The following is a 71,835-nucleotide window of genomic DNA, read 5'->3' on the forward strand; positions in this document are numbered from 1 at the left end:
TAAATGTATAATACCCAGGAAGTATCAATTTATTAATTAATTCAATTTCAAAAAGTTTAGGTCTCAAAATGACGAACAATCAACGTTAATTATAGTGATATTAAATTCAATTTCTTGTTTGAATTTAAATTAAGTAAAAATAAACATAATTAGAAGTAATGAAAGATTTAATTATAAGTTTTAAGTATAGGGAATAATATTTATATATAAATTTATAATATTAAATATATAATTATATATTTTTTTGAAATATAAATATAAATCAAATTGTTCCATATAAGATTTCATATTTTAAAAATATTGAATGATTTTCTCACTTCTAACATTTAAAAATATATTTTTCTATATAAATAACTAAGAAATCATTTAATAATTTATATTTTATATCAAAATTTTAACCTTTTTTTAAAAATACCATAATATGAGTTTGAGTCAATTATTACTTTTTAATCTCTTTACTGACTTAATTATAATTAATACTCTCTTTATCTCATAATAAGTATCTTCCTAGATTATTTTACATAGACTAGAAATAAAAAAATCTTGTGATTAGTCTTTTTTATTATAAATAATTTAATAAAATATCTACTTTTTCTAAATAATGTTATGAAAAAATAAAAAATGTAATTAATACAATATTAAAAAAGTAATATGACACTAATTATTTTGAGACTTATTTTTTCTTCAAACACGACACTTATTATAGAATAAAAAGAGTATTATATACTATAAAATTATACTTAAAAATTAATATATTAACTTTGATTTTGTTTAAAAAATAAAAATATAAAAAAGAGTAAAATTATTTAATTTTTAATATGACAAGACATTATTATAAATATATATATATATATATATATATATATATATATATATATATATATTATAAAAATGTCAGTGGGATCATATCCTCATTGTAATCCATGTGATTCATCCTAAATAGAAGATGAGATTTTATTAAAAATAATCAATTAAATTGTCAAACAAAGATTAATTATTGAGAAAACTCGTAAGTCAATTGTAACAATAACTTAAAAATAATAATAATAAAGTATGACCTATTTATTGTCAGGGTCTATAAGAAAAATTTAAAGATGTCACACACTAAAATGGATTCACTAATAGATGTAGATAACAATCGAGATGATCAATTAATTATTTTAATAAACACATATTTAAGTAATTAAAAATAATTACAAAATAACAAATTTTAAAAAAAAAAATAATTCTACATTTTAAAGATGAAAACAAAGAAAAAAAAATTCAAAGACCAAAATCAAAATTTTCTTATGTTGTAAGAACTAAAAATATATTTAAGCTAATTATAAATTACCAATAAGTCACTTATACGAATAGAATTGAAATTTCTTTATACAAAATATTGGGTTCAACTCTTGTACAAAAAATGTGGTTGGGAGAAAAACTCCACCAAAGGTGATTATTAAAGTTTTTAGCAAAGAATAATTGTCGACAAAGTTGGTGAAATAATATGGTTACTGTACTATCCGTACTGCGTAACCGAGCTCCGAGCTCGGTACCATAACGCAAGCCGACCTCGGACACGCACCGCGTGATATCAGTTCGGTACTTAAGCGAATCATAACTGATCCCCGAGGATCTCGCCTCGGACGAGGTCCGTTATCTAATCATATTACACCTCATCTCAGGCCCAAGGCCCAAAGCAACCCTAATTCACATCTAGGTACGTGCATTACTTATACGAGACTAATACTCACACAAACACTAACTTTAGCATCAGAGTCTCTTTTGCAGGTACCACCCCCATCTTGGAACACCAGCGTACCCGTGAAGGGGGCTCACCGATCTTACCTGGCGAATCACCTCTATGGTAGATTTCCGGTAAGAACATTTGGCGCCCACCGTGGGGCCGATCAAGACAGCTCTTATCGGCCACCTGTATGGTTTTCACCAGAAGCCATAGTAGACGCACAACAGACGATGCAAACCACGCAACCACCATGGATAACGAAGCAGCGTTGAGGAGACTAATCGATCAGGTCGAACAGATGCGGCAACAGCACGATGCTGAGCTGCGCAATATGCGTGCTCAGCACGAAACCGACCTAGCGGCGATGAGAACCGCCAATGAAGCGGACCTAGCGGCATTACGCGCCGAGAACGAGCGCATTCGCGCCCAACTCCCTCGGCGCCCCTCTGATCACTCTCCTCACGAGAGCAACATCCATGAAGACGAGGCACACTCGGCCTCTCAATCCCGGACCGCGACTAGGGCACCGACTTCACGACCCGCCACGCACCGATCTCATGTATCGACGCATAAGTCGGGCCCAGACGCCAGCAGAGCATCCACTCATGCCACAGAAGGCCAAGAAACCTTCCGCCGACATCCTTTTGTGGACGGCATCATGGAGACCCCACTCCCTCGTGGATGGAAACCTCTCCACCTCAACGGCTATGACGGCACGACGGACCCCGATGGGCACATTGACCTGTACACCACCCAGGTAAACCTCTACACTAACAGTGACGCTATCCTATGTAGGGTTTTTCCGACCTCGCTCAAAGGAGCTGCACTCCACTGGTACACCCAGCTACCCGCCGGATCCATCGACAGTTTCAGCACCCTGGTCCGGCGATTCATGGCGCAATACGCCACGAGCCGACCTCATCACACAACCTCGACCGCCTTGGCCAACCTCAGGCAGAATCTACGAACCTTCATGGAACGCTTCTCCAGCATCTCGGTGCGGATCCGAAACTTGAACCTTGAGGTCGCCCTGCACTCCATGCTCATGGCTCTAAAAGCCGGCCCCTTCGTCGACAGCCTATGCCGAAACCCCCCCCACCCCCCCGTGATATGGACGAGCTCCGCGCTCGCGCGACCGGGTACATCCAGATGGAGGAACACTCCGCTTTCCGTGACCAGGTTCGCGGAAAAGGTCAAGCAAAGTCAGAACAAGGGCATAGGGACAAAATAAAAGTCAACAACGACAGCCAGTTCAAGAAGTCAACTAGGGCAAACAGAGGAGGGAGATACGACTTCTACACTCCCCTAAACGCACCTAGAGTCCACATCCTGGAGGATGCCAGCAACAACAACCTGCTCGCCCTTCCACCACCAGGCCACACTCCCAACAGCGCCGACAAGTCCAAGCACTGCCGGTACTACAAGAACCATGGTCACACCACGGAGGAGTGTCGCACACTCAGGGATCGTATCGAAGAACTCATTTAGGCAGGCCACCTCGGCCAGTACGTCCAGCGACAGCAGGGTAACCGAGGCGGCTACAGCGGTCGGGGACGAGGCAGAGGCCGTGGTTCGGGAGCTCGCACTGACCCACACCCGGGTCCCCAACAAAATACTAGCGGCGCAGTGCAAGCCGAGATAAGCCAAGAGACAGAGTCGGCTCCCTTACGGGGAGTAATCAACACAATTACAGGTGGCTTTGCGGGGGGAGGCGCCAGCAGCTCGGCTCGAAGAAGACACCTGCGAAGCATCAACTGCGTCCACTCTACCACCTCGGCCCCACATCAAAGCTCACCGCCGATCTCTTTTTCTGACGAGGACTACGCTAGCGTCAGCCCTAACCAAGATGACCCCATGGTCATCATCGTAGAAATAGCCAACTAGGAGGTGCAGAAAGCACTCATCAACCAAGGGGAGCTCGGCCGACGTCCTGTACTGGCCAACGTTCCTAAAACTAGACGTCCCCCACTCTCTCATACAACCTCACACTGAGCCCCTAGCCGGCTTCGCAGGAGAGCGAGTTCACACTCGAGGGTACGTAGACTTACTGACAACTTTCGGAACACCACCAGATACAAGGCGGGTCATGGTCCGATACCTCCTCGTGGAAGCCAACACTTCCTACAACATCATCATCGGAAGGCCCACCTTAAACCAACTCAGAGCGGTAATGTCAACCCCACACCTCAGCATGAAGTTCCCGGGCAAGGACGGTAAAATCATCTCCGTCAAGGCTAATTAGAAAACGGCTCGGCAATGCTATGCCGAGAGTCTGAAGGTCTCCTCGTCCAGCAAGCAAAGCAAGGGGGATCCCCCCACCGCAGCTTCTTAAGTTTCATTTCTTTTTTCAGTATTGAACAAAGTTTTGCACTCTTTTCCCGCCCTAGTCTTTGACTGTGAGGGTTTTTAACGAGGCACACAGGCATAATAAATAAAATTACTCATTTTGCTCAATCCATACTCTTATCTTTCTGCTTATATAAAGGGCGAAAACAAACCTTAAACGCGCAAATGCAAATCCCGAGGTCGAATACGAACTCTCGCTAAAGGTCGAGTTCGACCCTTAATTAAATAGTCCATCTAAATTCTAAGGTCGAATTCGAACCTCGGCTTATTAAGGTCAAGTCTGAACCTTCGCGAAAATCTAAGGTCGAATTCGAACCTCGGTTTATTAAGGTCAAGTCTGAACCCTCATTAAAATCTAAGGTCAAATTCGAACCTCGGTTATTAAGGTCAAGTCTGAACCTTCACGAAAATCTAAGGTCGAATTCTAACCTCGGTTTATTAAGGTCAAATTTAAAATCTAAGGTCGAATTCGAACCTCGGTTCATTAAGGTCAAACTTGAACCTCCACGAAAACCTAAAGTCGAGTCCGAACCTCGCGCTATCAAGGTCAAATTTGCACCCTCATGAAAGTTTCAGAAAACAGACATCAAAATGCATACACAACGGAAATCGAGCACAAGCGCAACTCAATCGTTTTCCCTCAAAGTTGAGGTCGAGTTCGAACCCCAACACCCTCACCTATGATCGGATACAAAACCTAACATATTAATCTAACGACGAGTGCGAACTCTCAATGGGTCAAACATATGTCTCAAAGCACACAAGTGTCGAAAATCAAACGAAGTCGCAGATGAAGAAAAACACATATATCCATAGAAGCAAAGTTTCCAAGGTTCAATACATCAAGTCAAGAAAAGGAAAACATAAAGCAAAAAAGAGAACACGAACGGCCTAGGCTGAGGCATTTCCACTCGAACTGTCATCGACATCATCCTCCCTGACCAGCCTCCCAAAGCGGACGACCTTTTCCACATGCAAGGAGGAGAAGTCGAACTCGGGAGCCAGGAGACGTGCCTGACGAGCAGCCTTTTGAAAGCCCCTCTTGTGTTCCATCACAATGGAGCGTTCGACCTCCGCGAGCCTCTTCTCCGTGGCCGCTTTCCCCGCCGCCAGCTCCGCGAGCTCCGCCTTCAAGGTGGCAATCTCGTCCTCACGGCCACCAAGAATGACCTCGCTATGGAGGCGCTCCTCAGCCGCCGCCGCCAACTCTCCCTTAAGAGAGGTCACAACGTCCTCCAGAGCCCGCACTTGGCTGCGAGAAGACGTTACCTCATCCTCCAAAGAGCGAGCGCGACCCCGAGAGAAGGCGACGAGCTCTTGCAACTCCCCCACCTGGGAAGCATAAGCCTCGTTGGATCGTAAAGCGATCTCAAGAGACTTTTGCACCCTTGCAAGATCGCCCCGCGCAGACCGAAGCTCCACCTCTTGCCGCCTCGCCTCACCAACAGCAACACTAAGAGCTTTGTTCTCCTTCCTCAGGATCTTATTTGCATCCTTCCAAGGTTGAAGTCGGCCCCTCAGCTTAGCCAGCTCCTCTTGCTGCTTGGCCAGGTCCTCCTGCTGCTTAGCCCACCTAGGCTTCCAGTGGCCCAGGATGCCCATAGCCCTCTACAGAAGGACCTGGGCAGCGTCGAAACTATCCTCGGGGCCGGCCTCGTCTATCAACCCCTGGTCCTCGGAGCTCAACGAGCCCTGAGGAAAGAACTTCTCAGCGGTCACCCCCGCGCTCCACAGCGAGCCCATGTCGGCCGAAGCGCTCACGTGGTCCAGCCGCACTTTTGAAAGGCCCTTCCCGAAGCGATGGGTTAGGTATCGGCTCCGAGAAACCCCCTGTGACGAACCAGGCGGCAGCGCCGAAGCTACAGCGGTGGGTGGGGGAACCTCACGGCTCGGACCCCCTTCACGAGCCTCAACAGAGGCGGAAGCCGGCGTCCCCTGCTCGATATCTGGAAGGTACTCAATAGCAACCTCCGACCTCGCCTGCGAAAACCAGCCCCATGTCAAAAGATAAAATAAGGTGGCACACGGAAAACCAATAACGTCAGGGAACACTACTTACCTCAGCAGTAGGAACAACCTGCTCGGTGGCCGGAACCGCCACCTCGGCAGCCTGGACGACCCGCCCGGCAGCTTGTGTCGCCGCCTCGGCAGCATCTCCTGCCTACGAAAGACAGCCCTAGGTCAGAACACAGAAAAACACAATAAACGACTCTAAAAAAGCAACAGTAACAGGGTTCTCACCACCTTGGCAGCCCGAACCACCTCCTCAAAAGCCACCCGAGGGGCCTCCTTCGGCGGTGGACTCTCAGTAAGGTCCACTGCACTCGCATCAGCGGCCGTGGAGGTCACCTCCTCGGCGTCCGCAGGGGCAGAGGTCCCCCCGACCTCCTTCGCTCCCTTTTTCCTCTTTCGGCTGACCCTTAGAGGGGGACCATCCTCCTCTTGAGGCTTGGGGACCTCGAGTTCTGTGACATTGTAGCGATGTTTGAGCTCGCGCCACAAATTCTTCCCCATGATACCTACAGACAAGAAGCAAAACACATCAGCAAAAGAAAGCTACACAAACCCCAAGCCACCAAAAAAGAAAATACTCACTCTCCAAACCCCTCTCCCTGTATGCCGAGTTCGCAAGCGACAGAACGAGCTTGTAATCCAGCGGGCGAGGAAGTGCAGCGAGGTTGTCGATAGTGGCCACCTCCGAGGCCGTCAGTTTCACCTGGCCTACCCCATGAAACCTAGACGGTTTGGGGCACCAGTAGAAAGGGAATTTCGGTAGCCCGCCAAAATAAAACGCCCCATCCTCCAAAGGGTCAACATTCACAAGAGCAACCCGAAAAAACTCTTGCTTGAAATTTTTATAGGACTGGGAGTAGAGGGTAAACAAACCCCCATCCCTACTCCCATTTCAAGGACAGAATTCCATATGGCGGAACGCCTAACTTCAACTGATAAAAATGAAGAAAGACGGGAAGGGATACCTCTATCCCTAAAGCTGTACACAGGACTTGAAAAGCCCTCAAGAAACCCCAACTATTGGGATGCAACTGGAAAGGAGCCGCGTTGACATGGTTCAAAAAATCACACTCAAACTGAGTGAAAGGAAGACAGACACCTAAATCCCTAAAGAAACAATAGTACATATAGAAATGGGGAGAATCGGTAGACTTCCCCATGTACACACCCTCACCAGCCTGACAGGGTTCAAGCTGGATCATTCGGGAGATAGAAGGGTCGCAAACCCTGCACGACCTGGCGATCCTGTTGACCTCAAGAAAGGTCCGAAAGACACTTTGGATGCCCCCCACCTCGCACTTGACCCAGTCATAGCCAGGAATGCCCGGCTCAGGGCCCCGGGGCGGATCCCTCTTTTCGGCGGCGGCTTTCCCGGTAGCCACCGCCTTACCACGCGCCTTACCCCGAGAAGGCGCAGAAGAACCGGCACCACTTCCCCCACCATGAAAAAGACAAGAAAGACTTGAAGAAGGATTGGGGAAGAAGGAAAAAGAAGACTGTAGAAAGGAAGTACCTGGTACTCTCCCTCAGAAATTAACCCTAAGAGTGACTGGGTTACCGGAAACGACGGCGGAAACGGAGAAAATGGAGACGGAAGACGAGCAGAAAAACGAGAGGAACAGCGCACACAAGAAGCTGAAAAAGCGAAAAGTGAGCAAAGTGAGAAGCGAAGAGGCGCGCATGAGAGAAAAGAAGGTTTTCTCCCAAAATTCAAAACGGCCATGCCACGTGTCAACCTAAGGGCATGCCTGACAACACAATTAATTACAAATTTATCATTGCATAACCGTCATTTCCTATGACACGCCACTTGCACGTTTCCGGGAAATGAATAGTCGCGACACGTGTCACCACAACGAGCAAACGTATGCGAGAGGTCACCTCCTCCCAGCGAGCTCAGCCTTAACTCCTCGACTTACGGTCTTCGGAGCTCGGGGGGCTAGTGTACTATCCGAACCTTGATATGCCAAGGTTGAGTCCGAACCTTGAGATCACATTTTCTTAACCAAGGTCGAGTTCGAACCTTGATATGCCGAGGTCGAGTCCGAACCTTGAGATCACATTTTCTTAACCAAGGTCAAGTTCGAACCTTGATATGCCAAGGTCGAGTCCGAACCTAGAGATCACAATTTCTTAACCAAGGTCGAGTTCAAACCTTGATATGCCAAGGTCGAGTCCGAACCTCGAGATCACATTTTCTTAACCAAGGTCGAGTTCGAACCTTGATATGCCAAGGTCGAGTCCGAACCTGGAGATCACATTTTCTTAACCAAGGTCGAGAAGCCCCTTCGCTCTTACATCACTCGATGCTTGGGGGGCAAGTGTACTGGCCAGCCAAGTTGCCGACTCGTCCTTCACCAATCTATTGACTCAATCAAAGGTTTACCAGTCTGACCAAGCAGTAAATTCATCATTGCCGAGTTCCTCAGCTCGACCATGAAATATGGACATCGGAATGTGACATCGGCCCAAAGAGGCCACGTCATCAAACAGATAAAAATATAATTTTGTTACCACGCCGCCTGCACGTTCTCGAGAACGAGGCGACAGTTGCAACACATGGCATCTTGACAGGCAAGCATGCGCGAAAGGTCACTGCTCCCTGACGAGCTCGGTCTTAACTCCTCGACCTACGATCTTCGGAGCTCGGGGGGCTAGTGTACTATCCGTATTGCGTAACCAAGCTCCGAGCTCGGCACCATAACGCAAGCCGACCTCGGACACGCACCGCGTGACATCAGCTCGTTACTTAAGCGAATCATAACTGATCCCCGAGGATCTCACCTCGAACGAGGTCCGTTATCTAATCATATTACACCTCATCTCAGGCCCAAGGCCCAAAGCAACCATAATTCACACCTAGGTACGTGCATTACTTATACGAGACTAATACTCACACAAACACTAACTTTAGCAACGGAGTCTCTTTTGCAGGTACCACCCCCATCTTGGAACACCAGTGTACCCGTGAAGGAGGCTCACCGATCTTACCTGGCGAATCACCTCTACGGCAGATTTCCGGTAAGAACAGTTACAAAATAAATTTATTTACCAATACATGTCATAAACAAATAAGGATGCCAATAGGATGAAACAAGTATTTTTATTTTTGGTAGAGGGAACGAGACAACAATGAGTGAGGATATGTATATTTTTTTAATAGAGATATTCACAAATTTTATACATAGTCATGGATTTTTGTAGATATTTATTAATGTACATAATTTTAAATAAAAATAATTAATTAATTTTTTTAAAAATAATATTTTGAAACATATCTAAACTACCAAAAAAAATTATGTAATATTTTTTTTGGTAACAACAATTATGTTATATATTTAAATTAAAATAAAAAAATATGTATATTTGTAAAAAAAAATAAATTAAAATAACTTACTTTATATATAATTAAGATAAGATTATTTAAATAATTTTAATGTAAAGATATCTTATTATTTGTTCGTGCCCTATCAATAAACAGGTATTTATTTAATTATTTAAATAATATTTATAGCAAGTATATGTGAGTGGATTTTTTTTGTCTATTATAGTGTTGATCATAAATAAGGGTATTTAAATTTGAAAAAATTATTTTAAAGACTATATTAATTTTATAAAAAAAATTGCATACAATCATGGATTGAAAACCAAAAAAATATAATTTTCATTATAGTTTGATTTGATTTATATTTTATTGTATTTTTTATTGATTTTTATAATAATTATTTTAAAAAATTATATATATCATAATTAATTAATAATGTAAAAATTTTACATTCAACGTATATTTTTCTTTTCTGTAAAATCATTAATTTTATTGAATATATAATTTTATCTATTAATTAATTGTATAACATAAATAAGTTGTCAGGTATCAATAATTCATTTGTCACATGACTCACATCATCTACGAAACAATACTAAAAGTAAGGACAAAAAAGACATGTATTTCAATCAAATTAAGGATTAAATTAAGTATAGTAATTAATTCTATCAATAATTCATTTGTTACATGACTCACATGATCGATGAAACAATACTAAAAGTAAGTATTTCAATCAAATCAATAATTAAATTAAAAAAGTATAATAATTAAAATTAAAATAATTTTTTTAAGGACAAAGAACATATTGAACAAAAAATTGTGATTTTTCTATTTTTTTAAAGTTCATTGTCAAGAAGTATTGTCTATGAACACCAAAAACAAATCTTCTTAAAAAATTTGACATACAGAATAAATGGAAGAAAAATGGAAGAAGGAGATTGAATACATTCACATTGACAATCCAAAACCTACATCCTAAATATGCTTTTAATATAAAATCTTGTGCAGACACCATTTAAGTGTTTTAACAGAAGCAGAAGGACATACTAATTCGAACCAAGTCATTTTAGTATAAGATCAAGTTGACAATAACTGAGGTGCATTTTTTCTTGGTCCAGAAACTGTTACAAGTCACCAATGAAACAATCTTATTTATATGCAAAAGCTTACCCATTTACATATTTTTAGTCCTTCACCTCAGCAGGCACAGTGTGTCTCCAAATTCCTGCAAGGATGCTACCAAAGATTGAGTGTAACACACTTGAAACAGCACAAGGAACTGTGGTTAGAGGATCTCCAAAGTGTTTCGTAGCAAGAACAACCCCAAGAACTGAGTTCTGCAATATGAAGTGGAGAAACAGGTAAATTATTATTGGACTTAAACTAATGATCGCAAAAAGGTGTATTAAGATGCCTATGAGTTTGTTTGGCTAGACTTCTGAAGAAGTATTTCTAAGAGAAAAATAAAATAATAATAAAATAAGTTTCTTCTTTAGTTAAAATTAATTTATTTATATGCTAAATTTGTAGAAACACTCTTATATTAACTTCTTCAAAAATTTATTTTTAATTTATACATAAAATAGTTTTAATTTATAGAAAAACTTATTTCATTTTATTATTTTTTTTCTTTGAAAAATGTTTCTAGATAAATTTATTCAAAAATTAAGACTCTATGCTTGATAATTCAATTATAGAGAACAAACTTTACCTGCATGCCAACCTCAATGGATATGGTTCGTGATGATGACACATCTAGGCCAAGCATTCTTGCAAGTACATAACCAAAGAAAAAACCTGAAGCATGAAGAAGAGAGGAAGCTAAAACTACTTGTCCTCCAGACATAAGGATTGTTGAAGAGCTCTGAGAAATAGCATTTCCACACAAAATTGCCACAGTTGCTACAGCCAAGGGAGGCATCAATGGAGAGACAATTTTAACAATAGGTTGGAAATACTGATTCAGAAATGCACCAGCCAACACAGGAAAAAGCACAACCTGTTGAGAGAGAATATGGAGAGAGGGTGTAACAATTACAACAAATTAGAAACAGAGACACGATTGATTTGAGAAGTATTAAATTGCTTACTTGCAATGTTGAAATTAATAAGCCAGATGCATCCACTGCTACATATTTACCGGCAAGTTTGGCTGTCAGAAAAGGAGTCATGATCTGCAATGTTTATTTTTCAGCCAGACAGTGAAAAAAAAAGTTTATAAAAGTGCTATTCAAGCATAAAATATAACAACTCAGTTTGAAATGCTACACACAATAGAAGTTTATAAAATCTCTCCTGATTATTGTAATAGGTAAATAGCCAATGGATTAATAGATAATTTCATGAGGTGCTTGAGAAATTTGTTGACATGTAATGTACATAAAATAGTCCCATATATTTTATTCAAATTCATGTAAAATCTTTGTTCAAGATAGAATCTATCTTTCAAATAAACATAAGAAAAATTACTACTTTTTTGCACCATACCATAAAATATGCAAACAAAAGAGAAGAAGAAGAAATCATTTATGCTTCAGCACTAAAATATATCCAAATTGTTTCATAAAACAAACACAACTTCTATTTAAAACCTTTCCTTCAAATTATTATTACACTATCAGGTCAGGGAAAGTACAGCAGTTCATATAGCATCAAACTGAGATCAGGTGCCATGTTTCATGCAAAATTTTATTCTTCAGAATAAATTTTTGTCCACTTCTTAAAATAACTTATTATAACCAATCACTTTGGGTTAGAGACAGAGTTCATGAAACAATCACAATACTAAACTTGGGAAGTCCACATGATGCAAATTGTAATTGATTTTACTGCCTTCTAGTACCTCTTGTCATTAAGATTGCACATCAAATATAAGGAAGCCAAAGATAGGACTAAAACTATAGTATACTAACCACGGCAGATATAGTGCTTGCAGCTGTCATTATCACAGAAAGTGCCACATTTCCACTAGCAAAACAAACAGGTCATCAGATCACCTTGCTCATCAAATCCACAAAAAACATTAAGAACATGTTTAGATGATACAAGTTTAAAAGAGTTTTTGAGAGTTTTTCTACTGAATTTTTTTCTTTTTACTAAGTTTGTATCTAAACAGACTCAAATTGGAATAAACAGTTATGATAGCCAATATACCGTGCAAGATATGTAACAATGTTACTAGCTGTGCCTGCAACCAAACAAAGACTACTTAAAATAGATAAAGGGTGGATAGAGAAAAACATTAACCACCAGATTAAAATTCATACCTCCTGGACAACACCCAACTAATATTAAACCTGCTGCATAATGCGATGGAAGATTCAACAGTTTGCTTACCAGAAATCCAGATAATGGCATCACCTGAAAAATGTGAATGATTCTCACAAACAAGGATAAATCATCAAGATAAATGGTTTACAATGCCAGATAAAAGCTAAATGCGGCAAATGTTTTTTTTCTTCTTTTTAATAACCATGTTATTATTGGTGCCCATTTTGCTGATGATTAATTTTTGTTAGAAAATTTGGTTGACCACTTTTAGTAGAGTCTCTTTTCTTAATCATGTTTTTTCCATCCACAAAACTCAAATCCGATGCATTACTTAAAAATGCAGAGTCAAGTATCAGTGAGACTAAGATGTTGTTGGTGCAAATGTTTGGTCTGAGAAAATGGTTTCTATTTCATTTTTAGTTTTCATTTTGACATTTAAGAAAATATTGCCAAAAAAAAGGCTTACAAGAAACAGTGAAAACAGAAAATAATAAAAAGTTGCTTTCACCATACAAAAATTTGACACAAGGAAACAAAGTAAAAGGAAATTGTAAACAAAAAGACATTTTCTCAAACCAAACAGCTCTTAAGGTAACAAGTTTCTGTAAACAAATTAATCATTATACAAGAGCTTACTTCCTGAGATTTAATCGGACAAGCTTCAATGTCATTTGACAAAGAGTTATAAAAGGATTATACTATAAGCTACCTTCATAAGTTCAATAATCAGTCACATTCAATTTTTAAGTACTTATATGATTAGTCAAAATAAGCTTTAAAGAGTTCTTTCAATTATCCTCAAAACTAAAACAGTGTATAGACACTAACCGAATACTGAAGGACAAATCCAGAGAGGACTTCCTTAGGCATGGAAAGAGCCCCACGAAGATCATCAAGAGTGAGGGTCATACCCATACCAAGCATGATGATGGAGAGGCCCACAATGTTCAATTTTGGAGTGACCCAATTGAAGGAACTTGGCTTGAACAGCCCCAAAACGCATCCAATGGTCACCCACAATGGCAGTGCCGTTGATAAGGCCTCACCAACCAGCTCAAACCATTCCCGAAGACTTCTACCTTCATTTGCACTGCTCCCATTCGACGAAATGCCACACTTAAGTGGACCAACCTTGCAGCTGCTTATTCTTGGTGATTTTGATGTGCAAAGGTTCAACAGTGGCTGAGGATGAAACTTACATGATAGTGTGAGCTTAGAAGATGATTTGGTTGATGTCAAATCAGGTTTGATAGAAATGGTTGTTGGAACAAGATTGGTGTGTGATTGCACTCTCACTTTGACTACGTCATACACAAGTGGAGAGCATGCTACTAGTGCTTGCATCTTCTCCCTCTGTGTAGTTCTACCACAAAACGAAGATCACTATAGAGCACTATGAATGTAATGATTTGATAAGTTATTATCACTATACACCTCTGGTTGATTATAATAATTTTATATCATCATCATCATCAAACTTTACATAAATTTTATATCAAAAGTACTTTACATGAATTTAAAAATATTTTATGTTACAGTGTCGAGTCTTAAAAAATTGGTATATAATAAGCTCGTTGCAATTTATTTATGCATAGAAAAATGGCCAAGGGATGAAAGCAGAACATAGGTTTTCTTTTGAATTCATCGAAACTGTTTATATATTTTGTTAATTTTAACTTCTAAAACTTGAATAAACAACCATGGCTTCAACTGTGGCTAAATAAAGCTTAAAATAGTGACAGCTATAAAAGATTTAAAATTGTGTCCAAGTAGCTCAAACAGCATCTAAATTATTTGTTCAAGTATTACATTTCAACTCAACATATACAAATGATTGTCTTTGGCGATCATCATTTTTAAATGGTCTTTTCTATTTTCTAATTATATATCCCAATCTCATAACTCAAACATCTAAAAAGATATTCTAGTCATACTGATATTCCTGCATAATCATGAATCACACTAGATTAACATCCTCGATTAACATTGAATCAGCATCATATATAAGTTCGTGAGTTACATTATCGGATGCAACGAATGTATAGAATCTTTCAGTTCAAGTCCCCTTATTATAACTATAGTATGAGATTTTTAAATTTCACATTTTTTAAAAAATTTTCCTTCACATTTTTTCTGATTTTTGGAACTTTATAAGAATGGAAAATAATTAGAGATTTTTCTCATATATTGTTGAGAATAATAAATAATCTTTTTAAAAATAAAATAAAATGGGAGAATAGTTTTGTTCTTTGAAATTATTTGGCTGATACACCATAATAAATAAAAAATAAAAATAAAAATTACAAAAATAAATTAATAAAAAATTTATTTACCAAACTAAATAATTTTGGACACGTCGAATACGAAGGAAGGAAGAAAACGTCAAAGGCAATGACGATTTGTGGAAAACGTTACTTTGAGTGACGTTTTCACACTGTTCAGCGTGAGAAAGTAACTAAAAACATCAACCCTGTTGATGTTTTCTATATAAATTAAAAAAATTCAAAATTGAATGTAAAACGTTGTTCCCTGAGCTTTGAAACACAACCAGAATAGTCCATTCTGAAACCAGAACGGGCCATTCTGATTCACTCTTTGTGTGTTGCATTTACATCTAGAACGGGTCGTTTCAGTTACAAAATTAATACACAACTAGTGGGACCAGAATGACTCATTCTGGTTTCGGAACGGGCCGTTCCAGGTTCATGAAAGAAGGACTATGAAAAAATATAATTATATAATTTAATTCTTAAATTTTTTATTTAAAATTATCCATTATTTATTAATTTTATATATTATTTGAATTATATATAATTAATAACTTAAAATATAATTTATTGAAAATTTTTGAACTAAATTAAAATTATAAAAAAAGTACTAAGATTTCCCTATGAGTTTTTCCAAATTAGAATTCCCTGGCCTTTTACGAGGACAAAGATGAGAGCTAAAAGCAAAACTCACCTTTGTTCCGCCTATTAGCATGTCTAGTGTTTTGTCATAAACATGTCACGTTATTAAAAAAATTCATCTCATTAATTGTCACATTATCAAAAATATTATACTATTGTTTCATTTTTAACTTTTTTCTTAAATTAAATATTAAAGTAAAAGATAAATTTTACTTTTTATCCCTATAATATTTAATCTGGGATTTTGTTTCCCTGACTTATAATTTTATAAACTTACTCTAATTCTATAAACTTTACAATTTTTATCTCACTACTAAATGGTTGTTCATTATCTCTTGAAGTTATAACATTAAAAATATCTAAATGATATAATAATTAAACTAAAATATACTTTCAATTTTTATTTTTATCTTATAAAAATAATAATAAAATTAGGATAAAAATGAAAATTTAATGTATAATTTAATCTAAATATCATTAAATATTAATTATCTAATCATCTACTTAATATATAAATTCATAATCAATGTTATAATTTTAATAGTTAATAGATAATATTTATTAATAAAATTAAAATTAAATCCCAAGCGTGTGGTTCAGCGGTAGAGGTTGATCCACGCTTAAGCAAGGTCAGGGGTTCGAATAACAAAAATCAAAAGCACAATTTATGTTAAAAAAATTGTAATTTTTTAATGCAGAATAACTTGGAACGGCCTGTTCTGATTTCAAAACGGGCCGTTCTGGTTGTGTTTCAAAGCCCAGGAAACGATGTTTTACATTCAATTTTGAAAATTTTTAATTTATATAGAAAACGTCAACAGGATTGACGTTTTTAGTTACTTTCTCACGCTGAATAGTGTGAAAACGTCACTCAGAGTAACGTTTACCACAAATCGTCACTTCCTTTGACGTTTTCTTCCTTCCTTCATATCCGATGTGTCCAAAATTATTTAGTTTGGTAAATAGTTTTTTTAGTAATTTATTTTTGTAATTTTTTTATTTTATTTATTATGGTGCATCAGTCAAATTATTTATCAGATATGCGTAATTGTTATACTTTTATAATTATTATTTAATTTGTTGAAGAACTCATAATTACATATAGAAGGAGAAAATAAAACTAGTGCAAGAAAATATTTTACATAAAAAATTTTACAACGATCAAATATTCTCACATTGACTAAGAATAGGCTCAAATAAGGATATGATTTGATTCTCTTGATTTGTTTAGTAAGTTAACCTTTGTGGGTATTCATGTCAAACCTAAGACTGATTTATTTCAGTTATTGTATCAGTTATTTATTTGACTTAGTTCTACAACATTAAATTGGTTATAAATAAGTAAATTGTGTTGGGGTTATTTTATGGTACTTGTTTGAGGGGATATTTTATGAAGGTTATTTTTTATAATGTTATTACACAAACATACTCTGCGATGATGAGATATTGTCCGCTTTGGGCCTTAGCCCTCACAGTTTTGCTTTTGGTCATCACCCAAAAGGCCTCTCAATCATTGAAGTATGTTTGTGTTACAATGATAAGATATTGTCTACTTTGGGCCTTAGTCCTAACAGTTTTGCTTTTGGTCATTATTCAAAAGGCCTCTTAATCATTGAAGTATGTTTATGTTATATAAGTTGTTATTTCTTATCATATTTTATCGATGTGGGACTTGTTTGTATCCCAACAAATTGGATATAAGTGATTAATATGTTGAAGTCAACGTCGAATCGTTCAGATAATGCTCGAATTTGATTCTTGGTAGAAATAATTTTTAGCTAAACTTTACTTACCTTCAATAGAATTTAATTAATTTAAAAGGGAAACCTTAAGACACTAGTGAAAAAAAAATAGTCTAAAAATCAATTCATATGATTCAAATTAGATTCAAGCAAACCATCTAAAATGTGTTGTAACTTGTAAGTTCAAGAAATGTGCACTTACTCATGTGACTCAGAAAATAGCTTGCAAATATATATACCTTCCCTTTCTAATAAATACCTTTTCCTTATCATTTATTTTTCAAATTTTTTTATAAATACTCTTTTAATTTATTCTTTTCTAAAATAAATTTTATTTCTAATAAACTGTGTTCTTTGTTTACTTTCTCTTCTTTTACTTTTTTTTTTCGCCACTCTATCCCTTTCTAATTGCTCTTTGTTCACTTCCTTTTTTTTTTTTTTTAAATTTTTTCTCTTTAGCAATCAAGAAACCATGTGACTCATTTGTGTTATTTTCTATACCTATTTTTTTCACTCTTAATTTCAAAATTTTTAATTTTTTTTTTTTACTTTATCTTCAATATTACATACATTAGATACAAGGTTATTAATTTTATTAAGACATTGTTTCCAAATATATGTATGACATGTTGATTTTACGATAAATTATTGATTAAAAAATATTTTTATCATTATTGTTATAAAATTGTATTTTCTAGTTTTTAAAATATACTTTTGAAAAAACTTTTTAAAAGAAAAAAAATTTTCTCTTCTTGAAAATCCTTTTTAGAAGTTTTTTTTTTCTCCAGAAAGTATTTTTTAAAAATATATTAGAAAACATATACTTTCAAAAAAAATACATTTCAAAAGTATATTTTTAATTTTAGAAAATATTTTGTGAAAGATTAGATTTATTATTCTTCTAAAAGGTATTTTTTAAAAGTATATTTTTTATTATCCAAGAAGTTTCTAAAAGAGAAAAAATATATTCCCAAAAAGTACTTTTGTGAAAGAAAAAAAAAATTCTATAAAGTACTTTTCGTAAAAGTAAGTTTTTGGGAAATATTTTCTGAAAAAGAGTATTTAAAAAATAAAGAAAGAAAAAAAATAAAGGAAGAGTATTATCGATTTATGGAGATATATTTATAAAATAAAAATAATAAAAACGCCTCTTTTGTTTAGGTGCGTGACAAGCCTGCCAACATGTGGACTATTGCAAAATGGACTTAGGCCACCTATTTATGGTAGATGATATTCACACCTCCACTCTCGTATAAACACACCTCCTTTTTTAAAAAATATATATAAAATGTCTAAATTACTCTTAAAAAAAATACACTTCCCTTTACCGCACCCCGTTCCTCGCATCCCACACCCCCTTCCCCGCACCCCCGAACAAATCATCATCATCAACAAAGGGATGAACATGAACCAACCTCTTCCTTGGTGATCTTGTTCTTGTTCTTCTCACTATTCCATTGGGAGGCTAACAATATCCCCAATCATGCGCACCACCTCATCCATGTTGGGCCTCTGGTCGAGCACAAGCGCAACGCAGGACATGGCAATCTGCAACAACTGAACCATCTCCTCTTCGATGTTCTGGAACCTCATGAGTTCCGCGTCGATCACTTTCGCGGTCCACTCTTCGCGCACCACTGACTGCACCCAACGTGGAAGGTCGATCCCTTTCTCGCTCAGCGAGGCTTGGTTCGGCGCCTTGCCCGTTAGGAGCTCCAGCACCAGCACGCCGAAGCTGTACACGTCGGATTTCAATGTCACCTTTCGGGTTTCCAGAACCTCCGGAGCCCGGTAACCTGCCACCCGGTTCGAGGGAACCGGGTTCGCGAATATCGGTTCAGCCCGAAGTCCGAAACGCAGAGGTCGTGGTTCGGGTGGAGGAGGATGTTGGAGGATTTGATGTTGCCGTGGACCTGTTTGGCTGACACGTGGAGGAACGCCAGGCCTCGTGCGGCTCCCAATGCTATTCTCATTCGCGTGTCCCAATCTAGCGGCGTTCGCTCTGACCTTCTGCTCCCTGTTGTTAAAACGTTAATAGAGTTATTCGTGTGTCCCAATCTAGCGTGCTGGTTGCACCTCCGCCGTTGATCTCGCCCTCGACACCCTCTGCCGCTAGATATTTTAGCATCGAACAGCTCGCATTGCTCACTCAGGTTTCTTCTTTCTTATGTTTCATGCCTCTTCAGAAATTGTACCCCCTCTGCTCTTGTTTTTGGGAACTAGGAACTCGGAACAACCCCCTTTTCTTTTCGTTTTTTTTTTTTTAATTTGGGATGAGAATTTTGGGTTACCAATTACTGCTTCAATCTATCCCATCACAAGGTTCTATTCTACCGCTCTTGTCAGCGACTGAATAGCTGATTTCAAAGAGGCTTTAGGAAGGAGGGGGTGTGTGGTGTGAGGTGTGGGGTGTGGGGGTGCAGGGAAGAGAGGTGTAAATTTAGAAAAATATTTTTTTTAAGGGTAATTTAGATATTTCATATATATTTTTTAAAAAAGGGGGTGTATTTATATGAGGGTGGAGGTGTGTTTATCATCTGCCTTTATACTTTGCTTGCCAACATGGCCTCACCTCTCCATTTGTGGACCAATGCAGGCCCAGCCTATGCATTTTGGGCCAGCCCATATGATCTGCTCTAAATACAACAATATTTACATATTAAGGGTATGTTTGGGAATAAGTCCACAGTTGAGTTCAACTTAATTAAGGTTTTAAAAAAAATAATATGTGTTTTCAAACTAATATCCAAACACACACTAAATCTTCATTACAAACTTTGTATAACAAGTATCTTATGCGTTCAACACTCCACTTCTATGTCTGCATATCCATGTTAGTACTCTATAATCACTTCAACATCTTTGTCAAGTATTAAATATCTAATTAACATTAAATAAAAAATGTATATTCTACAAATACGAAAACAAAAATCTAGAAACATTGAAATTATGAAAATCAAAATCATCACCAAAAGTATAATTATGTCTAATGTAAATAACAACAACCACTTTAATATTATTATTGTTAATAAACTGTAAAAAAAATATAAAAAAAATAAGGACATGATATTACAGTACAGTTTCTAGTCATGTAATGATATGTGTGAACCCCATCTCCTCCTTAACTACAAACACTTGCTGACAGTTATCATTTATTTTTATCTCTTTCTTATCACATTATATTATCTATCATCTTATACTTTTCTCTTTATTTGTATAGGCATCAAATAGCAAATGGATTTTTACCCATCATTTATTTTTCTAGTTATTAGCAAAAGCTCATCAGGAATATGTTTTCACTCTTTGACTAGAACAGGTACAGAGTATCTCCAAATTCCTGCAAGGATGCTACCAATGATCGACTGAAACACAATTGAAACAGCACCAGGTACTGCAGTTAGAGGATCTCCAAAGTGCTTCGTAGCCAAAACAATCCCAAGAACTGAGTTCTACAAAATGCCATGAAATAACTAGTAATTAAATTCATTTACAATTCAACTAATGATCACAAATGAGCTATATACCAAGTTGTCTATGCTTATAATAGGTGATGTGATATAAAAACGAGAAAAAAAGAATTGGGTCAAAGTGAGATAGAAAAAAAAAATTAAATCACACTAGCATATTTCTTGAAGTTCGATGAAATTACACTGACGCTTTTTTTTAAAAATATTTATAGGAAATTATAATGTAATGTTTTTTAAATAATTAAGAAAAATTAATATAATGTAATATACTGATATAATACTTGTTAAATAATTAAGAGAAGTTATTGTAAAGATAAAGAAAAGTAAGAAATTTTTGTGCTATTTCATGAAATCTTAGAGGGTATTCATGTAACTTACTCAAAAAGTAAATGTATGATAATAATTTTTCTAAAACTAGATATACTAATTGACTACTTGTCTTAGAGTTGAGTAAAAATAATTTTGTACTACTTCATAACTTATACTCCATATATAGCCATGCATTTTAATTGAAAATGTGTGGCACCAAAATTGATTTCACGTGCTACAAGGGACACTAACTTTACCTTCATGCCAACCTGAATGGATATGGTTCTTGCTGATGACACATCTAACCCTAGCATTCTTGCAAACACATAACCGAAGAAAAAGCCCGAAGCATGAAGAAGGAATGTGGCTAAAATCACTTTTCCACCAGACACAAGGATTGCTGAAGAACATTGGGCAATAGCATTTCCACTTAAAATTGCCACTGTTGTTACAGCAATGGGTGGCATCAATGGAGACACAAATTTAACCATTGGTTGGAAAAACTGATTCAGAAATGCACCAGCCAACACAGGGAAAAGCACAACCTGATCAAAGAGAATATGAAGAGAGGGTGCAACATGCAGTTACTACAAATTGATTAGATTCATTAGAAATAGAGACAAAATTTATTTGAGGAGTACTAAAACTTAATTACTTGCAATGTTGAAATCAATAAGCCAGATGCATCCACTGCTACATATTTACCAGCAAGTTTTGCTGTCAGAAAAGGAGCCATGATCTGCAATATTAGGTTTTCAATATTAGAACATCTTACAATGAATGTATATGAAGTTTTTTTATAAACTTTTTTTTTAAGCATTTTTAGAAAAGAAAAATGTGAAAGAAAAATAAAATATTTTTATTATAAGCTAAAATTAATTTATGTGCATAAAATAATTTGTTGAAACTCTCTTATATTAACTTCTCCAAAATTTTATTTATGATTTATGCAGAAATTTATTTCAACTTTTTTTTCCAAATTTTTCCTATAAATTCTTTTGGAGATAAATTTATAGAATCTTTGAAAGTCGTTGTGATAGATATCATTTTTTATGAAATGTTTGAAAAAATTGTAAAATTTTAATTATTTTCAATAATTGATTATGTGTATAGTTGATTATGACAATAATCGATCCTAAACTCTAAATTATAATCATAATACATTTTTTTTAGTAATTTTGATGAAAAAAGAGTTTATGATATTTAATTTTGATTGAATGCCAAAAACAATCAACTTTTATTAGTAAATTAGCTTTAGAATTTTTTTTATATAATAGTAAGTTTCAATTTTCAGATTTATAAGAAAAGCTTATTTTTCAAGAAAAAAAGAGGCTATTTATAAATTTCAGCTATTATTCCGAGCAAAAAGCCTATTTTATAAACTTTTTTTTTTCAACAAATATAGCTGAATCTACAAAACACTATATATATATATATATATATATATATATATATATATATATATATATATATATATATATATATATATATATTCAATGGCATATATGTATTGTACATAAAATAGATCGTCCCGTTTATATGTTGTTGAATTTCTAGTAAAATCATTGCTAATGCAAGATAGAAACCATCGAATTCAAATATATGAAAAAATAATAATTTATTTTTCATCAAACAACAAAATCTAAAAAAGATGAGTTAGGAAAAAGCCTGACTTAACTTTTGAAGTTTATAAACTATAAATTTTAACTATAAGCGCATGTTTGGGAAAAAATAATTTCCCCACTTTTAGCTGTTTTTCAGAAAAAAAAATTATTTACATAATAAACTTTATGTTTGAGACAAGTTTTTTTCTTCTAAAAAATAAGTATTTTTAAGAAGTCGAAAATTTAAATTTTATAATCATTTTTAACATCTTATTTTAAGCTAATTTACTATATAAAAATTTATTTTCTTATTATATCTAAACACAATTAAATATTTTAAAATCATCTTTCAACAGACTTATTCGAACAAAATTCCATCATGATTATATTCGATTATAGAATAATTATTTATTTATATAATCAATTATTAAAATAATTTAATTTTCACAACTCTTTCAATCACACTCTAAATATCATTTTGATTGAACTAATTAATTTATAAGTTCATCCAAAATTTTGCCAAATGCATTCTATACGAGTTTAAAAGTTTTAAACTAATTTACAATCTAATATCAAAATTTTCATTTTAAACTAATTAACTCATGAACTATTTCAAAACCTTTTCAAATACATTTATAATAAAATAAACTAATTAATCAAGTTCTTTTATAAATTGTTCAAATTTCTTATCAAAAACGTTTATAATAAAGAAAGAGTTGTGTTGTGTTGGAAGCCTTTGACGATGAAGGCTGCGATGGAAGCAACACAGATGCATGCATGTGCAACCATTAATTGTACGTTAAAAAAGGAAACCAAAGATATATAAGACTCAAATTATATATATAATACCAACCATGGTAGTTAGGGTGCTTGCAGTTGTCATTATTACAGAAAACGCCACATTTCCACTGCCAAAACAAAAACCTCATTTGATATCAATTCTATATATCTTATAAAAGATATTAAACCATTAATTAATTAGAATAACTGAGAGCCAATTAATATTACCGTGCTAGATATGTTATAATGTTACTAGCTGTGCCTGCAAAAAACAAAGAGTCAAACACCATTTAAAATATATATAGGTGCAGGATGCATATAATATAAATATATATATATATATATATATTGATAATAGATAGAATAAGAAAATTAATTAAACCACAAAATTGAAATTCATACCTCCTGGGCAGCACCCAATTAGTATTAAGCCTGCTGCAAAATGTGATGGAAGATTTAAGAGTTTGCTTATGAGAAATCCAGATAGTGGCATCACCTGCAATTAATTTGTCACCAATTTGCACAAATTAACAAAACAATGATATATACCCCAAGACAAACTCTTTTTTGTTCTTAAATGAAAAAGGTATGTATTTGATATATGTTTTACCAATATTTTCTTTTTCAGCTTCGACTTATAAGTTTTTTTTTTTTTTATTATTTATCAATCTATCTATTTATCTATCTATATATAATTTTTTTATTTTATAAAAATTAATAACATACTTCTTTTAAAAATATATACCTAAAATTTAAGTTTTAGTAGTCTTAATTACTTTCAAGTCGGCCAGGTATGTTATCAGAATATAATTTTGGTTTCATTATTTTTAATTAAAAATAACTAGATTTTTTGTACCCATGTACTTAATTTGAATATTTGTTTTCTATCTTTTCAATATTATTTTGCATAATTGTTAAATAATACTGAGATATATGTAAACAATATATTGTTTATATTTACGGATATCTTGACAATCTTTTCCTTTAAGTATATTTGTTATATATTATTTAATTTCCTAAAATTTTATTTGAATAAGTTATTGTAAATTTTAATGGTACTTATTTGATTATTTTATTAATTTATTAATATATTATGTAATATAAACATCATTTAACATTTTAATATTTGAATATTTTAACTTAATTATATTTGTGTAAGGCAGTGGGTGTTAGGAGTGCTCCAGGTTTGGTTTGATTTGATATTTAGAAGAAAAAAAATTAAAATATTGAAACATAAAAATAATACTATTTTTTAACTCATAAAAATAACATGTGATTTAATTTGGTTCACTTTAAATGCAATATTAAATACAAACTAAATGGATCTTTTATTGTTTTAATCTTTTGATTTATTTTTATATGACTTTTACACTTATTTTAAATTTTGCAACAAAAAAAATAAAGCATAATATACATAAGGTTTAAATATATTTTTAGTCTCTCAAATTTAAAATAAATTTATTTTTAGTTCTTTAAATTTAAAATTATTATTTTTAATTTTTGTAATTTTAAAAAAATTTATTTTAGTCTTCAGGTTACTAATAACATATCTGAAAGTGACAGATTGAAACAATTATCTAGTATTAAGTAAATTTTATACGATAATATTTAATAGATTTTTTTAACAAAGTTTAAATATAAAAATTAATACAACTTTTTTTAAAATTATAAGAATTAAAAAAAATAATTTTAAATTTGAGAGACTAAAAATAAATTTATTTTAACTTTATAAGACTAAAAATAAATTTATTTTAACTTTATAAGACTAAAAATATATTTAAATATATAAATAACTATTTAAGTAAAATTGGTCTTTGTTTACATAATCGTAAACAATATGGTAATTATAAAAAACTACAAATGATAGTTACATTGCAAATCTCTTATAAATGAAATACATTACATACTATGTATTCATATTTAATTAGTCATATATTCAATGTTATAAACTCATAGTATAACCTAACTAAAATATCACATAAAATCACACATTATCGGTATCAAAAATTTAATTATTACTTCATATAATATTACAAGTATATAAGTATAGTAAAGGTGCCTGTCAAAAAGAAAAAGTATAGATAAAGGTGAGGTGTGATTCGGTTCAGCTGTGACTGTGAGAGAGTTAATAATAGGATTAAAATTATATTTTTTGGTTTTTTTTTAATTTTATTGAAATTTTTTAATCAAATTTTTTTTTCCAATTCTCAACTTTTCTTAACTTTAGAAATCAACTCACCTAAACTTTTATATATATATATATATATATATATATATATATAAACTCTCATAATAAGTGCAATATTGTCTTATTAAAGTTAGACTTTGTAGTAATTACTTGTAGAGATAGTTAAAACGAATGATGGGTGTCAGTATTTATTATAAATGTAACTAATATAAAAGAAATATTATTTTTATTTTATGTTATCTTTTCTGAATGATCTATACAAGAAATTAATATAAAAAAGAAAAATCGATGTTTTCAAATAAGTTTTTTATTTGTTGTACAATTTTCAAACTAAGGTGTTGCTTAGAATAATTGAGGCGGTTCATAGTCAATTCGGGCGCTTCATAACCAATTCAATTCAGGCGGTTCATGAACCAATTCAATTTAATGCAAACCATAATAATCGAAGCAAAAAATTCATAATTGAACAAATTGAAAATAATATATATTTTCTTCATTGGCTTGAATCTAATTGAGGGGTGGCTTTCAGGTGTAAGTTTTTTAAAAAAAAATTAAAATTATAACATTTTTAGTTTTTTTTTTAAATTATCTTTTAATATTAAAATAAACTGATTTGAAATATTTCTCATTCCACTAAAACTAGTATAATGATAATAACGAGAAATGATAATGTTAGTGTTGATGCTAGCAATGCAAGTGGCAATGGTAATAGTAATGATGGTGGAGACATTATTAGTAGTGGTATTGATAATGATAGTAAAAATGATAAGGTAGTATTACTAGTGATACTTTAAATCCTAAACTTTAAATCTAATAGTGGTGACATTGTCAATATAATGTTGATGACTATAACAAAATGATGATGATGATAATAATAATAATATAAAAAGTAATGATAATAACAATGATAATTATAGTAGCAATGATGACATTATTGACAGTGTTGTTAACGACAACAATTATGATAGTGACGACAATGCTACTAGTATACGTTGATGGAAGCAATAATGTTGATGTTTGTAATAGTGATGACAATGTTATTATAAGTGATAATGATAACAACAATATCAATGATAATGACAATGACAATGATACTAATAATAATTAATTTTGCCTATGATGGTGCTAGTTGTAGAGGTGACTATGATGAGAGTGGTTTTAGTATAAGTAACAATAATGATATCAATAAATAATGATAGTGTAACACCCCAGAATTTCTACTATTGCAATATCAATTATTATCTATTTTTATATATTTATGAAGATTATTTTGTATAGTTACTTTAGTTAATTAAAATGGTTTTTATAAAGGTTTGTAACAATTTAAAATTATTTATGAAAATTTTTATAAAATTCTGTTTTTTACGCCGGAATGGACTGTTCCAAAAGTGGAACGGGCCGTTCCACACGAAGAAAATATACTATTTTTGAAGTGGCAGAACGGGCCGTTCCAAAAGCGGTACAGGCCGTTCCAAATATGTAAAAGGCCTATCTAGGTTTTTTCGGAACGGGTCGTTCCCAAAGTGAAACAGGCCGTTCCAGAGTAAGAAAAATGCCTAAAAAGTTAAGTTAGAAACTGGGCGTTCTACGTATTGTCAATGAGTGTTAAATGGAACCCCAGAACGGGTCGTTCTAGTTTTAAAACGGGTCATTCTACTTTTTGAAAATGGGTCGTTCCGATTTTGGAACGGGCCGTTCCAGTTAAAAATTTTACATATATTTGAAGGTTCCGGAACGGGCCGTTCCGAATTCAGTACGGCCGTTCCGGGTGCGCCAAGATGCCTATAAATAGGAGGCAGGGGGTGAAAAAAAATTATACTGAGAGAGAAGGTAAAATCTTAGAGAGAGAAAGAGAGAGAGAGAGAGAGAAAGAAAGAGGGAATCTAGAGGAGGAGGTCCTGCCCAAGTTCTAGCTCCTGCTTATCCAGGTAAGGGGGGAGTGAGAAACCTCGCTCGGGGGTGTGGGGATAATTGTTGGATAGTTTGATTGTCGGATTGGTCCCCAATCCCTTGCCTGTTGTTCTGTTTTATTTTTTTTTTGCTCTACCTTTGTTTCTTGTTACTTTGTTCTTTGTTGGAAGTAATAAATGAATAAGGAATTAATGCTAAAAATAAATAAGTTGAAATATGAATAAGTATGCTCTTTGTGAATTCCTGTGCGGAACTTATGAGGAGTATTTATGACATGACCATGTGAAATATGGACAAATGACATGAGACCTAAGAATGGACTATTGAGACAAGCTGTGATTATGAGAACATGAAAAATGATGACATGATGTACTTAATGAAATTCTGTAATAAGTCAAATGTTGAGTTAATGAAATAATGAATGTATGACATGCATCATATGCATATATTATTCCAGGTGTGCCGCTGAGGCCGCATACCAGTGATGTAACATGCTAACAAGGTGTACCTTAGGGTCACCAGTGATGTAACTTGCTAACAAGGTGTACCTTAGGGTCACCAGTGATGTAACTTGCTAACAAGGTATACCTTAGGGTCACAAGTGATGTAACATGCTAACAAGATGTACCTTAGGGTCACTAGTGATGTAACTTGCTAACAAGGTGTACCTTAGGGTCACCGGTGATGTAACCAGGTGTACCTTGGGGTCACCAGTGATGTAACCAGGTGTGCCTTAGGGTCACCAATGATGATATGTGAAACTTCCTTATTGCGCCACATGTATGCATTTATGAGTCAAATACATGATATCATAGCATGATAAATGAATCTATATGTGACATTGATTATTTATGTGTATTGTTTACATGCGACTTATATTTGTTGTGCGTGTGTATTCTATCTAACCTTTATTTCTGCACCTGAAACTGAGTGAGATGTTTCTCACTCCCTTGTTGTTCTTGTATATGTTTAAATTATGTTGCAGGAGATCAGCATCATGAGGATGTTGGTGATGAGACTTAAGGCTTCAATTGGGCATGCTCTGATAGGATGTGACATCAGGCATAGCTAGGCTTATTTTTGGGATGTTATTGTTTTTAAAAGCTTTAATTTTCTCTTCTTTTGTAATTTTGAACGTTCTTGAGAAAAGACCAAAATGTACATCTTTGTCATACTATTTTATTACATGATTTAAAAGTTATAAATTAATTCCTAACTAGGATGCACTGCCACCTTTGCTGGAATTAATTTATATTTTCCTTTATATGATTTCTTGAGTTTTGATACTTACGTGTTGACCTTTTTATGATTTATGAGTTACGAATGTGAATCTTTTACCTTATGATAATTGAGACAATTATTTTATCCATGAAAGAGGTTGTCAACTATGAAAGATTTTATTTACTCAAAAAAAAAAGAAAAAAATTATTGTTTACATTTATTATGTATTAATGTTGGGGTAGAGGGTGTCACAGATAGTAGTTGTGTAGATATAAGTAATGGTAATAGAAAATATCATTATCAAATGTAAGAGTTTGTTTTATTAAAACTAAAACAAAATTACAATCGTTTTTTTTTTCTTGGTTTTGAAAAAAAATATAAAAATATTTTGAAATTAAATTAAAAATCGTTTCAGTTTCATTTTTATCAAACATGTTTTGTTTTATAAGAATTGCATTTAAAAATAAAAAATCAAAACTCACTATCACTCCAAATAGGACCTAATCTAATGAAAAAAAAATTATACTATGTATTCAAGAGAGTCAAATAATCAGTTACATTTGTTCGGGAATTTGTATGAATAATGAATTTATTATTCATTAATTATTTATCATTCGAAAAATTATAAAATTATCTCCAACTTATAACTTTCCTTTTGTTAGTTGAAAATATTTCAACAACAACAATAAGGATTGAACTCATGTACTATGTACTTAATTCAACTCTTTAATCATTAAGCCGATTTAATTGTTCTTCAATTTATATTTTGAATTTATTTTATAAATATATTATAAATTATATATATTTAATTAAAAATTATGGAATGATATAATAATTAATAAAAGTTACGATATCATTTAAACTATTTATATATATATATATATATATATATATATAATATGCAATAATTGATGTTAAGATTAATTAATTTATAGAATAATTTAAAATGAATTAAATTTTAAAATCAAACTAATTAAATAATTAAAAATAAATTTAAAATGATTGCATCAAATAGTTTTTATTTAAAATTATTCAATTCAATTTCCCCTAGTATATATGCACAGAGGATCAGATCAAGGCCGGCTCAAAAATAAAATTACTAAAGTTCAAACTTTAGTTCACTAAAAAAAATATTTATTATTAGTTTTTTTATAAAATAAAAAGTCATATATTAATAAAAAAAGACTTAAAATATAACTCTTTTATTTAAAAGTAAAAAATAAATCTCTAAATTTATTTTAAGTTCCAAATTGCTGTAAATTTGATGCTGCACATGAAAAAAAAAAAAAAAAAATCTTTATGAGTTGCTTCTTTGAAAATAAAAATCGAAACAACAGAATGACTCAAACTCAAAGGACAATAAAATAAAAAGTAGAACTAAAACTCCAAATTAATAACCACCAGAGTGCAAATATATTACTAACCGAATACTGAAGGACGAAACCATAGAGAACTTGCTTAGGCATTGCAAGAGCCCCACGAAGATCATCAACACTCAGACTCATACCCATACCAACCATGATGACATTCAGACCCATGATTATCAATTTGGGAGTGACCCAATTGAAGAAATCTGGCTTCATCAACCCCAAAACACACCCAATTGAGACCCACAATGGAAATGCCGTCGAAAGAACCTCACCAACCACCACAACCCACTCCCCAACACTCCTACCTTCATTTGCACCGTACCCGTTCGACGAAATGCCACACTGAAGTGGACCAACGTTGGAACCGCCTATTCTTGGTGATTTTGATGTGCTATGGTTTAGCATTGACTGAGGTTGAGAATTGCTTCTGAGTGTGATCTCAGAAGTTGATTTGGTTCGAGTCAGAGTTGAATAGGCAGGTTTGAGTGGAACAAGGTTGGTGTGTGACTGCACTTTGATAACTCCATGAACACGAGGACGGCATGCAATTGATGCTTGCATTTCCTCCCTCTGTATTGTTCCACGACCCACAAAGAAAGAACACTAAGGACCAACTATTGTTTGTTCTTTATATAATTAAAGTGATATAATGTTTGGTCTATCCTTTTTCTTTTTAAGTATTTATAAGACAAGTCTATAGTGGCGGATCTAATATACTAGTTGTGACATTTTTAAAAAAAAAAATTACAAATCCATCATCACCGTCATCATTATATATATAAAATCAAAATATAGATGTCAAAATCAATCATGAGTAGATTCAATATATAAAATTAGTGATGCAAAACATAATATTTTTTAATATATATTAATAATTTAATTAAAGTGACATGTTGTATTTGTCTCCCTTTACTATGAAATCAGTTCACCACTGTCTTATAAAAAGTAGTTGATAAATAAAGATTTAATAGTAAGACGTTTGCTATATGAGTTAAGTCGGTTTAATTATATTCTTACTTGAACAATCTAAAATTTCAATAGACTAATTTATAAAATTTTGAATTCAACTCAATTAAAATCTGACACATATATTAAACAAGATCAAATTAATCTGAACTGTTAATATAATATCTCAAATTTAATATTATAATAGTATATAATTAAATATAATAGAAAAAAAATATAGTTGGATGTTTAATTAAAAAAATATTACTTTATTTAAACCAGAGTTAATTTTCAAGATGTGAATTTGACACTCCTATAACAATTAAAATTCAATTTTGGTTGACATATTTACTCAAGAAAATTTTTTGGGATCAAAAGTGTAATTTATCTTATAAATATTAATATCCAATTTGACAAGTAAAGTTTTGGATCAAAATGAATATGTAATGTTTTATATTTTTATGTATTTAATTATGAGTAGAATAAATATTTGGAATGAATAAAATGTATCATTTTTAATTAAATTAAGTTTTTATATTTTTTTAAATAAATGTATTTTTAGAAACTTGTATAAAAAAAATAAAAATAAAATCCTTAGATTGCACAGAAACTTGGCTGTTGTGGTTGTGTTTTGGTCACACACACGATGTTTTATTATTTCTCCACACTCATGCAACTTCACAGATTTAACACAAGTTCCATGTTAACACTATACAGTAACGTGATTTTTTTGGTCGGTTCCTGGAGTATTCACCATCGATAACAGTGATTAATCTCCTCGCTACGTTGGAGGCACCTCAAATGGTAGGATTCGAACCCCTGACCTTGCTTAAGCGTGGATCAACCCCTATCGCTAAATCACGTACTTGGAATTAAATCATAAACGTATAATTTAAAATTATGGAAACTAAATATAACGAAAAGTCTGATATAAATAATGGCAACCAGATTCAGATTACTCAGTATGGTTTCTAGTTTCTAGATATTTTAGGCACAGAGCGTCTCCAAATTCCTGCAAGGATACTACCCATGATTGACTGACCCACAATTGCAATAGCACCAGGTACTGCAGTTAGGGGATCTCCAAAGTGCTTCGTAGCCAGAACAATGTCCAGAACACAGTTCTACAAAATGCCATGGAATATAACTGGTAAATTTACGTGGAATTCAACCAATGATCACAAATGAGCTATGGCAAGTTGCTTATGCTTATAATGAACTGGAAAATTTATGGTTGGATTTGAATGTTGTGTATGAAAAAAAACATGATTAGAAGATGAGATTTTACTAAAAGTAACTTATCAAATTCTCTAACAAAAATTAATCATTAGCAAATAAATAAATATCCCGTATTAATAACATAGGTTAAAAAAAGTATTTTAATACTATTTTTGAAAAAATAGTTACATTGATAATTTGGGTTCTTACTAAAGTCAAACTCAATTTTTAATTAAAAAGTAATCTAAAAGCACTTAAAATGCTTTAAGTTGTCTATAGTTGGAAAAACAACTTAGAAAATACTAGATGACCACTTGTTTAGTAAAATTAATTTGACATGTTATTCAGAGGGACAATAATTATTAACTTTACCTTGGTGCCAACCTGAGAGGATATGGTTCTTGATGATGACACATCTAGCCCTAGCATTCTTGCAAATACGTAGCCAAAGAAAAACCCCGAAGCTTGGAGAAGAACAGTGGCTAAAATCACTTGTCCACCAGACACAAGGATTGCTGAAGAACTCTGCGCCATAGCGTTTCCACATAAAATTGCCACAGTTGTTACAGCAATAGGTGGCATCAATGGAGACAAAAATTTAACAATAGGTTGGAAAAACTGATTCAGCAATGCACCAGCCAACACAGGAAAAAGCACAACCTGTTCAAAGAGATTAGACAAAGGGAGTGATATAACAATTATTACTCCTTCCATCTCATATGACTACACTTTTAGTATTTAAAAGATATCTTTGAATGATATTTTTACTTTTTTAATATAATATTAATTAATTTTATATTAATTTATCTTTTCATAAATTATTAAACTATCACAATTCAAAAGCAATGTATTTATTGGAAGAGTAAACTATTTTAGTAAAATTTATTAAAAAAAATGATATATTTATTATTCTTTTTATTAATTTCTATATATAAAAAAATATTTAAATTGCAATCGTAATGAGAAGGAAGGAAGACAATATAAATTAGAAACCGAGACAAGATTAATTTGAGAAGTGCTAAATTAGCTTACTTGCAATGTTGAAATCAATAAGCCAATTGCATCCACCGCTACATATTTGCCAGCAAGTTTGGCTGTCAAAAATGGAGTCATGATCTGCAAAGTTAAGTTTTCAATGTGAGAAAAAATAAAAAATAGAAAGTGTACCAAAATGCACTATTCCTTCATAACAGATATCAATTATGTTCTGAGCAAGATCTTTAATTAGATTGGAGTGGTCATTGAATCACTGAAAGGAATGGTTTAATGTTAAATGATTTAGGCTGTGTTTCAGTGTTTGGGAAAAGTTGGGTTGAATGTAACTCACGTTTTCTCCAATCTGCCAACATACTTTTCAGTTTTCACGTTTGTCATTAATTACACATCAAATAGGGATACTAAATATATATAAGACTTAAGAATAGTGTTTATTTGATACTAAATATATATAAGACTTAAGAACAGTGTTATACGTACAACAAAAATTGTACAACTTGATGAACATCATTTTTGTATCTATATCTATCTATCGTTAATAATACTTTTCTTTATAATAAATGAAGTGATAGAGAGATAGATACAAAGGTAATGTTGTACAATTTTTGTTATACATATATGATTACTCAAGATTCAAATTTCAAATTATGTTACCAACCATCGCAGTTAGGGTGCTTGTAGTAGTCATTATCACAGAAAGCGCGACATTTGCACTAGCAAAACAAAAAGGTCATCAGATAACCTAAGGTGTGTTTATTTATACCTTTTCCCACATTCCAATGCAACCTAACATAACTGAGAAAGTTTTGGATTGGCGTTGGATGGGATTTTAAACTAAAACAAACACAGTGATGGTTTATCAAAAGCATCAATTGAAATAACAGTTGTGAGAGTCAATATACCGTGCAAGATATGTTATAATGTTACTAGCTGTGCCTGCAACCAAACAAAGAGTTGAAAATATAGGTGCAGGATGGATAGAAAACTTGAACAACAAAATTAAAATTCATACCCCCTGGACAGCACCCAAGTAATATTAAACCTGCTGCAGAATGTGATGGAAGATTTAAGAGTTTGCTTATAAGAAATCCAGATAGTGGCATCACCTGAAAGTTCTCACCAATTCTCACAAACAAAACAATGATATATACATCATCAAGACAAACTCTTTGGATGTATGTTAGGATTAGTTTTCAGTTTTACCAAAATCAATTACAAAACTATGTTGAAGGTCACAGCAATAAATAGTTGCTTCAAATTTTCAATATGATTTTGGAGTTTAGAATGTATTTTAGAATATATTCAAACACATCATAGAATAGAACGGTAGTAAAATGGCTAACAAAATAACTATTTGGTATATGAAAATGTTATATTGGTTACATTATTATTTTTCTTTTACAAATAAATGACAAGGTATCTATGTATTTTAAATATGAGTTTGCTATCTTTTCAATATTATTTTGAATAATTTATTTGATAATATCAAGGTTTTATAACAATATTCATATTTAAAATATTTAATCAAATTTGTTTAGAAATAATCTTTTATATATTACTTTCTTTCCTTTTTCATCGGAATAAATTATGCTATTTTTAAAAGTCTTTTATTTTTTTTTTTACTAAATTGTTAATACATTATATAATAGTTTAAATATTATTTAAAATATTTTAGTATTTCGATTAATTATATATATATAAAAGTTGTTTGTGTTTGTTTTTTTTACGAACGAAACACATTAGAAAGAAACCAAAGTGAAAGAAGAAAAAAATTAACTCATTTTATTCCCATGTTTGGTACATTATGGAAGGAAAGAAAGCTTTATTCCTGTGTTTGGCTAGGTAGTTGGAAAATGTGAGAAATTGAATTTCAAATAGAAAGAAAAGGGAGAAGAAAATATAATTTGAATTTTTATCTTTTAAAATTAACTTTTTACTCTATTTTTAATCAAGTTTTTCTTTTCTCTCATTTTTATGTCTTCCAAGCATAGGGTAAAAAGTAAGTGAGGTCATTTTTTATGTAATCCACTCATTTTTGGATGGAAGAGATAAAATTGCTTGTGTGAAAATAAAATATTAGACTATGCATTTTTATATTTTTATTAAAATAATTATATTATTGTATATATCGTAATTTTATTTTTTATTTTAAATAAATGTATCTCTTTCTTTCTTAAATATAATCATTTTAATTTTTTCATTTCACCAAAAAAATCCATAACCATTAATAAAAGTGATATTTTGGTACATATCCATATTTTTTAAGATTCTTTTATTCTTCAAATAATACACACATTTATCTCACATGTAAGGATTATGAGTTTTCAGTTGGATATATTTTTTTTTTTAAGAATATGAGCTTGTCTTTTTTAAAAATAAAATTGACAATTTTTAGTTTTTTATTAATTTTTGTTACATAAAGTAATTATTGAAATTAAGTCTCATTTGTTAAATAATGATGTATATAAAAAAATCATAATTAATTTGATTATTAATGTTTACATAATAAATATTAAATTATATGACACGTCAATTTTGAACTTTATATATTAATTATTTGTATTCAATTCTTTAATTTATGTGTCATATGATTTCACATTTATTAATGTCACATGAGTAAATACATAAAATTACTTAATAAAAAAAAAGACTTAATTTTGAAAACTAATTTATGAGATAGAAAATTAGTGAAAAATTAAAAGTTGAAAAAAAAATAAAAAATGAATAAAAATCAAATTCTTAAAAAGTGAGTGAATAAAAACTTACTTATGCAATGTGATTTAATTTAATTTAAATGCAATGTTTAACTCAATTAATCTAAACCAGATATAAGCACTACATTGCAAGGAATACTAACCGAATACTGAAGAACAAAAGCAGAGAGGACTTGCTTAGGCATGGCAAGAACCCCACGAAGATCATCAAGACTGAGAGTCATACCCATACCAAGCATGATGATGTTGAGACCCGTAATACTCAATTTGGGAGTGACCCAATTGAAGCAATTGGGTTTCATCAGCCCCAAAACGCACCCAATTGAGACCCACAGTGGAAACGCCGCTGAAAGGACCTCACCAGCCACCACAAGCCACTCCCCAACACTCCTACCTTCATTTGCACCGTACCTGTTCGACGAAATGCCGCACCCAAGTGGACCCACGCTGGAACCACGGATTCTCGGTGATTTTGATGTGCAAAGGTTAAACAGTGGTTGAGGTTGGGAATTGCATCTGAGTGTGATCCCAGAAGCTGATTTGGCTCGAATTGTTGAAGTAAAGTGGTGGGGTTTGAGGGGAACGGTTGTTGGATTGTGTGGTCCTGGAATTACACGAGGACTGCACGCAATTGATACCTGCATTTTATCCAACAACGGAAGAAAGAGCACTCCAGAGTACAGACCAGTTATGATTTAAAGAAAACTGCAAAATCAAAATGAGTTTTTTTTCTTCTAAATTATCTATTTATTACCCTATTTATTTTTAAACTTTAATTTGATTCTATTATTTTTATTAGGGCTGATCATTGGATAGTTTTGGTTGGATTCAGGCCTAAAATGTCCAATCTGACAAAAATCAAGCTAAAAAAAAATTGCCTTGTAACTATTAATTTCTCGATTTAAGCTGGGTTCGAGTTAGTTCAGTTACGGTCTGGGTTAGGCCATTTACTTCAAATTTGACCTATAATAAAATATATGCAATATAAAGGTAAAATAATTATACAAAATATATGCAATATAGATACAATATTCCAATAAAAGTAAATTGCACAACCTAAGTTATCAATTAAACAACTCTTATACAAAGTACTACACAACAATAGCACTAAAAGATAAATGATTGCACCATCCATCCAATGACCATCTCTGCATAGCATCTTACATCTATCTAAGCTCTACTCTCATACCATGTATGATCATAACAATTCAAATCACATGAAAACACATAAGAATAAGCTAGAATTTAAAGAATAACATATATACAACACAAAACATCACCAATATTAATATATCAACACATCTTCACTACACTTTCAACCACTATCAACATGTAGCATTACAACTCAATCAACATATATCAACAAGAACAACTCAGTTTACTATAACACAATATCAATTTGAACATCACTCATCAATAACTCAATTTTCACCATAACAACATAGTATATACAACATGGCAATGACATTCGTCGTCATGCATTTCAATCAAGAAATATCTTATAACACAAGGTGAACAATTTAAGTGGTTTGACCTTACCGAACCAACAACACATGGTGATATTTTTTGCTTGCTTGATCAATAATAAATTGGATATCAATCCACAATACAACAACTTGGTTTCTCGGATGTCGTCGCTTAAACAAGGAAGTTGAGTACTACTATTAGGGTAGCATAGCTGGATATGAGCATACCACAACATTATCTAGCTTAATTAAGTCTCCTATGAGATTAGTCCATCAACTACCCTCCAAATACTACGCCTTTTCAATACTCGGTAAGGAATTGAGTTGTTGACTTCGTTCTTTACTCAATTAATCACTTGTAATCAGTATAGCTAGACTTGCCCCCTAAATTGTGGTTGCTTTCTACATGTGTACCTCGATCTTGCTCGCACACAGTACTAACTAAAGTCTTAGATGAGACTCAACTGTCCTCTTCAAGGGTCAACTCCTCAAGAATGATTTTTAACAAATTGGGCTCTTAGAGCACCAAAATACAAGATCCATGTAATGGGACATACAACTTTAAAAACAACCTCTCCTTTAATCCTAGATTGGTCATCACAACTCAAGACCACCATTCCTAACTACTTAAAGCATTCACAACCTTCATCATCTCAACAACACAACAACATCATTCATATAGCATTTCCAACACAACCACGCCACCAACACCCAACATACAACACACAATGTATAACTCAACTCACTTTCAACTCTCATTTATCCATCATCATTAATTACCATCATATAAACACCTATAATCAATATGAAACAACTTAAAACATGCAATAGATTAATCTACTCCATTCATATTCACAAATTTTGAAATTAAACAACTAGTCTTCATCAAGCAACCAATGTTTGACGCCATACATCTTACACCCAATGTCATTGAGGCAAGGAACTCTCTGCCTTGTCCATGTCGGGCATGGATAAGATAGAGGCCCATGGGACCTCATGCTTGGTGTGGCAAAGCTCCACACCTGGTCTCATTTCAAGCATGGAGTCTCTACTTGACTCACATTCGATGTCACCGTACTTGCACTCGACATTGTCTAGAGCTCCCTTAGAGATTGATGTCACAAAGTTAGAGACCTTCTAGAGCTTTCACATTGATGTCATTCAAACCACACCCAATGCCACTTCAACCCAAGACAAGTCTCTCTCCTTACGCCTAATGCCACCAATCTTGTGTTCGACATGATAACACAAGTTCTTCACTTATGCAAATCACAAGTTTTACTCAATCCACCTAAAAAACTTAGCAACTTCCAAGCATCCAACAATATCAATCAACTATATACATCACAAACAACACATAAATGTACTTAAAATCAACGTGCAACCACTAGGGATCAAATCTCCATTTTTGTTTTCAACATGTTTCAAAACTCAAACTCATCCAACCCCAAGCATTCAATCTCAATCCAAGCAACACAACCACAATTTACAAGAAGAATCATCTACTTGCAACTTAAAACATCAAACAAGAACACATTATAACTTCCCTAACCTCAAGATCAATCCAGAAAATAAGAAAAAGAAGTAAAAGACACCACATGACTCTAAGAAGCTCCACACGGATACACTAGCTTGATCCTAGATTCCTATAACCTGAATCAACAACAATACAACACATATGAGCTTAAAGTAAGAATTGGAGAAGATTTAGAGGGAAATGAATCTCATAAACTAGAGTCCTTCTATTTAGAATTCTTTTCTCTAAGTTTCTAAAGACTTGAATTTATGAAGCTGAATTCAAAACATAAATCTTATGTACTCCTCTCCTTGAGGCCAAACTGAATCTCTACCCAAAGAAACCCACAAAACTACCTAAACTCATAAGGAATCCTTAGATTCCAGAGCTCCTCAATATAGAACAACAATCTACACAACTACAAAAAATAAATTTAAACAACTACGACACTCTACGACTCATAGTGTTACAGTAGTAAGTGACAAATAGAGATAATCTAATAGTGTCTAAAAAAATGAATAATTTAAAATTATTGAATATAATATTAATTACTTTATAGTTTATACTACTGTTTGGACAATATAATTGAAAAGAATATGTGACTTTTGATGACTATTTTATGATATATATATATATATATAATTTTATAATTATTTAATATACATCACTTTATTTTACGTATAATATGATATGTAAAATATATGAAAGTATTCATTGTTAGTTAAAATGAAATCTTGATTTATCACATCATTTTAATTTATTAAATAATTTATTTTTGGTTCTTTTGACTTTTAATTTTGAGTTAATTTTTTTTCTGAAAAATAATTATTTTCAATTTTAAACATTTTTTTATCTAATTGATAACATAAAAATTTCTCATTAAATTCCCACTTATAAAACCTAATTAATGTATGAATTAAAAGGTCATAGTAGCATAAAAAGTAAGTAAAAAAATATATAATAAAAAATAGTTAAATAAATTAGTTAAAAGGATAAAAGGATAGTTAAGAGATAAAATAGTCATAAAAAATGTGAATACTAAATAAGATATCCTTTGTAAATGTTATAAATTATATATTATGACTATTCATTTATATTTTAATAACATATTTAATGGTTAAAAATAAATTCATATGCATGAGGGACAACCTCGTCTTAAAATTCACCACATATATAATGTACTAAATTGTTAAATAGTTCATCTATATTATTATTTTAAAACGTTTCTCACATTACTTAATTGATACATATTCATATTTTGCATTAATTAATGATGCGAGAGAAAGTGACATAATTATTAATTATATTTATTAAATATTATTAAAATATCATATACTCCATAAGTTTAAGTTTAATTATAGTTTATTATATATTTTAGTATGTATTTTTTTTAATAATTAACATATATTTTTATCATTGTAAAACATTTAGTACTCTATTTGTTAAGTTTAATTTCTATGCATATTTATGATATTACACCCCCTCCTCTCTTCTCCGCAAAAATTATCATTGGCATAATTTTAAAAATAATTGATGTAAAAGTTAACAAATTCATAATACATGTTAATTTGTGATTAAATAATAATGTAAAAAAAAAATTACACTCTCAATGCACAAACTATTTACTCTTACTTGTTTAACATATAATTTATTTTTAGTGATGATAGTCTAACTTTATTTTGAATTATGATCTGTAATTTTAATTATTGATATATCATGTATGAATTTATTTATTTATTTATCCATTAATAAAAAAAGATTAAACAAATTCAGCAAATAAAATAAAGAAAAATTACTCCTAGTAACCTAAGATCTTGGATCCACCATTGCATGGAGATGCTAACTTTTGAAACTTCACTTTGAATGCGGAAAATCACGTCATGATGCCACACCAAACATGTTCACAGTGGAGCAGGACAAAGCAAAGTTGAAGAGAACATTAAGATGGCAGAAGAATGGTGCATCCCCACTGTTTGGCCTTACCAAGGTTTAGTGGGTATTTTCTCTGATTATAGTAGAAAACTGCTTCATGAATCCAAGAGGAAAACTAAGGAACTCTTAAACAAGTAATAAAAATTCAACTTGGCACTCTCAAATAGGATAGTGAAATTCACTTGTTTGTATATAAATTGATTCTTCCTATCAACTTAGGCACTCGTCGAGCAAGTAATAGTTACAGTATTGTGAGTAAAATTAGTCTATGATGTAATGGGTTGAGGCCAAGATAATGGTGGCAGAGCCAAAAAAATAAAAAATAAAACAATCAAATGACAAAGTGAAACAATGACTAAATAGCCATGTGGTGATCAACCAAGGGACAAAATGAGTTTCTTGCCCTAAGCACCATATGGGGATCAACATGAAACATCAGACTATAATAATAATAATAATACATGCCTATATAATGTGTATATATCTGTTTCTAACATCTGATGAACTTGTAAATGACCTCAATGCAAGAGAAGCCAACTTTGACCACCAACAACAACTGCACGAGTGGTGCAATATGCCTTTCTTGCAATAGTCCCATTTTGAAGCATGGTTCACCTCCTCAATGCTTGCATAAATATACATACAGTGGCAAGTTATTCATTATAACAACTTCTGGTGACTCTCAAGGATGCAACAGTAATTGCTCCTATATATTGAATCAAGCAGGGATGTTGCCAACTCCAGATTCAGACCACATCTAGCAGCAAAAAATCGTTTCTAACCCTGATTCTGCTTTGTGAAGGAACAAGAAGCTGTCATTGTGAGAACCACTCTTAAAGACAGATTGAGATTTTACATGCAATGATTATTTACAAAATTGCAGGTTTGTTCTTGCTCTATGACAGTTTACAGGCAGCATCAAAACCAGAACAAAAAAAAAAGTTAAGCCAAAAAAGAAAAGTAAAGAATGTACAAGTTTAAAAGGCCACCTGGAAAATATGGAAACACATAAAACATGGAATTTGCTTCCAAGTCAACTAACATGTTGTCTAGTAGGAAAACATCCATAAAAATTAAAACTATTAATCCATGTGGACTCCCTTCAGTCACTTAATTTTAACTGGATAATTCTTGCTCAAATGCAATTCAACTATAAGTTATAGATTATCAACTCAGATATCGAGATCATGAATACTCTTTATGTAACAAGGATCAATCAGGCTTTAGAATAAATGCCAGAAGACCACCATCTGAATTGGGGGTAGTCTGTTAGATTTATCGACTACTGAACCCATCCCCACGTATACATATAGAATGCCTATAATATGAAGTTAAAGAATTTTGATGGCACTAGGAGCATGGTTTCAGAAATTAACGTCATCCTCTGGTTGCAAGGATTTTATCCACTAATTTCATGAAAACATAGTTTTCTTACCTAGTAACAAGTAGACAAAAGGCATCCTCATAAATTAAACTAAAAAATCATGAATGGGAGGGAACCAATAATAAACTCAGATTCACTAAACCCAAACGGGACATGCTGCATCATTGCTTTTCTTATGTGGAATACAAATGCTGAGATTCAGTAGGAAAGCTATAGCCTATTTCATATATTGAGCATGGATCCTCATAAAGAATGCCTATGGCAAAGACCAGAAATCTTAATCAGAAATATCTTTCGTTTACCTTTAGTCTTTTCATCAGAACTGATCATGCATATGACACTATCAGAGGTTCTCTGGAGTTTTCTCTAGATTTACTCTCGAAATAGAAGTACAATATCAACTGTATCAATCCCAAAATGGTTCCTATCCCATTCGGCACCTACAAATCAAGAAAAGATGTTGGTACTGTTATACTTCAAACATAAGCCACCAAAATGAACATTTCAAACTAAAATGGCCATTTCAAGAATAAATAGATAAAAAAAAAATGTTGGAAGGAACCTTACATAAATGAAGGCATCATTGTTGAATATTCCATAAAGCAAGAAAGAGGTGCTCATTAAGAAGGTGGAAAGTGAGAGATAAAATGGCATGAACTCAACACTCTTTGTCTGAATGACCAATTTCTGAGATATATAGTAGATAACGTGAGTAAATTCACCCACTAACAGATAAGGCTCATATTTTATATGGATATGAAGGAAACAAAATAACACACTCACAATTATAAACAATGGAGAGGCAAACATTGAAATGAGAGATGCACAGCTCAAGAATCCCACAAAGAAACGGCGCGTTAGAGCGTCATTTATTTGCAAGCTTCCAAATAATATGATTGCAAATACGCCAAGAACTGCTAGCAATAATCCAAACATTCTCACCTATCCAATAGTAGTTTAAACATTTTAGAAACTATCCGCCAAATTTTGGACTTATCATATCACAAAAATAAGCTGCAAATAGTATTAACCTTCTTTGCTTTCTCAGCATACATCAAGAAGAGGATTATGTACACAAACTGAAAGACTGCTCCAATTGAATTAACAGTGGTAATCAACAAGTTATCAGCAGATATGAGAGGTGTGCCATACCACAAGCAGATCAAGCAGTTCAGAAGAGAATAAATATATGGCAACCCTGAGAACATCTCTGTTGACCCATTTCTCATAATCCTCCTAAATGTGGGTCTAGAATTCAAAACCAGAACAAGAGTTACACAATAAACAGAAATAAACAACAAAAAATTCTTCAAAATCCATCAGGAAACAAAAAACTTACATGGGGGACACAAACAACCCAAAAGCAAACACATTTCCTGCAAATAATCAAGTAACTTAACAAAGTGAAATGTGTGATCATCAACTAAGAAAAATGGGTCTTTTTTCTTTTTCTTTTTCTTTTTCTCAATTATCATAGAAAAAGAAGTACCTGCAATTCCAGCTACATCTTTGGCAACTCTACAAATGGAAAATGCAGCAAAGAGAGACATTGATCTTCAAACACCAACAAACTAGATAAATGAAACCAAAGCCTCAATTATTCAAATTATATTGTACACTTGAGAAGTAAATTTGAGGCATGTCCTTTGTAATCTAGTTTGTGGTTTCTCTCGGCAAGTTGTCCACTTTAAAATGAAAAACATAATTAATGGTAACCTCATAATATATATAGTATGAGTGGTTGTAGCAAAGAAGTTCACAAATAAAATAAAATAAAATAAAAAAGGGTTATGAGCCACGAAAAAGAAAACAATTTGCAATTGAAATTTGAGTACGTCCACACGTTGAGTGAAAGTAGTTGAAAAATCGGCGCACGTTTTTATGAGACAGACCGAAGCTGAGCTGTTCGGATTAGGACGAGGAGCACCGTCAATGTACAACATTCCAACTGAATAGACATTTTTCTTAAAAAAATATATATTATAAATTTTTAAAAATTAAATTATTTTTAAAATAAAAAATAAAATAAAGATAGAATTTATGTAATTTTTTATTAAAATAATAAATAAATAGTAAATATTGTTAAAGCTAAACCAATCCAAAAATAATAGTATCAAGTTACTTGAGTCACATTCTGACATAACTTAACTTATCTAATAATTCTTATTTTTAATAACTAAAACGATCAACAATGATTGTTGACTAAAGTAACAATAATTTTTTTTATAAGTAATGTCTTTTATTCAAGTTTTGTAGAAAATAATATTTTATTTAATTTAAAAATAAATATATTTGATTTAATTCCAATTAATAAAAGTTAGTTCGTGATAATATTTAAGGTCTATTTAAACAAATAACTTATTTAAGATTGTATTTAATTATTTTTTATGTAATAAAAATTTATATTATAAAAATTAAAATTTGATATATTATTATATTTGGATATACATATTAATAAATATTTATATAATTTTAAAGTATTTAGATGTATCATTATTTAAGTATTTGTAAGATGTTATTTATTAAACTTAGACATTAAATAAGAATCAAAATACCTTCTTATAATAATGAGAAAAAAAACTTAAAAACTAATATGGCTAATTATATATATTTTAAAAATTTAATTTAGCTACGTTTTTGCCTTTAAATATTGTCGTAACTCGTAAGAATAAGATTATTATTCTGATATAGTATATTATACGACTATTCAATGAATCTAGAAGGAATTAAACTTTAACGAACTCATACAACTGAATATTGTTTATTTTGATTAATTTAATTTAAAGAATTAAATTTTTATAGTAAAGTATTTTTGTATTCGTAACTCGAAATTACAAAAATAACTAAAAGACATATGTATCATGTACAATCAATAAACATGTTTTTTATGTACCAAAAAAATATATGTAACAAAACTACATTTTTTTACACCTAAATTACATGCTTTTAAGAATACAAGATTTTTTTTTTATGAAAAGAGTTGGTGGAATCGAAAGACACTTTTAATACTACTAAGTAAGATAATAATGAATGTTGATCTACTAGATTGTCCTACAAGAATATTTATTTTTGTAATCACTCGACTAATTTTTTAATGTTAAGAAATTTCAATGAAAATTATTATTTACATGAGATTTTAATGATAATAAGAAGAATCAAACCCCGCATTTATAGAGAAAGTAAGAGGTAACTCCTATTAAAAATTTATAGGTGAAAAAGGTTACAACATAAAGATCTAACCTATAGATTAAAATATATGTATATATAGATAAATAGATATAAATAAAGATCTAACTTATGGATTAAAATATATGTATATATAGATAGATAGATATAAATAAAAATCTAACTTATGGATTAAAATATATGTATATATAGATAAATAGATATAAATAAAGATCTAACTTATGGATTAAAATATATGTATATATAGATAGATAGATATAGATATAGATAAAGATAGATAACTTATAAAACATTATTTCATTAAAGAAAAAGGCATTTTGGAGAAAGCTTCAGAATATTCATGATTCTAAACTTATTTTTTTTCATGATACAAGGTCACATTAATTTAAAGAAAAATTCTTAATTACTCTAAGCAGAGCCCAAAATTGTTGCGTTCACGCTTTTTCATCAAAGTCATTTGAAGAGGGTGACATGTATTTTTTAGGTGGTTGCTTCCACTACGATATTTCTCTAGAAAGGAGAGGCATATACCATAGCTCCTTAATTTTTTTTTTCTTATTATTTAATTTAAAGAGTTAATACAAAACTCCGAAGCTTATCATTATAATTTATCACATTTGATAGGGGCTTTCAAATTTTTATTAACAAAACAATACAATTGGAACTTTGGATTCGGGTATTTAATAACTTGGGACTTTGCTTTACGTTTGGGAATGTAGTTTTCAAGGAATCGGCTTGTGGAGACCAACGAGAATGGTGCTAGAAAATATGAGAAACTACGGAGAAGAGACAGAGAACATGAACCCTAAATTTGTGGAATTTCTTTTATTAGTACTTCTACGGTTTTATTGATTAAATATAATGGAGCATCAAAGTTGTGATCGTGTACATAAGAAAGAATGATTGATTATGATATTATTTTGATAAAGTCTTGGGGTGTTATCCAAAAGATGTTCAGATGAGTGGGTTAAGTATAAAGTTCTTTAACCTTATGTTATGAGCCACTAATTAATTAAGCTTAATGTCTCTTACATACTTGCTTATATTTTCTTTACTTTGGGTCTTGTATTTTGGACTTAATAGTTTAGTTGTTTGAGCATTGTATTTTGGGTCAAGTAATATTGGGTCTCTTGTATTTTTTTATGCTTTTGTTAGGTTTTGGAGTTGCAAATACATTTGAGTTATCCAAGCTACATTTAGGTTTGAATTTGGTACCATGTGATCGGTCATGTGGGAGCGCACATGGCTTGACCAAATTCAAACCCTAATATGTTTTTGATAACATCCAAATGCATTATTCAACTTCCTTAGATCTATAAGCATATGGTTGCACGTAACTAAACCTAGGATTGACCAAATTTGAATTTCAAATTCAAAATTGGTGCCTAGGTTAACCAAAGTTAGGCTGCCATGGTTCTTTTGACCCTTGGTTAACCTAGCTTGCTCCACAAGCTTCCAAGGTCTATATAAGCCCTCATTCTACTTGTATGCGTCATTTATGAGGTATCTGTTCATATTTATAAATTCTTTCTTCAATCTCTCGAGTCACTTAGGAGAAACTCTCTCCTTAAGCATTTCCATAAAGGAAACCTTCCTTGTGACTAGTGCTCTCACTTCACTTGCTTCTCTCTTCCTTGGAGAGTTGGCACATTGATTCACTTGTTCTACATCATGTTTGATGTGTCTTCATTGGAGAATCATGACCATGGAAGCACAAAAAGGGAGCTAGGAGCTACATAAAGGAATTTAACTACCATTCCTCCATGCAGTTCCATCATTTTGGTATTCGAGCCTAGTTGCTTCATGAGGTTATATGTCTCATTCTTGTTATTTCTTCTTGTCAAAATTTTTCTAAAATGTCTAGTTGTGTATGTTGTTGTGTAGATCTAATTCCTTGCATGATAATTTATAATTCTTTGATGTCTTGAAAACAGTTGGTTCATAAAAATATTTTGATTTAGCATTCTTGATGCATGATTTTAATTTTGAATCCATATATGAGTCATGTATAGTCTTTATATGTCATAAATTTCTAGTATGAACCTGTTTGCTTTCAAAATTTGAATAATAAAATGTTAAATTCAATTTGGCCAAATGCTTTTGGTGTTTTTATGTTTCTATATTAAGTTCATATTCATCATTAGATCATTGGTGAATTCCTCGTGTTAGGTTTCTATTATGTCTAGTAGTTGTCTTACATCATGCCCAATGCTTGAAGCTACACCCGACATGACGATTAATTATGCACTTGATAGATTCATGAAATTGCTCTCTTCACATGAAAATCAAGAAACCCAAGCACAAAATACAATAATATATATTTAATCATCATAAACAACTCATTTCTTACCAAAATAGCAACAAGCAACAACAAATTTGTTAGAATCACCAATTTTACCTCAACATGCTTTCAAAGACCAAAACTAATCATACACCAATTACACCTCAAGAATTCAATGATGTAGCCATAAAATTTAATGAAATCAAACGACAGTCAATAAGAAATAAGGTTTTAGCTTTCCTTGCCTCTAACTCTAGAAGAATCAGAGAAGAAGGAAGAACATAATGAATCTCTTCATGCAACTCTATACAACATGGCACCCACTTCAATTCTCAACTATGAAGCTTCAAATCACTACTCAGCCACCAAAACTACTTTAAGAGGAAGAAGAGATCTGATAAGTCAAAAGAGAAAACAGTCCTTAAGTTTTAGAGCTCATCTCTCTAGACTATCACTCTAAGTTTTCTTAAGAATGAACTTATGAAGTTCAAGTCTTAAAGAAAACCTTATATACCTCTCCTCAACAAGTCAAATTTGACCTCTGCTCAAAGAGACTCCCAAACAACTAAAACTCATGAGAATTCATAAATTCTTAGAGTTTTTCAACAATTAAACAACAAAACATCACAACACAATAATTTAATAAAATAAACCATTATTAAATAAAAATGTGTAGTATTAACCAAGTTTCATACATACTCATCCATTTTATAATCCAATCGGTCAATTAGTCACTCAGTACTCAAATAACGTTACCATACCATCAAATCATGCAAAATCATCCAATCAAGTAAAAATCCTCGAATTCATGCATATAGTAGCCCTAACCCACAAACGCATCAATTTATCACTAATATTTTAATCCAACACGAATCAACACACAAATTCATATAAGATAATAGGAATCAACCATTAATTCATTCACATGTAGTTACACAAATTAAATCCATCAACTTCGAGGCATAGGGATCGCTTTTTACCTTTATCCCTCATATATACCCAAATATTTGTCAATCTCACTCCCTTACCTAGGGTAAAGATCTTGTAGATTAATGCACTTCCTGTAGTTCTAGTTGCTAATATGTACCTTTTTTAGTGGTCTCTTCTAGGTTTCCTCCTACAAGTGTCTAGGTTTTAGAAGATGCACTATAACCTAATGTCTAGAGTCTAACCCATAATCCTCTCATTTGCCTCTCCCTTTTTATTTTATTAATAAAATGTTTCTTTTATATTATATTCTAATTATTCTAATTTATTTTTTAAAAAATGGGATGTTACCTTGGGCCACCAAGCCATTAGGCTAAATTGATTATAAACAAAAACAAATAAAATAACAATAACAATTTTAGATCCAAAACATTTTTAAAAAAAATTGAATGTCTATTGATGAAGTACTAGATAGAAATAAACTTGATGTACTTGCTTCTTGTATATATTCACCAAATAGATTATACAAACTCTATTTCACCTTATTCACTCTCTTCATAATCATATGGATAAAGTCTACTATAACAAAACTTATGAAATTCAACTTTGTCTTAGAATCAAGAACACATCCAAATGCAAGATTGATATAATATTCACACCAATATTTAATTACTTATGCAAATTTGATCTTTATCTTTGTTGTCATATCTTTAATTACCTTATCTTTACAAGACAAACTTTTTTTCAATCTCAATGTAATGTCTATTACTTATGTTAATTCTTATTATATTTTTTATTAACTATTACATTAATTTTTAATTTTTTTGATCAAATCAGCCTAAAGCTTATAAGTCATATCTTAAACTTCTTTTTGTGTGTGTATGAAATGTTTCACGCCTTACCCAACAAAGGTGTTTTGTCAATTCATCTAGTGTAATGACAAGTCAAATTATCTTATAAAAATATCTTTTTGTATAAATATAACTATTAATAAAGAAAAGGATATTTTGATTTGGTTTTCACACTTGTTTTTGTCTCCTAACTAATTTTGTAAACTACTTTGTTACATTTAGTTTCAATTCTTTATGTCAATTACAATTTTTTAACCTTCACATTGTCTCATCCTCTTTTATTTTATATTATTTAAAAAAAATTAAAAGGCATGAAGTGTTTATCTTTTCTATAATTAATAGACAATTAAGTGTTTTAGTCATGCTAAATGAGATCTATTTTTAACTGTGAATAAGACTATTAATGTAACAATCTGTCATGGATGCTACACTCTATGAGATCACTACTAGTAATGAAATTAGTCTACTAAAATTATAAAAAAAATTAACTAATAGATATATGGACATACCTTGTATATGAGTCTTGTTCTCATACAATGCATATAAAGATCAACTTACACCATCATACGTAGCATATCAATGTCAATCAACTTATTTAAAGATAACCTATCAATGCTTATTCAATAACCTACATCACACAACATGCAATAGACTTAAGCCTTTTATTCATGTTTTTCATACAACAATTAATCATCAAAAATTAAATCATCATCATACATTATCCCATATCAATGTACAATCAGCATACATGGTAAGGTATTAAATTAATCTTCATTCTTATTTCATACAAACATCCAACTCTTATAACAAAGGAAGGAACTCAACACTTCAAGCATCCAAGATTTTCGCTGAGAGACACAATTTCACTCTAAGCATCAAGAAATTCACTTAGAGCAAACCCATATAGAAAGAACCCTTAAGCCTCACTTTGGTCGCTTCAAGCAGCATCACTTTTCACTATAAGCGACTGAATTCGCTTAAAACACCCTTTAATTCACTTTAAGCTAGCAAAGTCAAGGACTATCCCTAGACTTCCACCTCCACTTGCTTTGAGCGAGTGAGTCCTCGCTTTGAGCCATCGAAACTTACTTTAAGTTATCATAATTTGCTTTGAGTGAGCCAAGTCAGAGGCTATCCCTAATATGTTCATACTACTTGCTTAGAGTGACTCCCATAGGTGCTCTCAGCATGTAAGAAAAGAAACATGCATAACTCAAGAACATCTCGTCATCTCAAGTAAGAACAAAATGCAAAAATTCAAATTCCTCATATCCTAGACTCCAAACTCTACATGTAACTCAAAATTTATCATCTTTCATCCTCCTCACATAACCATTGATTCGCACCAAGATCATGGATTCCTTCCATCCTTCATTAAGAACACCAAGAACAATAGGTTCTTCAAAATTTTCAACACCCAATCCAATTTAATCATACCAACGAGCATTCAAAAAGAATCAAGATATATGCAACAAGTTCTAACTTCTCTTACTTTAACAATTGCACCAAGATGATGAAGAAAAGAGAAAAAGGAACCTAACTCTCTCAAGAACTTTGCACGATATCGAGGTAGATTAAAACTCTAACAAAAACACTCATAACATACACCATTTATCTAAATAATCTAAATATAGTGTTACAATTAATTTTAAAATTATAAAACGTTTTAATATTCTTTATCTTTTAAATGAAAATACTTTTCTAACTTGTTTGACTATTCTAATATAAGGGGATGGAATTAGATAGTGTAACGACCCACCTAGCCGTTGCACAACAAACAGCACCACGCAGAATAGAGTATGCATATAAATAGAAAATATATATATACACATAGGTCTAGCCTGGGGCTAAAAAGTCAATATACAAAATACATCATCCTAGCTACACTAAGTAGCCTATCAACAACAAAACATCAGCTCCATCTGACAGTTACAGACCTGCTACTTTACTCCAACCTATCCCTGGTCTGCTCCCATACACAGTATGATCATTGCAGTCCAATCCACATGGAAACAAACAAGGGTAAGCTAGTGAAAAGAAACCAGCATATAATTCAATTATAAACAGCTTTAACTTATTAGCACATCATCAAATTCAACAAGGTTGACATACAACACATCACAGCATACATCTATATCTCAACTTCACAGCACACTACACATATACAGCTCACATCATTAAGCAAAATCACATCAAATAGCTTATGTGTTGTCACACATTTCAACTCGGAGATCTCCTACAGCTCATTCTTACGACCTACAACAGCTCAGCTTTACGGCCTACAACAGCTCAGCTTTCCAGCCTACAACACAGCTCAGAATCAACATTCAGCCCAACACAACATAATAGCATTAGCATACAACTCAGCTTGGCTCAACAACATTTAATCAGCATAAGCATCATACAGCACAGTTCAACGTTATATCATATAGCTTAAACATCATACGACATTAACATCATACAGCATGGCTCAACTTTACATCAATACAACATTAATCAGCATTAATCATCATTAATCAGCATAGTTATGAAAGCACACATCCGCGCCCGACGCAATAAGAGTTGCGCCCGGCTTGGACCAACCAGAGAGCTCCAACGCTCTTACGCACCCGACACAATTCTAATTGTGCCCGACGTGCTAGAAGGTAGAGACTCTCAGGAGTCTCATAAGCCCCGCGCACCAAACCCGCGCTCGGTGCAAGTAAGGCAGAGACCTCCTCAAGGTCTCATGCCTGGCATAATACCAATTGCACCCGGTGCCACCCCTAGCAGAGACTCCCATGGAGTCTCGATGCCCGACGAAATTGAATCATGCCCGGTGCCATGCCAGAACCCAAAATTGTGAGTCCCTGTCTAATATCACGCCTAGCGCGATTCTTCCACGCCCGGCGTGAGCCATCCAGGGGCCTTCATTCCCAAGCTCGCTCGGCGCAACCAGCCTTGCGCCCAGCGTGCTTGACCAATGGAACCCTCTGATGGTCACGTGCCTAATGCCAAGAACTACGCCCGGTGCATTATCAAGCAGCAACCCTCAAATTTCAAAAATTCCACCCAAAACTTGCAAAAACAACCAGCTAAACCACATACAATCCATTCAATGAACCACATTATCATCAAATAGCTAAAAAATAATTACTTTTCCAACATGCAACCATCAACACTCAAAATCCCCAAATTTCACCCTTTTTCCCAAAACCCCAGAAATGCAATTTCTTCAAAACAGCCCATCAATCTTCTCAAATCAAACAACACATGATTTTCTAAACTCATTTCCAACCAATCCATGCAAAAAATAGCTTCCTTTACCTCGGAGGAAAAGAAATCCGAGCTCCGGGAAGAGAAGGAGAAGAAGAAGAGAAAACTCTGGCTCTCAACTAGCTCCGAACGGCTTACGTTTTAGGAGTGGAGAAGGATTGAGGAACCTCCTTGGTGCTCACTGCTTCAGCTTAAGAGAAAGGAATTTGAGAGAATAAGGAAAAAGAGAGAATGCAAAGTGAGGGAGATGAGAAAAGAGAGAAAAAAAGTTGCGGGGTCTCACAACCTCCCCAACAATAGGAATTTTCATCCCCGAAAATAGACTTACTTGGGAATAGGGAAGGATACTGCTCTCTGCACTTTGCTCAACTTCCCAAGTAGCCTCACCAGTAGCTGCATCTCACAACACTTTCACCAAACTAATAGACTTGCCTCTCAACTCCTTCAACTTGAAATCAACCACAGCTACAAGCGACTTCTCAAAAGTTAGATTCTCCTTCACCCGAACTTCATCCAACTCAACCACATGACTAAGGTCATGAACATACTTCCTCAGCTGGGATTCATGAAACACATCGTGCAAGTTTGAGGGAGACGGTGGCAAGGCCAACCGATAAGCGACCGGACCAACACGATGGATGATCTGATAGGGACCGACAAACCTAGGTGTCAACTTCTTAGCCTTCAGCGCTCTTCCCACACCAGAGGTTAGGGTCACCTTCAGAAACACATGTTCCCCTTCAGAAAACTCCGAAGGCTTTCGCCTTTTATCAGCATATGATTTCTGCCTACTCTGAGCAGTATTCATTCTCTCCTGAATCAGCTTCACCTTCTCAGTAGTCGGTAGGATCAGCTCCGGCCCCACAACCACTGACTCACCATCTTGATACCAACACAGAAGAGTCCTACACTTCCTACCATACAGGGCTTCAAACAACGTCATCCCAATACTAGCATAAAAGCTATTATTGTACGTGAACTCCACTAGTGGTAGGACTTCCTCCCAGCTCCCCAAGTAGTCTAACACACAAGCCCTTAGTAGATCCTCCTAGGACTGAATTGTCCTCTCTAACTGACCATCCGTCTATGGATGATAAGCAGAACTCAACCTCAACTTAGTGCCTAAGGCTTGGTGTAGACTCTGCCAAAATCTGGAAGTGAACCTCGAATCTCTGTCTGAAATAATACTGGAAGGCACCCCATGCAACCGTACTATTTCCCTCACATACAACTGTGTCAGCTTCTCCAAGGACCACTTGATATTAACAGGCAAGAAATGCGCAAACTTGGTCAACCTATCAACAATCACTCAGATAGCATCACTATTCCTAGAAGACCTGGGTAATCCCATAATGAAATCTATAGTGATATTATCCCACTTCCATTCTGGAACCTCCATTAGCTGCAACAAACTACCCGGCTTCTGATGCTCCACCTTTGCCTTCTGACAAGTCAAACAGGCTACCACATATTCAGCTATGTCTCTCTTCATACCAGACCACTAGAAAGTCTTCTTGAGGTCTTGGTACATCTTAGTCATACCAGGATGTATGTTAAGTCTACTCTTGTGGCCTTCCTCCAAAACTGCCTTCTTCAGCTCATAATCATGAGGTAGGCAAATTCTGCCCTTAAACCTCAAAATTTCGTCTTCGCCCAGCTCAAAACCAACTGTCTTCTCGATACCCAGCAAACCAAGAATCTTCACCAACTCTGCATCCTGCAACTACTTCAACCCAACTTGCCTCAAGAACTCACTAGTTATGGTAGTCATTTCATAACTAATGTGATCATGAGCTAACTCCACACAAAGATTCAAATTTCTGAATTCCTCTACCAGCTTCAGCTCTTTCACCATCAAACCTGACATGTGGATAGATTTCCTACTCAGAGCATCCGCCACTACATTGGCCTTCCCAAGGTGATACATCAGTTGAAAACCATAATCCTTCAAAAATTACATCCACCATCTCTACCTCATGTTCAGCTCTTTCTGATCAAACAAGTACTTCAGACTCGTGTGATCACTGAAGACGCTGAACCGAGCACCATACAAATAATGCCTCCATATCTTCAAGGCAAAAACAACCGCTTCCAACTCCAAGTCATGAGTAAGATAATTCCTCTCGAGCTTCTTTAGTTGCCTTGAAGCATATGCCACCACTCTCCTGTTCTGCATCAACACACACCCCAATCTCTGGTGAGAAGCATCACAATACACATCACAAGGCTCACCAGAATCAGGCAACACCAACATAGGAGAAGTAGTCAACCTCTTCTTCAGCTCATCAAAACTCCATTCACACGCATCTGTCCAAATGAAAGGCTGATCCTTTCTAGTCAACTGGGTTAGAGGTGCTACTATCTTGGAGAATCCCTCAATGAACCTCCTATAGTAACCCGCTAGACCCACAAAAATTCGAATATCCGTGACAGTTCTCGGACGCTCCCACTGCAACACCGACTCCACCTTAGCCGAATCAACTGTAATCCCTTCAGCTGAAATAACATGGCCCAAGAACTTCACCTCTTCCAACCAAAACTCACACTTTGACAGCTTGGCATACAACTGCTTCTCCTTCAAAATCTCCAACACCAACCTTAAGTGCTCTCCATGTTCCTCCGGGGTTCTTGAATAAATAAGGATGTCATCACACCACCATAAATTTATCCAAGAAAGGCCGAAAGATTCTGTTCATGTAATCCATGAACACTGTCGGGGCGTTGGTCACACCAAACGGCATTACAACATACTCATAGTGACCATACCTAGTCTTGAAAGCAGTCTTAGGTATGTCAGCCTCCTTCATCCTTATCTGGTGATATCCTGACCTCAAATCAATCTTTGAAAACACCGATGCTCCCTTCAATTGATCCATTAAGTCATCTATCCGGGGAAGAGGATATTTGTTCTTAATGGTCAATTTGTTCAGCTGCCGATAATCATCACACAGTCGACTGCCTCCATCCTTCTTCTTTACCAATAACACGGGAGCACCCTACGGAGATACACTCGGCCTCACCAACTACTTTTCCAGCAACTCTTCCAACTGAATTTTCAGCTCCACCAACTCTGTTGGGGCCATTCTATAGGGAGCAACCGACACTGGCCCTGCACCAGGAACCAAATCAATACTGAACTCCATCTCCCTAGTAGGAGGTAACCTAGGCACCTCATCTAGAAACACCTTAGCAAAATCCTTCACAACCTCTATCTCAGCAATGACCCTCTCGGTCTTCACACTCATGGCAGCAAGCAGAATACAGCACTCTGCTCCATCTCTCATCAATGTTTCAGCTTGGCTAGCTGAAATCAATAGCTCATCCTCCACAAGAGGAAAAATCAACCACCTATTGGCACAATCTATAAGGATACGATTGGCAGACAACCCATCCATCCCTAAGATTACGTCAATATCTACCAAAGGCAAACAAATCAAGTTTACCTTATACCTCTTCTCATTCACCACTATCGGACAACCGACACACAGCTCAGATGCAACTACAAAAGCAGAAGTGGGCGTCGACATTAGCAATCTCAACCCCAAATCACACACCGGCACACCCAACAATGCAACACATGCATAGTAAATAAAAGAATGGGAGGCTCCAGAATCAAAAAGAATCATCACATCCTTACCAGCAACTTTGCCCTTCCCCTTCACTAAATCTGATGAAGTGGAAGCTTCAACCCAGGTCAAGGCGAACACCCTCCCAGCATCAGTAGGTCTATCACCTCTCGGAGCACCCCTATTCGGTCTATTTCTTGTAGGATAGCTAGTCGACTCGTGACCCATCTGGCCACACCTGAAGCATCGGCTCTTAGTGTGAGGACAATCCTGAACAAAGTGGGGTCCAGTACACCTATAACATCTGAGAGTGGCACCTCCACCTTGACTCCCACCTCTAGCTGCATCAATAGGTTGCCTTGTGACAGGACCCCCTTGTTGTGGTTGGGGCCTATCATAAGGTTTCCTCTGACCTCCACACTTCTTTGACCCAGCTAGTCCCTCAGCACTTCTCATCATTCGGTTGCCACCTTCCAATCGCTCAACAACTTTCGCCTTCTCAACTAAGGCCGAAAACTCAGTCATAGGCACCACCACCCTCTTCAACTCCTGTTTCAATCCTTCAGCAAATTTCCTGCACTTTCAAGCTTCAGAAGGCTTGTGAATAGAAACGAGCCAGGTGCTCAAATCTCATCGCATATTCAAACACCGTCATCCCACCTTGGTGCAACCGCATAAACTCAACCTCCTTGGCATGCCTCACACTCTCTGGGAAGTACTTCTCAAGAAACACCTTCTTGAAGCACTCCTAGTCAACAGCCACTCCTCTAGCAACCAACATGTGGTGGGTGCCTCTCCACCAATGTTCAGCTTCCCCAACCAACATGAAAATGGAATAAGCCAACCTCTTCTCCTGAGAACAACCCAGTACTGTAAAAATCTTCTCCAACTCACAAATCCAGTGGTCAGTTACCTCTGGGTCTGCATCACCCTTAAACTATGGAGGATGGCACTTGCAGAACTCAGCTAGATCTCGGCTCTCCTATGACCCAACTGGTCTTGCTGCACCAGCTACAGCTCTATCAGCATCCATCCTAGCAAAGTAGGCATTCTGCTGTTGCATAGTCATAGCCATCATCTCCATGGCACGGGCTATCTGCTCATTGGTTCTAGTCATCGTCTACAAAAGTAACAACACCTTCAGTATACAACAACTAAACCAGTCAATAACAATCAGCACAACATTTAACACAACACAGAGCTCAGCACAACAAAAGCCTAAAGGAACCACTCCCACAGAGTGTCTACTAGACTCGAACTGCTCTGATACCAAAAAATTGTAATGACCTACCTAGTTGTCGCACAACAAACAGCACCACGCAGAACAAAGTATGTATATAAATAGAAAATATATATATACACATAGGTCTGGCCTGGGGATAAAAAGTCAATATACAAAATACATAATCCTAGCTACATTAAGTAGCCTATCAACAACAAAACATCAACTCCATCAAACAGCTACAAACCTGCTACTTTACTCCAGCCTATCCCTGCTCTGCTCTCATACACAGTATGATCATTGCAGTCCAATCCACATGGAAACAGACAAGGATAAGCTAGTGAAAAGAAATTAGCATATAATTCAATTATAAACAACTTTAACTTATCAGCACATCATCAAATTCAACAAGGTTGACATGCAACACATCACAACATACATCTATATCTCAGCTTCACAGCACACTACACATATACAGCTCACATCATTAAGCAAAATCACATCAAACAGCTTATGCGTCGTCACGCATTTCAACTCGGAGATCTCCTACAGCTCAGCCTTATGGCCTACAACAGCTCAGCCTTACGGCCTACAACACAGCTCAGAATCAACATTCAGCCCAGCACAACATAATAGCATTAACAACTTAGACAGCATACAACTCAGCTCGGCTCAACAACATTTAATCAACATAAGCATCATACAACACAACTCAATGTTACATCATACAGCTTAAACTTCATACGGCATTAACATCATACAACACAACTCAACTTTACATTAATACACCATTAATCATCATTAATCAGCATAGTTATGAAAGCACACATCCACGTCCGGTGCAATAAGAGTTGCGCCCGGCTTGGACCAACCAGAGAGCTCCAACGCTCTTACGTACCCAGCGCAATTTCAATTGCGCCCGGTGTGCTAGAAGACAGAGACTCTCAGGAGTCTCATAAGCCCGGCGCACCAAACCCGCGCTTGGCGCAAGTAAGGCAGAGACCTCCTCAAGGTCTCATGCCCGACACAATACCAATTGTGCCCGGTGCCACCCCTGGTAGAGACTCCCATGGAGTCTCGACACTCGGTGAGATTGAATCACGCCCGGCGCCATGCCAGAACCCAAAATTGTGAGTCCCTGTCTGATATCACGCCCAGCGCGATTCTTCCACGTCCGGCGTGAGCCATCCAGGGGCCTCCATTCCCAAGCTCGCACGGCGCAACCAGCCTTGCGCCTGACGTGCTTGACCAATGGAACCCTCTGATGATCACGTGCCTAGCGCCAAGAACTACGCTCGGCGCACTATCAAGCAGCAACCCTCAAACTTCAAAATTTTCATCCAAAACCTGCAAAAACAACCAGCTAAACCACATGCAATCCATTCAATGAACCACATTATCATCAAACAACTCAAAAATCATTACTTTTCCAACATGCAACCATCAACACTCAAAATCCCAAAATTTCACCCTTTTTCTCAAAACCCAAAAATGAAATTTCTTCAAAACAGCCCCTCAATCTTCTCAAATCAAATAGCACATGAGTTTCTAAACTCATTTCCAATCAATCCATGCGAAAACTAGCTTCCCTTACCTCGGAGGAGAAGAAATCCGAGCTCCGGGAAGAGAAGGAGAATAAGAAGAGAAAACTTTGGCTCTTAGCTAGCTCCAAACGGATTACGTTTGAGGAATGGAGAAGGATTGAGGAACCTCCTTGGTGCTCACTGCTTCAGCTTAAGAGAAAGGAATTTGAGAGAATAAGGAAAAAGAGAGAATGCAAAGTGAAGGAGATGAGAAAAGAGAGAAAAAAAATTGCGGGGTCTCACAAATAAGAGTGAAACAAAAAAGTAATTAGATATTTTCCTTAACTATTTGGACAAATCGATAAAAAAATATAAAAAAAAATTTTAAAAAAATGGAAGGAATTTAATTAAAAAAAGGATAATTAATTTTTTTCTCTCATGAAGATAATCTAAATGATATCTTACAACTGATAATTAAAAATTAATTTGTGCTTTATAAGAGGTTAAATTTATTTATTTTTAGTGTGAAAGTATTTTTAAAATTTTTCCTTTTATTCCATATATTTAAATAATACATCTTATTTATTAATTATTTTATTTTTATCTCTCTTATTTATTTTCTTTCAATTTCATTTCTCATCTAACCAGAACATTCAGTTGGTAAATATTTTTAATAAATAAAACTCTGCAAAACTGCAAATTATAATTGTTTAACGAACTGAACAAGTAGAGCAGATTCGAACCACAGATTGCACCTAATTAATTTCGTATTGGAAAGTTTCGTTTTCCATAAATGATTGGCCACTTTCAAATTCCACCAAAGTAACTCTGTTTTTAGGGTTTCTCACAAAAACAGAAAACTCTATTTTTAGGGTTTCTAAAAAAAAAAAAAAACTATTTTTAGGGTTACGACAATATTAATTGCTGTCACAGCTTGCATGCTACTCTCTGCTTGTATCTGCCTAATTTACTAGCATTACATAACAGAATAGAACCACGTCAATAATAGAAGATTATTATTTTATAAAAAAAATACTATTATTTTTTATTTGAACCAAGAATATTTTTATTTAATTTATATAATAATAATAGTCATATATTTAATTATTACTAGTTTAATACGAAATTAATTAATTATAAATTAATCACTTACATACTTTCAAGGAGATACTCTTTAATAATGAATAAAAAATTACTTACATATAGTAATATATAAAAAAAATATTATTATAAATATATTAAATACACATAAATCTATTTTACATATACTTATACATAAAATATTAATATTAAATAAAATTTAATAATATATTTTATGTGTTATTTTAATTTATATTTATATTTTTTAGTGATAAATAATGTGTTAATATAAAGGGTATCTCACTAATTTATAACTATATCACATGAGTCATCACTTGCTAGATCCTAATTCGACAATTGTAAAAAAAGAATAAGGATATAAAAAAAAGTGTTTTTTTATTTTTGGATAATAGAAGTTGAAAGATAAATAAGATCCGATGTTGACATGTTGTGTACAGAAGACATCGGAAAGTGCAACATTTCCAATATTTTATCTCCTATCTGTCGGTGGGCCAATTAGATGCTGCCAAACCATGCTTTCACATGCTTTTCATTTTTTAATTATTAAGAATATTTTAGAGTTAGAGATAAAAAAATGAAAAGAGAAAATAATTTAAAAAATTAAATATATAAATAAAAATAAAATTCTAAAAAATTTAATTATATGAAATAAAAAGCTGATGCATGAAATAATATAGCAAAACCAAACAAAAGATACACTAATATTGCTGTCAAAATTGCTTATTAGAAAACATTTTGAAAATAATATTTTAAATATTCACCAAAATCTATATCTCGTATCGATCAAACAATCGATTAAAGTAAAAATTTATATCAATTAATTAAATTAAACTTTGGATTTTGAAACTTGATTTTACACTCTCTCCATGTTGAAGATGGATTTTACGAGGAAGCAAAATTTTTTTGCTTCAACTAAACGTGAAAATTCACGTTTGCGTTGAAACCCAAACATGCACTTAATTGATTGATGAAGTTAATTAATTGATTATCCCAAAATATATTTGTTATTATATTATTTAGATTTTCATTAAAAAACACGATTTAGATTTGGTGTAATTCTAAAGTCTCCCGTGCTTATATAGTTGCTCCTGTTTAACACTCTAAACCTCTACCTAGACAGTGTTGGTCTCCTCTTTCCAAGGGTCGCTCAAGTGCAATATTGTCTGTAACGACCCGGCTGGCCACTACACTTCCAACCACCGCACACCGGAAATACTAGACAGAATAGAACGAGTATATAATTATAGGGTCTAGAATATAAATATATACAGAGTTCCAATCCAACTAGAGTTAGAGCGTACAAAAGAAATTACAATCAAATACTACTATCCCAAATAGCTACACATCAAAAAAATCATAAAAGCGATCAGCTCTGCTGGTCCGCCGAAGACTCATCATCAGACGCCCACCTATCCCTGCTCTGCTCCCATACATAGTATGATCATTGCAGTCCAACATCATGGAGACAACAAAAGGGTAAGCTAGTGTAATTAAAATTCAACATACAATATATATATATATATATATATATATATATATATATATATATATCAATATAAATAAACAACAGATACAATTATCAGCACACTTGTACAGCTTATACCACTCAACAATATCAGCACCGCAATGCGGCAATATCAGCACTGCTTAGCAGCAACAACAGCACCACTCGAGTGGCTATAACGGCACCGCAAAGCGGCAACAACAGCACCGCCTTAGCGGTTAGAATCAGCACCACATGTGTGGCTAACAACAGCACCGACTTAGCGGCTATAATATCACACAACTCAGCACAGCCCAGCACAGCACAACACAGCACATCACAGCACAACACAGCATAACACAACACAGCAATTCCACACAATTATTATTTTCTACAATTCAGCCCAACAGTCTATAATTCCGCTATACTATAAAATTTCACTTATTAATCCATTGATTCCAGCTTAACAATACACCTCTAATACAGCTAACATATTTATCTCAGCTTTATCCCCTAGTCTTCACAGCATATTCATCAACTACAACTTGGTTCAGCATATAACATCATTGATTAACAATCTCGGTACAATTCAACAACCAACATCATATAGGTCATCATCTCCTTGCGCGCCCGGCGTACTCGAGGTCGCGCCCAGTGTGGCTTAACCCGAGAGCTTCAGGGCCAGCGCGCCCAGCGCAGGAGTACTCGCGCCCGGCGAGACTTAACCCGAGAGCACCAAGGCTCTCCCGCGCCTGGCGCAATTCCAAATTGCGCCCAGCGCCTGCCAGGCAGAGACTCAAGGAGTCTCGTGTGCTCAGCGGCCTAACCCGCGCCCAGCGTGGGGAAGGCACAGACCTACCATGGTCTCGCGCCCGGCGCAATTCGTATTGCGCCCAGCGCCCTCTTGGCAGAGACTCCCAAAGAGCCTCCGCGACCAGCGGCTCCAACCCCGCGCCTAGCGCGGCTCCATAGTACCCAAAACATGTCACCAGTGATATCGCGCCCGGCGCAGCCCAAGTCACGCCAGGCGTGGGCCAACTAGAGACTCCCATTTGCAAGCTTGCCCAGCGCACACAGCATTGCGCCCGGCGGGCTCGCCTAAATGGAGTCCCCTGGTGGTCACGCGCCCGGCGCGAAGAACAGCGCCCAGCGCGAATTCAACAGCAACCATCCCCAAGTTCGAAATTTGCCCAAAATCCTGCAAAACACAACATAAAACCAGCATGCAATCCAGCCAAAGGTTCCCATATTCACCAAAGATCAATAAAAACACTTCATTTCTCACATGAAATCACGATTCAAGGTTTTCCCCAAAATTTCTCAAAAACCCCAAAAACCCGAAAGGCCCCCAAATCAGCAATTTTAACCGTTCTCAGCTCAAATGCAGGAAACACCCTATCATCAGAGAGTTCTTAGAACTCTTTTTCGGCCAAACAAAGCAAAGGACTAGCTTCCCTTACCTCGGTGAAGAAATCCGAGCTCAGGGACGATACGAACGGAAGAGAAAGACGAAAGAGAACTTGAACGAACACGGAAGAACAAGAGAGAACTCCGAAATCAGCTAGCAAAATCCAAGCTCACTCAGCACAGCTACCTTGAGATATCAAGAAAAGGGGAAGAAGGTAAGGAGAGCAAGTGGGAAGTCAAAGAAAAGAGAATAAGGTGGAAGGGGCTTGCGGAAGGAATGGGGTCTCACAACCTCCCCAACAACAAGAGTTTTCGTCCCCGAAAACAGACTTACTTGGAAAAAGAAACAGATACCGCTCCCTACACTGATGCTCCACCTCCCAAGTAGCCTCTCCAGTAGATGCATCCCACAACACCTTTACCAGAGAAATGGACTTGTCCCTCAGCTCCTTCAGCTTGTGATCAACCACAGCTACCGGCAACTTCTCAAACGTCAGGTTCTCCTTCACCTGCACATCGTCCAGCTCCACCACATGACTAGGGTCATGAATATACTTCCTCAGCTGAGACACATGAAATACATCGTGTAGGTTTGAAAGAGACGGTGGCAAAGCCAACCGATAAGCAACCGGACTCACACGCTGTATTATCTGATAGGGACCCACGAGCCTCGGTGTTAACTTCCGTGCCCTCAGCGCTCTGCCCACACCAGAGGTCGGAGTCACCTTCAGGAACACATGTTCTCCTTCGGCAAACTCCAAAGGCTTACGCCTCTTGTCAGCATAAGATTTCTGCCTACTCTGAGCAGTCTTCATCTTCTCCTGGATCATCTTCACCTTTTCTGTAGTTTGTAGGATCAGCTCCCGTCCCACAACCACAGACTCACCATCCTGATACCAGCACAGAGGAGTCCTACATTTTCTGCCGTACAAGGCTTCATATGGTGCCATCCCAATGCTAGCATGAAAGCTGTTGTTATAAGTAAACTCCACCAGCGGTAGGACCTCCTCCCAGCTACCCAAATGGTCTAACACACAGGCCCTCAGCAGATCCTCCAAGGACTGGATTGTCCTCTCTGACTGACCATCCGTCTGTGGATGATAAGCAGAACTCAGCTTCAGCTTCGTGCCTAGGGCCTGATGCAGACTCTGCCAAAATCGGGAAGTGAACCTTGGATCTCGGTCGGAGATAATACTAGAAGGCACCCCGTGCAACTGTACTATCTCCTTTACATACAACTGAGTCAGCTTCTCCAAGGACCACTTGATGTTGACAGGCAAGAAATGTGCACACTTGGTCAACCGATCAACAATTACCCAGCTAACATCACTATTTCTAGCTGACCTAGGCAATCCAATAACAAAGTCCATAGTGATACTATCCCACTTCCATTCTGGAATCTCTATTTGTTGCATCAACCCACTCGGCTTCTGATGTTCAACCTTTGCCTTCTGACAGGTCAGACAGGCCGCCACATACTCAACGATCTCCCTCTTCATGCCAGACCACCAGAATTTCTTCTTGAGGTCTTGGTACATCTTAGTCATACCCGGGTGTATGCTAAGTCTACTCTTGTGGCCTTCTTCCAATACAGCTCTTCTCAGCTCAGCATCCTGAGGTAGGCAAATCCTGCCTCTAAACCTCAAGATCCCATCTTCTCCCAGCTCAAAACCAGCAGCTTTCTCGGTACCCAACAAACCAAGAAGTCTCACCAACTCCTCATCCTGCAACTGCTTGAGTCCAACCTGCCTCAAGAACTCATTAGTTATGGTAACTGCCCCACAACTAATGTGATCCTGAGCTAACTTCACACAGAGATTCAAATCTCTGAACTCCTCAACCAGCTCCAGCTCTCTAAGCATCATACCCGACATGTGGATGGATTTCCTACTCAGCGCATCTGCCACCACATTGGCCTTGTCCGGATGATACATCAACTGAAAATCATAATCCTTTAGAAACTCCATCCACCGCCTCTGCCTCATGTTCAGCTCCTTCTGATCAAACAAGTACTTCAAACTCTTGTGATCACTGAAGACGCTGAACCGGGCACCATATAAGTAATGCCTCCAGATCTTCAAGGCAAACACCACAGCTGCTAACTCCAAGTCATGAGTGGGATAGTTCCTCTCATGAGTCTTCAGTTGCCTTGAAGCATATGCCACCACTCTCCTGTTTTGCATCAGTACACACCCCAGACCCTGATGAGAAGCATCACAATACACGTCAAAAGGCTCACCAGAATCCGGCAACACCAGCACAGGAGAAGTAGTTAACCTCATCTTCAGCTCAACAAAACTCTGTTCACAGGCATCTGTCCAAATGAATGGCTGCTCCTTCCTTGTCAGTTGGTTCAGAGGCGCTACTATCGTAGAGAATCCTTCAATGAACCTCCGATAGTAACCTGCTAAGCCCACAAAGCTCCGAATATCCGTGATAGTCCTCGGGCACTCCCACTGCAACACCGACTCCACCTTAGCCGGATCAACAGCAATCCCCTCAGCTGAAATCACGTGGCCCAAGAACTTCACCTCACCCAACTAGAACTCACATTTTGAAAGCTTAGCATACAGCTGCTTTGCTTTTAAGATCTCCAACACTGTCCTCAAGTGCTCTCCATGTTCCTCTGGGGTTCTCGAATAGATCAAGATATCATCAATAAACACTACCACGAATTTATCCAAAAACGGCAGGAAGATCCTGTTCATGTAGTCCATGTACACTGCGGGGGCGTTGGTTACACCGAACGGCATCACAACATATTCATAGTGGTCATACCTAGTCCTGAAAGCAGTCTTCGGTATGTCACTCTCCCTCACCCTAATCTGGTGATATCCTGTCCTCAAGTCAATCTTAGAAAACACCGATGCGCCCCTCAGTTGATCCATTAAGTCATCTATCCGGGGAAGTGGATATTTGTTCTTAATGGTCAATTTGTTCAGCTGCCGGAAATCAACACATAGTCGACTACCCCCATCCTTCTTCTTTACCAACAATACAGGAGCACCCCACGGCGATACACTCGGCCGCACCAACTGTTTCTCCAACAGGTCCTCCAACTGACCCTTCAGCTCAACCAACTCAGCAGGAGCCATCCTATAGGGAGCTACTGACACTGGTCCCGCACCTGGAACCAAGTCAATGCTGAATTCCATCTCTCTAACAGGAGGCAACCCAGGCACCTCATCAGGGAACACCTCAGCATACTCCCTCACCACATCGATATCAGCTAAGACTCTCTCGGTCTCCACACTCATAGCAGCAAGCAGAAGACAGCACTCTGCTCCATCTCTCAATAATGACTCAGCCTGGCTAGCTGAGATCAACAACTCATCCTCCTCCTGAGGAAAGATCAACGACTCTCCGTGTGCGGGCAGTCCCTAACAAAGTGGGGCCCAGCACACCTGAAACATCTCAGAGTGGCACCTCCACTCTGTCTACCTCCACTAGCAGCACTAGAAGATTGCCGAGCAACAGAACCCCCTTGCTGAGACTGGGGCCTGTCATACGGCTTCCTCTGACTCTCACCCTTCTTGGACCCAGATGGCCCCCCAGCAGTCCTCACAGCACGGTTACCACCTTCCAACCGCTCCACCACCTTCGCCTTCTCCACTAAGGTCGGGAACTCAGTGATGGCCATAGGCACCACCACCCTCCTCAACTCATATCTCAACCCATCAACAAATTTCCTGCATTTCCAGGCCTCAGCTATACCTTGCGAATAAAAACGAGCCAGGTGCTCGAATTTCATCGCATACTCAGAAACTGTCATCCCTCCCTGATGCAGTCGCATAAACTCTGCCTCCTTGGCATGCCTCACGCTTTCCGGAAAGTACTTCTCCATAAACACTGTCCGGAAGCACTCACAATCAACTGTAACTCCTCTAGCAGCAAGCATCTGATAGGTGCCTCTCCACCAATGTTCAGCCTCCCCAACAAGCATGTACACAGCATATGCTAACCTCCTCTCTGGAGGACATCCCAGTACTCTAGCTCACAGTTCCAGCGGTCAGCTACTTCTAGATCCGCATCTCCTGCAAACTGTGGAGGATTACACTTCCGGAACTCAGCAAGGTCCCGGCTCTCCTGTGACCCTATAGGTCTTGCTGCACCAGCTGCAGCTCTCTCAGCCTCCATCCTAGCAAAATAGGCATTTTGTTGTTGCATAGCCATGGCCATCATCTCTATGGCACGGGCTATCTGCTCGTTGGTCCTAGTCATCGTCTACAAAAGTAACAGCATCTTTAGTAAACAATAACTAAATCACACAACAATTAATAGAACAACAAATCATCACAGCAATTTCAGCACGACAATTTTAGCACAACAGACATCACAACAAAACAACACAGCACAGAGTTAACACAGCAAAAAGCCTAAAGGGACCACCCCCAAAGAGTGTCCACTAGACTCGAACTGCTCTGATACCACTAAAGTGTAACGACCCGGTTGACCACTACACTTCCAATCACCGCACACCGGAAACACTAGACAGAATAGAACGAGTATATAATTATAGGGTCTAGAATATAAATATATACAGAGTTCCAATCCAACTAGAGTTAGAGCGTACAAAATAAATTACAATCAAATGCTACTATCCCAAGTAGCTACACATCAAAAAAATCATAAAAGCGATCAGCTCTAATGGTCCGCCGAAGACTCATCATCAGATGCCCACCTATCCCTGCTCTGCTCTCATACATAGTATGATCATTGCAGTCCAACATCATGGAGACAACAAAAGGGTAAGCTAGTGTAATTAAAATTCAACATACAATATATATATATATATATATATATATATATATATATATATCAATATAAATAAACAACAGATACAATTATCAGCACACTTGTACAACTTATACCACTCAACAATATCAGCACCGCAATGCGGCAATATCAGCACTGCTTAGCAGCAACAACAGCACCACTCGAGTGGCTATAACGGCACCGCAAAGCGGCAACAACAGCACTGCCTTAGCGATTAGAATCAGCACCACATGTGTGGCTAACAACAGCACTGACTTAGCGGCTATAATATCACACAACTCAGCACAACCCAGCACAGTACAGCATTGCACATCACAGCACAACACAGCATAACACAACACAACAAATCCAAACAATTATTATTTTCTACAATTCAGCCCAACAGTCTATAATTCCGCTATACTATAAAATTTCACTTATTAATCCATTGATTCCAGCTTAACAATACACCTCTAATACAGCTAACATATTTATCTCAGCTTTATCCCCTAGTCTTCACAGCATATTCATCAACTACAACTTGGTTCAACATATAACATCATTGATTAACAATCTCGGTACAATTCAACAGCCAACATCATATAGGTCATCATCTCCTTGCGCGCCCGGCGTACTCGAGGTCACGCCCAGCGCGGCTTAACCCGAGAGCTCCAGGGCCAGCGCGCCCAACGCATGAGTACTCGTGCCCGGCGAGACTCAACCCGAGAGCACCAAGGCTCTCCCGCGCCTGGCGCAATTCCAAATTGCGCCCAGCGCCTGCCAGGCAGAGACTCAAGGAGTCTCGTGTGCTCAGCGGCCTAAGTCGTGCCCAGCGTGGGGAAGGCACAGACCTACCATGGTCTCGCGCCCGGCGCAATTCGTATTGCGCCCAACGCCCTCTTGGTAGAGACTCCCAAAGAGCCTCCGCAACCAGCGGCTCCAACCCCGCGCCTAGCGCGGCTCCATAGTACCCAAAACATGTCACTAGTGATATCGCGCTCGGCGCAGCCCAAGTCACGCCAGGCGCGGGCCAACCAGAGACTCTCATTTGCAAGCTCGCCCAGCGCACACAGCATTGCGCCCGGCGAGCTCGCCTAAATGGAGTCCCCTGGTGGTCACGCGCCCGGCGCGAAGAACAGCGCCCAGCGCGAATTCAACAGTAACCATCCCCAAGTTTGAAATTTGCCCAAAATCCTGCAAAACACAACATAAAACCAGCATGCAATCCAGCCAAAGGTTCCCATATTCACCAAAGATCAATAAAAACACTTCATTTCTCACATGCAATCACGATTCAAGGTTTTCCCCAAAATTTCTCAAAAACCCCAAAAACCTGAAAGGCCCCCAAATCAGCAATTTCAACCGTTCTTAGCTCAAATGCAGCAAACACCCTATCATCAAAGAGTTCTTAGAACTCATTTTCGGCCAAACAAAGCAAAGGACTAGCTTCCCTTACCTCGGTGAAGAAATCCGAGCTCAGGGACGAGACGAACGGAAGAGAAAGACGAAAGAGAACTTGAACGAACACGGAAGAACAAGAGAGAACTCTAAAAATCAGCTAGCAAAATCCAAGCTCACTCAGCACAGCTACCTTGAGATATCAAGAAAAGGGGAAGAAGGTAAGGAGAGCAAGTGGGAAGTCAAAGAAAAGAGAATAAGGTGGAAGGGGCTTGCGGAATGAATGGGGTCTCACATTGTCACTTACTCTTTTTCGGTGAAAGGGTTTACCGGAATTGGCATATGCATTAGAGCTATCAAGGTGATTTTATTAGAGCTCGTTCAACCACAATCAAAGGCTGTATGGAGTCTCATGTTGGTAAAGCCTTTGCTTTTCTTCATGCTATCAACTGGACCCATAACCAGAATTTGGAGAATACTGTTTTCGAAACAGATTGTAATCGTATCTCATCCTATTTCTCCAATCACCATTTTGTTGACATAACTGAATTTGGTTGCCTTCTTGACCAATGTAAGCCTATTATGGTTAAACTCCCAAACTCTCATGTGAGTTTCTCCCCTAGATCTGCTAATATTGTTGTTCATAAGCTTACTAAAGCAGCATAGTGCAAATCTTTGTGATTTTTCTACATCCCAAATTGTATTATTTATGATATTCTTAATGATATGAGCTAAGTTTTTGTTTTTCAAATATATATATATATATATATATATATATATATATATATATATATATATAATAGGGTGGATGCAAAGTTGTTATATAGTTATTATCCTCAATAATTATTGATAAAATATATTAAATTTTAATAATTTAATTATTAAATTATAATTTTTTTATTAAATAGATTAAATTTGTATATTTTTATAAAATTTGAAAATTATTTAATATTTCATTACATAAATTTAAATAATTTATAATATATTTTTATGAATATATTAATTTAAATTAATGTATCTAAATATAAAACATTTTTCAAATATTGTAGGTATATATTTAGACTTAATAAAAAATTATATCAAAATTACTCTTACAGTAACTTCGTACACATACAAAGGTGATATTGATATTTTATATTTTATAGGTTCTAAACGAAATAATAAAAATGGATCTTTATATATATTTTTAATAATCATATTATTAGCTTGATATCCATTAGATTCACTAGTGACTAATTTTTGCTAAAAAAAAACCTAGTTGATTATCTCTATTTTTTATTTAAGGTGATCGAGTTTAATATCACTCAAATTACGATTTATTGGTATGAATTCTTACATATAAATATTTATAGCATAAAAATAGATATATAATTTAATTAAAATAAATGAAATATTTTATTATACTAAAAAAATAAGCATAACGTTAATAAATCTAAAAAATACATATTATATTTTCATTCAATTTACTTCTATATTATCATTTACTAAAAAAAAATATATAAATTGCTTTGATGATAATTGATCAAAAATGGTTCATCTCCAAATTTGAAGATCAAAAATGTTAAAAATATTTAAAGACTAAAATCATATTTGAAGAATTTTACAGAGACTAAAAGCATATTTTATTCTTTTATGAATATAATACAAATAAAAGGTAATAACAAAAATAACATAATTTTATAATTTTATAATCATATAATAATTATATATATAAATATTTAGATAAGAGATAGTTTTATTTTCAAAATTAAAATAAAATAATATAAAAATTATCTAACAATTATATAATTTTTTTATATAAAAAATTCACATAGACACAGATAAAATTATACGGTATAACTTTTACAACTATTACACTCATAAATAATTTTATATAAAAAGTAAATTTTGTCAATCCAATTATTGAATTAAAATTTTATATTACCTCAAATATGTATGTCAAATTTTGTTAAAATTTAATAACAATAATAAGGTAATAAAATTATTCATGTTTTAAAATATTTTAAACTTTATATATTACATCAATTTTGATATATATGAATAAAATATCAAATAATTTAGACTTAATACAAAATTTTGTATACAAGATAAGATAAAAAGAACTTTCAAACACACACTTATATATAGAAAAAAGAAACTAAATTATACTAATGTAACTTTTAGTAACTATTACACTGTTTAATAACTTTCAATTAAATAATCATTTTAAAATTTTTATGTAAGATTGAAAATTTATTTCTCTTAAATAATACATATAAAATTTTATATTAATTAAAAATTATTTAATATCTCATTAATATAAATTAAAATTAATATAATATATATTTCAAAATAATTAAAATATATTAATTATTTCATTATTTAATTTGAACAAAATTTAATATACATATTTAAGATATTACGAAATTGTAATTCAACAATTAGATTCATATAAAAGATTCTTAACATTATAATAGCTAATAATAGATAGATCAATACCTCTCATTTTATTTATATATATATATTAATTTTTTTTTAAGGCAAAC

The 71,835-nt window shown here is 34.7% G+C and overlaps 4 protein-coding genes and 1 pseudogene across 8 annotated transcripts; all 5 read right to left on the bottom strand.

The window, feature by feature from the left end:
- Positions 1–10,281: 10,281 nt before the first annotated feature.
- LOC109809399 (putative sodium/metabolite cotransporter BASS1, chloroplastic) lies at positions 10,282–14,246 on the bottom strand. Its single transcript, XM_020372698.3, has 7 exons — positions 13,512–14,246; positions 12,680–12,773; positions 12,567–12,600; positions 12,326–12,380; positions 11,504–11,587; positions 11,125–11,412; positions 10,282–10,750 (listed from the first exon to the last, which is right to left on the bottom strand). The coding sequence occupies exons 1-7, from the start codon at positions 14,025–14,027 to the stop codon at positions 10,598–10,600; spliced, it is 1,224 nt and encodes a 407-aa protein (XP_020228287.1). The 5' UTR covers positions 14,028–14,246; the 3' UTR covers positions 10,282–10,597.
- A 4,395-nt stretch (positions 14,247–18,641) lies between these two features.
- Positions 18,642–19,499, bottom strand: LOC109807287 (putative inactive receptor kinase At2g26730 pseudogene; annotated as a pseudogene).
- Positions 19,500–20,289: 790 nt separating this feature from the next.
- On the bottom strand, positions 20,290–31,860 carry LOC109809708 (putative sodium/metabolite cotransporter BASS1, chloroplastic). Its single transcript, XM_020373090.3, has 7 exons — positions 30,239–31,860; positions 23,897–23,990; positions 23,723–23,756; positions 23,568–23,622; positions 21,766–21,849; positions 21,368–21,655; positions 20,290–20,783 (listed from the first exon to the last, which is right to left on the bottom strand). Exons 1-7 carry the CDS (start codon positions 30,743–30,745, stop codon positions 20,631–20,633), a joined length of 1,215 nt encoding a protein of 404 aa, XP_020228679.1. The 5' UTR covers positions 30,746–31,860; the 3' UTR covers positions 20,290–20,630.
- A 149-nt stretch (positions 31,861–32,009) lies between these two features.
- LOC109809707 (putative sodium/metabolite cotransporter BASS1, chloroplastic) lies at positions 32,010–37,065 on the bottom strand. Of its 2 annotated transcripts, XM_020373088.3 has the most exons (7): positions 36,201–37,065; positions 34,356–34,449; positions 34,246–34,279; positions 34,002–34,056; positions 33,380–33,463; positions 32,720–33,007; positions 32,010–32,253 (listed from the first exon to the last, which is right to left on the bottom strand). In XM_020373088.3, the coding sequence occupies exons 1-7, from the start codon at positions 36,699–36,701 to the stop codon at positions 32,101–32,103; spliced, it is 1,209 nt and encodes a 402-aa protein (XP_020228677.1). In that variant the 5' UTR covers positions 36,702–37,065; the 3' UTR covers positions 32,010–32,100. The 2 variants fall into 2 exon arrangements, with proteins under 2 accessions (XP_020228677.1, XP_082921938.1); XM_083065812.1 differs by lacking the exons at positions 34,002–34,056; positions 34,246–34,279; positions 34,356–34,449 and having other exon boundaries at positions 36,201–37,015.
- A 4,027-nt stretch (positions 37,066–41,092) lies between these two features.
- Positions 41,093–44,055, bottom strand: LOC109809654 (bidirectional sugar transporter SWEET2). 4 transcript variants are annotated; one of them, XM_020373026.3, is made up of 7 exons: positions 43,845–44,055; positions 43,695–43,731; positions 43,387–43,603; positions 43,139–43,297; positions 42,923–43,042; positions 42,658–42,795; positions 41,093–41,763 (listed from the first exon to the last, which is right to left on the bottom strand). In XM_020373026.3, the coding sequence occupies exons 1-6, from the start codon at positions 43,903–43,905 to the stop codon at positions 42,682–42,684; spliced, it is 708 nt and encodes a 235-aa protein (XP_020228615.1). In that variant the 5' UTR covers positions 43,906–44,055; the 3' UTR covers positions 41,093–41,763; positions 42,658–42,681. The 4 variants fall into 4 exon arrangements, with proteins under 4 accessions (XP_020228615.1, XP_020228614.1, XP_020228613.1 ...); XM_020373025.3 differs by having other exon boundaries at positions 41,093–41,783; XM_020373024.3 differs by having other exon boundaries at positions 41,308–41,760.
- Between the last annotated feature and the right edge of the window lie 27,780 nt (positions 44,056–71,835).

The sequence above is a fragment of the Cajanus cajan genome, chromosome 10 (genome assembly GCF_000230855.2).
Source record: "Cajanus cajan strain Asha chromosome 10, NIPB_CcT2T_4, whole genome shotgun sequence".
Taxonomy (NCBI): domain Eukaryota; kingdom Viridiplantae; phylum Streptophyta; class Magnoliopsida; order Fabales; family Fabaceae; genus Cajanus; species Cajanus cajan.

Coding starts and splice junctions, on each gene's coding strand:
- LOC109809654 (XM_020373026.3), bottom strand. CDS start 43,905: ATGTCTCTCTTTGCTGCATTTTCCATTTGTAGAGTTGCCAAAGATGTA. Junction 43,604..43,694: donor GGGTTGTTTGTGTCCCCCAT/GTAAGTTTTTTG, acceptor TTTGAATTCTAG/ACCCACATTTAGGAGGATTA. Junction 42,796..42,922: donor ACAATGATGCCTTCATTTAT/GTAAGGTTCCTT, acceptor CTTGATTTGTAG/GTGCCGAATGGGATAGGAAC.
- LOC109809708 (XM_020373090.3), bottom strand. CDS start 30,745: ATGCAAGCATCAATTGCATGCCGTCCTCGTGTTCATGGAGTTATCAAA. Junction 21,850..23,567: donor CAAGCACCCTAACTACCATG/GTTGGTATTATA, acceptor CTAATATTGCAG/ATCATGGCTCCTTTTCTGAC. Junction 20,784..21,367: donor CCATTCAGGTTGGCATGAAG/GTAAAGTTAGTG, acceptor GGCATTTTGTAG/AACTCAGTTCTTGGGATTGT.
- LOC109809399 (XM_020372698.3), bottom strand. CDS start 14,027: ATGCAAGCACTAGTAGCATGCTCTCCACTTGTGTATGACGTAGTCAAA. Junction 12,774..13,511: donor GATTTGTCCTTCAGTATTCG/GTTAGTGTCTAT, acceptor CACATTTTTCAG/GTGATGCCATTATCTGGATT. Junction 12,381..12,566: donor ATTGTTACATATCTTGCACG/GTATATTGGCTA, acceptor TTGTTTTGCTAG/TGGAAATGTGGCACTTTCTG.
- LOC109809707 (XM_020373088.3), bottom strand. CDS start 36,701: ATGCAGGTATCAATTGCGTGCAGTCCTCGTGTAATTCCAGGACCACAC. Junction 34,280..34,355: donor ACTTGGGTGCTGTCCAGGGG/GTATGAATTTTA, acceptor GTTTGGTTGCAG/GCACAGCTAGTAACATTATA. Junction 33,464..34,001: donor CAAGCACCCTAACTGCGATG/GTTGGTAACATA, acceptor TTAACTTTGCAG/ATCATGACTCCATTTTTGAC.